A 72,089-nucleotide genomic window follows, 5' to 3' on the forward strand; every position below is an offset into this window, starting at 1 on the left:
TCACCAGAATTTCAAAAAATTCTACTGTGTCATTTGATATTCAGAATCATGACCAGCTTATCGATGAATTTGGAAAATCGATTGATCGAGAACGTGTACTCTACAGTATCATTGAGTCCTTCTCTAAGGATATTGAGAGACTTCTTAAAGAAACATCTTCGTAGCAGGAAAAGATTGGTTCTCTTGAAAATATTATCAAAGAAGGATCAGTTAGAGAAAAACTTTTGATTTCGACACATTCATTTGACGTGTACAGACTTCGTGTTGAAAAAGAGAAACAAGAAGCATCTCTTTCTCTAGCCAATGAACAATGCAAGTCCTTGGAAAAGGATAACTCTGTTCTGAGGAAAAATTCTTCTGTTGAAACTGTTCCCCTCAAAGTACAGTACATGAAGAATTACCCTCACAAAGAAGATTATGTCGAGAATAATTTGCACAACTTACAATCTTCTCATAGGGCTGTGAAATTGGAACAGATGTCGGCTATTGATTTTCGTTCACACGTCTGTACCTTTTATGGTAAATGGAATCACTATGCACTCTGCTGTTTTGTCAGGAAGAAACAAATTGCAAGGCTTCACAGTTTGTTTCATTCCACTTTCAATGGAATAAATCATCAATCGATGACTGCAGTGAACTCCATAACCACAAGATACCAGAAGTCTTATAAACATGATTTATTTTCTAGAAATCATTACAGGACGTTTGCACATCCTAGTAGTATAAATTCTCGTGCTATTAGTGAAAGCAATACCCGTGTTTATAAGAGTGATTCTGGTAAAACTGATTCTAGAGTTTGGAGACCTGTTTCATAAAATCCTCTTGATCCAATCTCTAGAGGCCCTATACTCAGTAATCAGAAAGCTTCCTCTTTTGAGATTTCAGGAAGGACTGTGAGGAATCTTTCAAGATTTGAAAACAGTCAAGGGAAGATAAGAAATACCAGGATCAAACACCCAAGTGTAAATCATAGTTATCATCTCAACACCTATGGTGAGACTGTGTCTCACTTAGCTGCTTAGTTGCAGGAAGCCCCATCCTTGTTATCTAACTTGAGAGATACAAGGATGATGGTTGAAAGATGCTCAAGTGTATTAGTTGTGTCTCTACTAGGTGTTTGTTTGATCATTTGTTGTTTTTAGTATTTCTTATCACCAAGTGGTATTGTGTTTCAGTATGCAGTTTTCCTAGCTAGGTCCGGCCGTGTGTTTAACGTCTGGCCACTTTCATGAACGTCCAAGTATCCTCAAGAAACACTAGGGTTTCGCTTTATGGTGTGAGTTTGAGTATATATACCCTATACGTTTTCAGGAACTTCAGAAAGAAACTTTATGGAAGTTGTTCCCAAAGAAGAAGTTAACCCTATGGGTGAGGATGATCTCAAAGGATGTGATTCTGGTCAAGATTTTATTCGGAAGAAGATGCATGAAAGAAAAGAGATAACTCTTGGATGGGAGAATCTATCAAGGATATGATTCGCGTTCAGAATGAAGTTAAAAACGAACTTGCTAACTTTCAATTGCAGATAAACCAGATCATTGACGGACAGGCAAAAATTCTTGGTACTCAGAATATCTTGATCAGGAATCAGAAGAAAGTTATCCTTGAATGCGCAAAGGCTCGTCATTATGCTCACACTATTGATCAAAAAGTCAACGTTCTAACTTTTGAACATGGTGTCTCTGCAGTTAACAGGATCAAGGATATCAGTGACTCCTACTTCGATGGACCATTTCAGAGGTATGAAGTCATCAAGGAAAACTGAGTTTTGGTTTAGATGCATAAGATGTCTTCTTTTTGGCTTAGTTGGAAGAATAACTAGTTTTGAATAGCGAAGATTGTGACTACACATAGCTATTTTTGTTTTCATCTTCTCGTGTTTATTTTTTAGGTTTTGGTTTAAAAAATTCTAAAAATATTTGGAGGATGATTGTTATTGCAGTATTTATGGTTTGATATATTGCAATATTTCTATGGGATGTATTGTTTGCGTCTGTGAACTTGAAGATCCCATATGTTGTCAAAAGTAAAGTCGTTCATGATTGATATTCGTATTGATGAAAGGACGAATAGACTTTTGACATATACAAAAGTTATGCCTATGCAACCATTTATTTGATGGAAAATAGGATGAAATCTTTTGTTTGAAAAGGATAAAGTTTATTATGTCATTATGCATATAGTGATGGGAAGATAGAATAGATTCTCGTATGTTATCCACGGTTTTGATCTTCATTGATCCATTCTTTTTTGTTTACCGTGAAGGCTCCATTGTGTGTCTCACGTTGAGCACGATACAACTAAGTCGATTTATTTTGGCTTTGTTGGTTGTTCCATGAGATGCTATATGTTGAGCATTAGGAACTAAATTAATCAACTAGTTTGGTTATTTAGTTTATACTCCATAAGTTTTCCTTCTTTCTTATGTTGAGTACATGTACGGTTAAGGTTGTCATGTTCTATGATAAACTTAGTCAGGGTTCCATAAGTTCTCTTATGTTGATCCCAAAAAAAATTGAATTGATTACTTCGGTGATTAGTTTGGTTATTTGTATTCCAATTAGATTAATTATAGGTTCTCTTGTAATTAATCTAGTTGAGTTTTCATATATTCCACAAGTCCTTGTGTTGAGTATATGAATGGTTATACTAATCATGATCTTATGGTTAATGTAGTCGTACATTCCGTAAGGTTTTCCTTATGTTGAGTATATGAACGGTTAAGTTAGTTATCTCCATGTGATTAACTTAGTCGTAGCTCCGTAAGTTTACTTATGTTGAGCACAATCAATTAAATTGATAACTTTTGTGGTTTGATTTAGTTGCGTATTCCAATTAAATTAATCATGGGTTTACTTGTGATTAATTTGGTTGAGTTTTGGATATAGAAAATCATTCCTATGGTTTTTGGTGTCCAATCTAAAATCCTTCTTTTATTTCGAAATTAAGGTCGCTCTTGTTGTTCTCTCGGGGATGACATCAAATGGGGGAGAGTTCTTTTGAACTTGTGCTTAATGGTAATGTTTTGCGGGGTGTGCGGATGTGGAATTTTATAGGGGTTATCTTGCATCTTTAAACTCCTTGATCAATGCTCTTAGCTTCGGCTATAAGATTGCATCTAAATTAAGTTGGTATGTATTTTTTCTTTTGGTCTCTGAAATGTCTCTTGTGGAATTTCATTATGATGTCGCTCTTTTACCTTTGCCAATTTTATTGAAAAAAAGGGGGAGAAATAATGTAGTTCACACTACAAATACATATGGTTTTCGGATCATTGTGTAAGGGGAGTGGTTTCCATGATCGAGATGGAGTATTGACTAGGGGGAAGTGATACATATCACCATAGTATTATTGTTAAAGTCGTGGTACAATTGGACTTTGATGTTACATAATGATACTATGACACTGTATAATAATGATCGAGAATCTTGATTTCTCTCATTGTTATAGCTACGGATCTTCAACAACGATGATGCTAAACTTACAACCTTTGGGATCATTGGAGTACTTGGAAGGACGAAGATTTCAAGGAACGTTGAAGATTAGACTATGGAATAGGAGCCACTAAAGTTTATCTTTTTTGTATTCCATATGTATTAATAGTTTTGTCACTAAAATTGACAAAGGAGGAGATTGTTAGAGCATAGCTCAGTCAACCTCGCATGCGTTGCTATATCAAGCATGTTTGTCAATGTTAGTGATCAAAACTATAAGTCTTGATTCTAGCCTATTAGCTAAGTCTCGGACTAGGATAGGAAAAGTGTAGTTGAGCTCAAGGACTTCATGGAAACTTAACGACAACGACGAAGATCTACACAAGGAACCGTGGAACTTCATCAACAAAAAGGTATGTGAAGACTTGAACTTATCTATCACTCAAAAGTCTACCTATTCTATCTCCTACTTCTTATGAGACAAAATTCGTATGCAATATAGACTAGATCATCACATTTAATATTTCGAGTTGAGTATATCTTGCGTATCTATATCTCAAAATCATGTGTTGGTAAAGCGTTTCGCTTTGATCAAGTTTATCTTCACCTAGTGACGAAAGTCATGAAAAGTTTTAATCACTTTGAGAATTGCTCTGACGTGAAACGATCTGTGAATAACGGTTATATAGCGTCCTCTGAGAATGTCTCAATGGTTGAAATTAGAGTTTAGATAACATAACCATGTATTTCTTGAACCGAAGTTTTCGAACTTTGTTGATCAAGAGAAATCGGAAGGATTGTGGAATTAGCTTGCCAAGTCCGCGAACCCAGTCCGCAGACTCAGTCCGCGAACTGTTGGAAGTTCTCGACCGATAATTTCTGTTGGGATTTCCAAAACTCGTTTGTGTGCTAAGTCCGCGAACCAAGTCCGCGAACTTGCGGAAGTTCTCTTGCCGAGAATTTCTGCTGAGTTTGGAAAACTCAATCTGTTTACTTAAATTCGCGAACTTGTTTGCGAGCTTAAGTGGTTATGATCTAAAGATGTGCTCTGAACATGAAACTTAAATTACTAAGGAATGCTTTATGCAAACCGTGGCTATAAAGTTGATGAGCCGATTCAATCGAATCGAATCATCTTTGTTTCAATTGTGTCTTATGTAGTTACATAAGATCTCATAGCAATTGAACAACTCTTTAACTAGTTCATCTTGAAGTCATTTGAACTATTTATGGTGAAGAAGAACAAGGTTAATATGAAATGCTCATATGGTTAACCTTTTGGGTTACTATGTTGGACCAATACACTAGTACACGTTTGGGAACGATTTTCACAAACCCAGTAAACGTATACCTCAAGTATGTGTGATAAGCTAAGTTTTCGATCTAACGGTTGAGAAATATTAGCTTGAATCTAAATCAGGTTTTCATCTAACGGTGAATAAGGATTGCTTTGTAACCAAGGCAAAACCCTGATTTGAAGACTATATCTAGGAGACATCTAGCATTGAGAAAACTTAATCCCCACACATTTGTGTGCTACTAGTGCGCTCGCTAGAGTCGATCTCCATTAACCTTTGATTTTCTCCTCTAAAATCAGGTTAACGACTTAAAGACTTCATTGGGATTGTGAAGCCAGACCGATACTACTTTTATCGTAGTTGTGTGATCTGATCTTGCATTTTCTATCGTACGAGTACAATCTTTGATTGTCTTGAGATCGTGAGAGTTCTCCGATAGGCAAGATATAAAAAGTAATCGCAAACACCTTCGTCTCATTGTTTGTGATTCCACGACATCTTGTTTCGCTAGTCGATTGGGATTGTTATGAGGTGATTGATTAATCTAAGCTGTTCTTTGGGAATATAAGTCCGGATTATCAATTAGTTCCTGTTCACCTTGATTATTATCAAAAGACGGAACAAAATTCTTTTAGGGTTTATCTGTGGGAGACAGATTTATCCTTTGATAGACTTGTCTGTGTGGGACAGATTTTTTTATTATTAAGCATGCGATTTTGGGTCGTAGCAACTCTTAGTTGTGGGTGAGATCAGCTAAGGGAATCAAGTACGTAGTATCCTGCTGGGATCAGAGGCGTAGGAGTGCAACTGTACCTTGGATTAGCGTGAGACTGATTGGGGTTCAACTACGGTCCAGTCCGAAGTTAGCTTGTAGTAGGCTAGTGTCTGTAGCGGATTAATAAAATGTGTATTCAATATGGACTAGGTCCCGTGGTTTTTCTGCATTTGCGGTTTCCTCGTTAACAAAACTTCTGGTGTCTGTGTTATTTCTTTTCCGCATTATATTTGTTATATAATTGAAATAATACAGGTTATGCGTTAATCATCAATTGGAAATCCAACCTTTGGTTGTTGATTGATATTGATTCATCCTTGGACATTGGTCTTTAGTACCGTCCAAGTTATCTCTCTTTGATAAAGACTCGCAGATTTCTATTTGCTTGAGTAAAGATCAAATCGACAGTTTGAGATCTTAACTCCTTGAGATACTTTTTATCTAGATTGAGTCTGACTGTCTAGTTGATTCTCTAGTACATACAGATTGCTAATCGAATTATTGGGTGGTACTGTTAGACCCCCGCTTTTTCAAGTTTGATATATGCAGACTTTTCAGATACTGATAGGTGCTTAATTTACATGTTTAGAGTGTCAAATCCATACCAATATTGTTATGTTTCTTGCATATTATCCTTGTATTACTCTTTTTTTTTCCCTACTTATTTGTTTCTTTAGGTGAATCATCTGAAATCAATGGAAATGGTGTTAAAAGGAGCTAAGACGAGGAAAAGAGTTCATTCCCGCATGAAAATAAGAAATTATAAGGTGCAAATACAACTTTTTGATACAAGTTTCAGGAAGTTTACGGTTGGGAAAAGCTCCCACACTTGATCGTAAAACAGATGATTTTCCACTACCATTTGTATAAGGCCTTACGGCTAGGTCCAACCTAACCGTAAAATAAAGTGAATATATATGAAGATTTTGGCACTACCATCTTGTAGAGGACAATGATACGAATACAACCCAAAAAGAACGAGGTCAATCAGACATCAGATGAAGAAGTTATAGCCGAAATGGCGAAGAACAAAAAGTGTACATGAATAATTACGGCGAGGTCCAAGAGACTCAGACCCAACCGTAACTCTGGATATTTTAACACGATCTTCTTGTCATATTTACGGATTGGTTGAACCCAACCGTAACTAAGATGTTTGGCACCAGTTAGGGCTTCTAAATCAAGGAATATGCAGTCCCCGGAGGATTCTAAACCCTAAATCTTGTAAGCACTATATAAAAAGACCCTCAATACATTAAGAAGACATCTTTACATCTAAAACTAGGGTTTACCCCTTTATGTGTAGCTAAACCTTTGTTGACTAAGAATGAATTCAATGTTCTAGACGTGATCTTTATTAGTTATACAAGTTTGTTTGAAGTTTTAATCATAATCATTTGTCTTTACTATATCAAATGTTTATGAGTAATTCATGGATTGATTTGGGTGCGCAACTAAATTAATGTACTGATTGTTCTAATGCTAGTATTGAGTTAGGAGATAAGTAATGGTCGAATAAGACGTATCGGTGATATACATTCACCTAAGCATTAATCATCGGCGCAACTAGGGGACTCAGATCATAGTAAGAGATTATATTACAAGTTCCAGTTGATAAGAATTTGAGAAACGATAATTATCATTAATGGAAGTTCAGATTGGTTAAACATTTGCTTTCTTTAAATCTGTATTATTATATATAAATCGAATTAATTGATAATCCATGGTTTATTACACCAATTAAACATTCAAATGATTCATACATATTTTCTTTAGTAAAACAAAAATTAAACCCCTAATTTTTGTAGATAACAAATATACTGAATATATCAATTAAGAAAAAAATTCCTTTATTTGGATTCAATTAAACATAAATCCATCAAGAAACAGGAAAATTATTAAACAACGACTAAATTGAAATCACCAAAATCAAGTTGAGAAACAATTTCTTGAAGTTGTTTCTTAACAATCATATCAATCAATTTAGACCCAGAATTCCCATACCTGATTGTAAACCTAGCAACAAGAGTATGATCAATCACAGTTTGAATCCTCACATTCTTAGAATTTGTCAATCTCTGCACTCCTTTACCAATTTGTTCTAGATTTCTGTTTTGAATTAATTTTTGATCTCTCTATCTCTCACGATAAGAAAATCGAGTTTAGCTGGTGCATGCTCCTAGGATTTCTGTTTTGAAATTGTTTTTGATCACTCTATCTCCCATAATAAGTTTTAGGGTCTTAGATTATTGTTGTGTTTATGTATTTTTAGTTTTAGAATGCGATATAGCTTCAACTACAATTTAATTTTGTATGACGATTTTGTTTGCAAATCAACTCCATTTTATTTTCAGGGATTTTGATCAGAAATATTTGATAAGTTTCCAACTATAATATTTAACGTTCAAACCTGGACTTCCTTCCCTAGAAAACCATGATATACCATATACCACTTGTACTTTAAGACTATAAAACCAATACGGGATTACAAACTACTCATACACGTTTTGGCCTTCTTTCTTCGCCTTCCCATTTACGTGCATATCCGGACACTAAGTAACATGTACATGTTTCCCGTTTTGAGTACAATATTCATAGACGATATATTATCGACGATTAAATGCTGATTAGTATGTTGCCTTTTTAGTATGGATATGAATTCAAGCATCTTATAAACAATCTCATGCAATTCTTATGATTATAGTTCTTTTAAGATAAGGGGGAACTTTCTTTTAAAATTGACTTTTTGTTGCTAGGATTTCTGTTTTGAATTATTTATTGATCTCTCTATCTCTCGCGATAAGAAAATCGAGTTTAGTTGGTGTTGCTAGGATTTGTGTTTTGAAATTGTTTTTGATCACTCCATCTCTCATAATAAGTTTTAGGGTCTTAAATTATGTATTTTTAGTTCTAGAATCCGATATAGCTTCAACTACAATTTAATTTTGTTTGACGACTTCGTTTGCGAATCCACTCCATTCTACTTTCAGGGATTTTGATCGGAAATATCCGATAAATTTTCAACTATAATATTTAACGTTCAAACCTGGACTTTCTGTCCTAGAAAACCATAATACACCATATACTACTTATACTTTAAGACTATAAAACCAATAGGGGATTACAAACTACTCGTACGCGTTTTGGCCGTCTTTCTTCGCCTTCCCATCTATGTGCGTATCCGGACACTAATTAACATGTACATGTTTCCCGTTTTGAATACAATATTCATAAACGATATATTATCGATGATTAAATGTTGATCAGTATGTTGCCTTTTTAGTATGGATATGAATTCAAGCAGCTTATAAACAACCTTATGTAGCTATCTTTTGATTATAATACTTTTAAGATAAGGGGCAACTTTCTTTGGTTCCGCTTCGAGGATATTATTTTTTTCAGGAACGACTCTAGTTATGTGTTCGTTATTAGCGAATTGACATAGTTCATGGGCTATATAACTGATCGACCTTGAGACTGTTCTAAATTGAATTTTTGTAGAATCCCGTAACTTTATATTTTGTATCTAATGTTTCAAATTATTGCTCGAGTTCTTCCAATAATAATTTTAAAATCACGTGGTTTCATTTATCGTCTGCTACAAATTCACTAGAAAATTTTATATATGGTATAGTCTGTAGGCATTTCTTTGTTAGATAATTAAACTAAAATATCTGGTTAACACCTTTTTTAATACAATATGTTTACACATTGGTACCAAACCTGCTAGTTGCTTCTCTTCTTGGCAAAAGTATCATCAAGAAATGTATTGTCATATTAAAAGTTCTCTCCATACGAGGAAAAATCTCGAAAAGTATCCCGGGTGAGACCCACTTGCTCAACACATACCTCAATAATAGAGAGGCATCCCAAACTGCTGCATTTGGAACTCCTCTTAGGACAACTCTTGGGGAAAAACGGCGTCATTGACTCACTGTAAAATCTTTTTGAAAATTTTCAGAACGTATGCATTATGTTTGCCGTTAAGCCGGGGGAGGGGGGTCTCGAGGGAACTTTTGGTTTTAGTTTGAAAACCCAATTCAAATACACGTCTCTGCCAATAGCCGCCATTGATGCCTTTTGAAGGTGTCGTTTGGTGATGAACAGATCCTATAAGTAGCAGTGATTGTTTTTCTTGAAAACACATCAAACATTATCGTTTTCTTATTCTCTAATAACATCACTGAGAATTTTAAACAGTGTTCGTGGTCGGGTCCAGGAAGTACAATCTTTGAATTCTATTACGATGTTAGGGCTTTATTTCTATGATAATCAGAGTTAAAGGAAGAAAATAAATTGTATTGAATAATCTTAGATAAAAACAGAATGAATATTACAAAGATATTTTATAACGACACTACTGACACAGACAACATAATACAGTTGTAACAGAGACTCCACTGGATAGGGGCACCATTGTAACAGAAAACAGAAAAATTATATTATCAGTGCATTTACATCAATTACTCTTTTATCAGTGAATCATGAAGGTACAATTGAAATGACATGTTATACTTGCCAATAATTTGAAAAAGGTCGAATTATGTCTAAAAGAATTAAAAGATCTTTGAAACGAGGGATACACCATTCTTGGGTTTGGTTTCATTCATCTTCTAGCTTGTTAACCCAATCTAGCTTTTTAACCCAATTTTCTAACAAATCCCTTCTTGCCAGATGCGGTGAGCAAGTTTATACTCTAAGTCCTATTCCTATGGGTATGGCAAAAAAATGGTGTTTGGCATGCCAGGTGGCATGCCAAACCATTTGCGCCACTCTGGGGAAATTAATAAGCGACGGAGTTACTAGCGAGCGATATTATCAATATTGCTAGCGATATTCATTGTGCCGCTGGAGATATTATGAATATCGCTCGGTTTAAATAAAAATGCCAGCAATACTATGATTATCTCCCACTAGTTTTACTTCAACGGCTATTTTCCCAAATGGTTTGTATATAAATACGCCATTTTGCTTATCCAGATAACTCACACCTACTTCTACAAATATTTCACCGATTTCCTTTTTTCTATACTCATAATCATCAATGTCGAGCTCGAGATCCAATGAAGAGAGGAATATTATTATGAATCAGTTCAATTTACAGCAAGAACGATATCGTAATAGGTTACAAGAAAGTGATGATGATGAAGCTGAAGATAATAAGCTAATTGAAATTTTGATGCTTGTCCATACGGGGCAAATACCAAGAGTTCCGGAACCCAAAGAAGTATTAACAAGAAGATATATGTATCGAGGAAGGGAATTTTACCACCAAAATCTAATGCACGATTATTTTCTTCCAAATTGTGTGTACTCTGATCGAGATTTTCAAGGTCAATTCCGCATGCCTCGCCATACGGTGAAAAAAATTATTGAAGAGCTTTGTCGAGTGGAACCTCAATTCAATTATCAGTTTGATGCACTGAATATTAGAGGTCATAGTCCTGAACAAAAAGTTACTTCGGCTTTAAGGATTTTGGGTTATGGCACTCCGGCGGATGCGAACGATGAGTACCTTCGTATGGGTAAAACAACTTCTTTCACTTACCTTTCATTGTTCTGTGAAGTAATAATTAATCATTTTGGTCCAACATATTTGCGAAAACCAAACGATGAAGATGAAGATGTTAGACAATTATTGAGGGAGAATGAGGAAAGGGGATTCTCAGGAATGTTAGGTAGTCTCGATTGTGTGCATTGGGTATGGCAAGGATGCCCTGTATATTGGGCTGGTCAATACAAGGGTCATAATACCAAACCAACAGTTATCCTTGAAGCTGCTGCTTCTTATGATTGTTGGATATGGCACGCTTTTTTGGTCTTCCAGGTTCACAAAATGATATTAATGTTTTGCACAAGTCGCCTCTGTTTGAAGATTTGAAGTATGGTATTTCTCCATCTGTCCGTTTCATGATCAACGGTCATCAGTACACTCATGGCTATTATCTTGCGGATGGTATCTACCCAAAATGGTCCATCATAGTTCAATGCTACCGTCAGCCTCCTGCTGGTGCATTTGGCCTTTCATTCCGACATTTTAACGATGCCCAAATGGCATTGAGGAAGGATGTGGAACGCGCTTTTGGAATTTTGAAGAGGAAATTCGCCATCATTTGTGGCCCATATCGTGGGTTGAGTCCTCGTGAAATGCACAAGACTATGCTCACTTGCATAATTCTTCATAACATGGTAATTCAGGAAACCCGTCGTGATTCGGATTGGACTAACTATGAAGATGAAGATTTGAGGCCAGAGATTCGACCACATAGAGGCGTCCCTGCAAGGTACTATGGTCAAATGACTAACTACATTCGGAACCGAAATTTGTATGAACAATTAAAAGATGATCTGAGATTGAATCTTTGGACAGATCATGGAAGATGATTTTTTTCCTTTTTTAGTTATTTATTAGGTTATTGTTATTTAAGTTATGTTGTATTGTTATTTTTTTCTTAAGTTGTAATGTTATTTTTTTCTTAAGATGTAATGTTATTTTTTAAAGTTATTGTTAAATGAGGAAAAACTTAATTAAAAGATAATTCTAATTGATTAATTGGAAAGAAACTTACATTAAAATTTAAACTAAACATAAAAACTTAAACTTAAGAAAAAGCACATAAAAACTTAAACGCACACATTGAAACTTAAACTCATACATAACTTAATCATCTAGAGGAACTACTACATCATACTCATCATCAACATCATCACCATCATCCTCATCATCGGGTTGATTGTTAGTAAATCCAGCTTGTTTTTCAATCTGTGCTTGAATCCTGTCAAATTCGATTTGCCATACACGTTTTTGCTGGGAATTCGTAATTGAAGTGTTAGCCTGAAGAATGTTATGCTTGTCATAGTCAAACCCAAATTTTTCTTGGGAAAGACGACTTTTCTTACTCTTTCGGTTTTGAAATTTCCTATCAACTGATCTTTGCTTCTCGACGGTCTTTTGATGTTCCATAAACTCCGCCATGTTAAATCCTCCGGAACTCCCCCCTTCTAGAGCTAATTTTTTAGCCAGATTTGCGGCGTTCCTCCCTGGAAGTTTTCCATTACTACTACCCTCAGCATAATTATTGAAAACGTTGTTGACATTTGAGCTTGTTTGGGTATCTGGTGAAGAATTTGATGGACCTGGTGAATATGGTGAAGAATTTGGTGTTGAGGGAGAAGAATTATATGGTGACCTTTCAGGTACTTGTTGCTGATTTGGAAAGTATTCTGGATTATATTTGTTCAACACCTTCAAAATATAGTAACAACTTTCAAAACCAAATCCCTTTTCATGTTTTCTTTGACAATCTGTACGAACATCTCTTTCAAAATCAGCATAAGTCTTACCACTGTCCTTGCCTTTTCTGTTGGCTTGCATTATTAATGCAACATAAACGGCCACTTCCCGGTTGATTACAATGAAGTGTTCTGACAATCCTTTTGCATCACGACCATTGATGTTCATGGTTTGTTCATAACATTTCTTAAATATGTTATCCCACATTGTGAGACCCTGTTGTTGTGCACCTTGGATACAATCTTGGGTAAAATAAACATAATTACGACAAATGCATTCATCTTCTGCCATGCTGTATTTTGCACCACAGACTCGGGTTTTTCTTGCTTTGCCTTGACTTTGAGTTTGTGAATCCATTTCACAAGAAAATACAGAGAGTTTTAGATTTGAAAAAGATTGAGAAATTGAGAAATTCTATAAAGATTTAGAAATTCTGGTGTGAGTTAAAATGAGTTTGAATTTGGTATTTATAGAGGTAGAAAATTCCAGTCGTTGGATGATGCAGCAGTAAGCGTTAATCATATGGTCGGGCGCTATCTTGACTGTCGACAACGATGGATTGACCACCGAGCGATGGAATGACCATCGGGCGATGAAATGACCATCGGGCAATGAAGTCTTTGTCGCTCGATGGAAACTCTGTCTCATATGCCTATATGCAAGAACTGGCATATAGGCATATGAATTTGGCATACCCATAGTGGGTGCATATATGCCAAATCTCATGTTTTGCCATACCTAGGCCTAACTCTATCCAAATGGGTAAGATAGTCGAGTCAGCACTCAGTCGGCACATAGCCGCGTACGTATAAGAAAGACACATTCAAGCTGAAAACTTAAATCTCGACTGACAACAAACCACGCGCGCGTCAACTGACACAGATTTAGACGTTTATGGTTGAAAACTGATAAGGAGTGTCTAGATTTTTTTTAATTATCATTTTACTCTCTTTCTCTCTGTGGTCAACAAATTAATAACTTATATCATCAATTCAATTCACCTAACGAGTGAAGCTCAAATCTAATTGTGTAACCCTAGATTTCTAAACCAACAGCAAAAATTAATCAGCAGCATGAATCTACAAGCCGCGCATTATAGTGTGGGCATTCCACTGACCTTCACAGCTCCAACTAAACGTATCAGCCATGTAATCCGAGCTAAAGGTAATATTCTTGTTACGTTGTTCTTTTTCCCTAATTTTTATTATCTCGTATTCATTTTCGCCCAATTGATGATTATACCAGTTAAAATCTGCTTGAATAATGAATAAAAACTGTTTATGTGGAGATTGGTAGACTAGCTCAGACTGGTGGTAGAGGGACAAACATCAAGGACTACCTTTGCTTTGATACTAGCAGAAAAGAGGTCATGAGTTGGAAGAAGGCTCAATTAGGAAAAGAAAATGAGTTCTGAGAATAAACCTTTTTTTGGATGAATGAAAAGTAGAAACCTAATATTCAATTGCTAGAAAGATGATACTATGATCGGATTAATTTCATGTGTTGGTAGACAAGAAAGGAGTCTGTGATGGGAATATTCAAAGAAAAAACAATAGAGCTTGTTAAGTAAATAAGCACAATAAGAGAAACACATTAAACATGATTTGTTAGCATAGACTGGTGCCTTCTTTAGTTCTCTGTTGAGTTGTAAGCATAGTTGGTTGAACATGATTTTTTTTTCTTCATTTTGTTGCAGCGGAACCCACAGATAAATCTGTTGAAATAATGAGGAAGTTCTCCGAGCAGTATGCTCGTCGCTCAGGAACATATTTCTGTGTTGATAAAGGAGTTACATCTGTCGTCATTAAGGTAATCCAATTGTGAAATAGTTTGGCGTTCTTGTTACACAACAGAGAGTGTTCTTATATCATATTGTTCTTGATTCATGTTAACTTAATTATTTCACTATTTATTGCTTCTATATGATTTCCAAAATAGTAAGATTTCCCTGACCATCTTCTCGGGCAGTTTAGTACCTAGACTCAACTTGCAAGCAATCTGATGTTTCCAACAAGTAGCCTTACTATCCAGCATGCCGTAGGTTTCCCCTTTGTGATTACAAAGTATGTTCTTACCTACTTGCAATTAAAAAAGGAAAAAAGAACTTCATGAGAAGCATACGGCAGCTGAGTCTCATCTCCGTCCTATATCATACCTGTCCAACTTCTTATGTGAAGAGATCCTCAGCTTGCACACTAGGACAACCAACAATTCAACAAGCCTATAGTATATCGATTCTAGGTGCATGATATCACGGATCAACATTAACTTGGCTTACATTGTAACTTAAAATCTAATTACCAAAATGATTACAGATTCTAATATGGAGTTAGGTTTATTATTTAAATTCTTATCTGTCATTCATGGGCTGAGATAGCTCTGCAAAAGAATAAGTCGAACTTTAAAGAGGGTTTCAAATTCTTAGCGTGTTTCTCCTTTAATTTTCAATTTGGCTCAATATTTTCTTTCAGAATTTTTTACACGTTCTGTATTAGCCTTAGTAAAATTGGTTATGAATTTTGGCTAATTTTGTTATATTATATGCCTACTTATAACAATGTCAGCCACAATGTAATGCTACTTTGTGGCATTATTTATTTGGGATTAACATCTCCAGCCAAAGTATATATCACTGAAATTTTGTTGTCAAGAATGCCTTAGAAAGAAAAAAATAGGAACCTTGACCCTGCCATGAATTAATCCAATTCGGAACTTACCTCACCGACATACATACAACAGAAAGATGGGTGGATAAGTTCACTCTGCTACGAGGACTACAGAGTGGGCAGATTTAGTTCTTGATTGCTCCTGTGTTGTAATTTTTCATTGGTTTTGGATTCAGAATTGATAGCTCCTACCTTCTGAATTCTTTACAGAATCTTCCCTGTTTCCGTTGAATATGTATTCAAGATTACTTTATATACGAGCAATTCACTCTGCAATTCAAACAGGGACTAGCAGACCATAAAGATTCACTTGGAGCTCCACTTTGCCCGTGCAGGTATATGTTTCTTCATATAAAAGTTCATTCATAAAATTGATCAATTCTTCCCCCCCTCTCTCTCGTTATCCTTGTGTTGACAGTGTCCAGATTGTACGTTCTTTTACGAGCTCATACTCTAATATTGCAGGCACTATGACGACAAAGCTGCAGAGGCAGGACAGGGATTCTGGAACTGCCCATGTGTTCCCATGAGGGAAAGGTAGATTCATATTTCAGTTTGAATTGGAACCACTCTATGTGATTGAGATTTTTATTTTATTTTATTATCATCGAAGCATTGCCGTGAAGTAGTAGCTTGTGTATGTTAGATGCCTCTTCTGCACTCAGCTTTTTTTTAATAATTTTCTTCACGAATGGGTAATTAATGTTTCTATCTACAAATAAAAATAGACAAGGATTTGATATTTTGTTAAGCATTCCTGATTTTAACAATAAATGCAGCTTTACAACTCTACGTATATAAGTTCATGAAGTCATCTGAGTTATGCAATGTAGCATTTAATCTTCTATGGTTTAATGTATTTGTTCAATATGCTTTCAACAGGAAGGAGTGTCACTGCATGCTTTTCCTCACTCCTGATAATGATTTTGCTGGACAGGATCAGGTAATCCTACAAACCCCACAGTCATATGTCCTCACTCAGTAAAACACTAAAAGAGTGTTTCCCAACTCTGGATAGTTATGGGGAATGTTCCTGCATGCCTACTGACCAGTAACATGTAACATATGAACATTTCCCTTGAGGTTAAATGACCTTTGGACCTTTTGGTCATTTTGGTTTGTTTGCTTATTAATGTAGTAATCTTTCGTTTTAAATTTCTAGCGGTTCTTAGGAGTTAGGCTGGAGGAAAAGGCATGATCACCTTCTGACCCTTTTTTGCAGTTCAGATTCGTAGTGTTTGACATAGTTTCCTCTCTTCTCGGATATTTCATATCGAGGGTCAATAGTCTGCTCAATAACTAACATAATTTAGCACCTAGGATTAAACAGTACAACTGTTGTAGTTTGTGGTTTTATAGATACCATGGAAGGTTGATTTTCTTTGCCCTCACATTTTACTGTGTTTCCGGCAATGCAGACTATCACCATCGAGGAAATCAAGGAATCAACATCAAAAATGTAATTATAGTGCATCGAAGTCCACTTATTTGAGCAGTTCTTACTTGCTCACTTGTTCATACTAATCATTGAGCATATATTGTTGAAATTTCTGTAACTCTTGTTTCCTGCCCTTCAGTCTCTTTGTATTGCGCTGTGTTTGGCACTGATCATATAAAATACACGTTGCTTGCATATGAAAGATGAATAGTTAAATTCTCGTTTTTCTTTTCTTAAGATTAAATTCTCCTTATAGTTCAATCTCAATGGTGCATCTTTGTCCCTTTCATTTTTGCAACTCGTATATTCTGGTTCAGCTAAACAATCTATGGTTCATGTTTTAATAAGAGTGGTGTATAAAGACATTTTATATATAATTTGAGTGGAAAATGCTGGCCTCACGTTGAAAGTTAGGCCAAAAGCTTGAATTGTAGAGCTCCTGGCCCCTTACCAATAGAAATTGAGTGTTTTGAAATATTTTCGGAATTTTTTTTTTTTGCCGCATACGTAATGGGTGAGCAAACTATTCATGGAGTTCAAACCCTTCTTTTCAAACCCTAACTTATGAGTTTCTCTTCCACCGCACCCTCTACACAGTCCTCTCACTCTCTGTTCTCTTTGCTTTAGAATTATTTTTTTCTCTTTTTAATGCAGCAGGTGAGCAAACTATTCATGGAGTTCAAACCCTAACTTATGAGTTTCTCTTCCACCGCACCCTCTACACAGTCCTCTCACTCTCTGTTCTCTTTGCTTTAGAATTATTTTTTTCTCTTTTTAATGCAGCAGGTGATGATACAGGATGGAGATTCGAAAGTGTATCATAAAGGTTCCAGTTTTCCTACCTTATTCTTTTGAATGATTTTTGTCTGTTAGATTATCCAAGTAATCTTCGTGACCTTTCAATCATGTTCTTATAAACTGAACCGTGAAACATATTCATGAATCAAATCTGGGTTTGCTCCTTTTCTATTGATTTCTGTTTTGGAGCTGACGCTCTACCTGTTCTTAAGAACACAAAATTTTATCGGTAGTTTTCAATGATATTGTATGCCTTTTGAGCACTCACGCCTGTGTGTGTGATGAGTAATTTATATCTCATTTAATTCCCTAATCATTTCCTTTTCGTTCTTCCATTCCATGTCCTAAAATCCTAACTCATTATCTCATAATTTTAGTGCGACTGGACAGAACAAGGGGTAGCACTATAAGCTAGAGAAAAATACAAATGTATCTGTATAATAGAACTGCAACATGGGTCCAAGTTAAGTATCTTGCAGTTTAAGAGCCATTTTTTTTTTTTCCATGAGACTATATCAAGAATAAAGTTTCCCTGGCTCTTAGGATAGTTTTCTAGAAATGCAAACTTAGGTATTTATAGACCAAGGATGTTTAGACACCAAGGAATTTCTAAAACTGAAAATATTCTCAAGATATGCAATGAATAGCAAAATTCGGTTTTCCTAATTCCAATAAATGCTTGTCCAAAATTTCCGAAATCTCTCAATATAAAAGCTCCAATTAGTAAATGCACATTACTAATTTTTGTTCTCTAGAGATATGCAATTAATGCCTGGTAACTAAAGCATACAAAAAAAACCTTAATTAAAAGATTCTCAATTTATTTTGGCACAGGATCTCCTTGAGAACTAAGGAATATCTTTGAACAATAAATGATAAGAGTACGTGTTCAAAGTATGTTGACATCCTTTCACTGTACATCCTTATTCATATTTACATGGATTTACATTCTTGGAATCGGTTATACCACACTTCCAAATAAGTTTAGAATTGGTTCACCGGTATTCCAAGATAACTATGTGATTGATCAAATATCAAATCACATACATGGGTTCAATCGGTTCTACCAATCACTAGGATCGGTTATACCTTAATATGGAAGTACTTGTGATCGGTCATACAAGTTACCAGGACCGATTACATCAGTTACCAGGATCGGTTACATCAATTACTAGGACCAGTTACCATATTCTCATAGTATTGCTTGTGATCGGTCACACCATTTACCAGGATCGGTTACACCAATTACCAGGACCAGTTACCAATTACAAGTATCGATTACACGACACTCTGTGATCGGTCACACCAATTACTAGGATCAGTCACACCAATTACAAATATCGATCATACCATCTCATGGTGGTTACTTAGGGTCGGTTACACTAATTAATAAAAACTAGTCATACCAAATCATAAGTCAGACACTTGTGATTAGTTTTAGCAAGATACATAACAAATTTATGATCGGTTTTACCATCTCATAATATTGGTAATCCAAAGATTTGCAATGAATAGCCGTACCAATAATCCTAACGAATTCCCTTTCGATTCATAAAACAAGTTCATGAATGTACTTCCTTTAAACAAATGTAAAACATTGTTTCCTAGGATGAAATCTTCACCATAACCCATTCACATAATCATAACAGTATATGCAAGATTATGTCGATGTCATATCTACGAAGTTCAAAAGATAGGCGTTATACTTCGTAGTCTAATTCCCTAATACTATGATCATACAAATATGACCGTGTCACATCACTAGAGTATTATACAATATGTATAGTATATACTGCTTCGCAGTTATGTATTCAATATAGCACGACTTGAAATATACGTTAGGAATGAAACAGTTCAAGTCAATATCACTAACCTCAAGAGGAAGAATGATGTTGTCATTGTAGTTCGCTTCTTCTTCACATTCTTCAGGTCGTCGGAGTAATACTTGTATATCTTAACATTCATAGACTTTCTAGTCTAACCTAAACGAAGTTGACTCTAGTTTAAAATCAAGTGACTTTAGATGAGTTTTGACACACTAAATATGACAACCAAACTTGACATATCAACGCTTGGTGAGTTCAACCGAGCTATGCTCTAACACAAGATATCCTAGGACTTTTGATAAATGAGAGATTAAATTACAAATTCTGGTTATTGATGAAAGTGCATGTTGTTGTGAATGATACAACCCCTTGACCAATATTCTCAACACTGATTATATTCAATTATTATATTTACTTTGCTTCCACCTATTTTACTTTCATACAATCTGAAAAATTCTCCCTAGTTACCTAAGAATTTGAAACTGAATAACAATAATAACCTCATGTGGAACGAACTCTTTCTTATCATATGCTTAATCCATATTAGACACTAGTGAAAAAGTGAATATTATAGGCGTTACCACAACGATCAGTCCAAGTATTCAATATTTTTCCATGTATTAGAGGTAATTATTGGATTGCTTGGTATTTGATTTTGCATCTCTGTCATGTGTTTAAGATCAAATGTCAATGTTATTCCTAATCTCAGTTCACGCCATTCGATATTTTAGATGCATTTAAAAGCAATTATATTTCTTGACATTTTCTTGAGCGTGGTTTTTTAGCTCCTCAGTTCGCAAATGCAGTTACCCCTTGAATTTGACTTCAGGTTTTATTCCCATTCTACATTTCTGTGGTAGTTAATTTTATTTGATAACCCTCCCTAAATGAAACAATTAGCTCTTCTGTTTCTCCAGCTATTCACTTGGTACTCTAAATGAACTTAAAGTCGGTACTGCCGTTACAGATTATTACATCCTGTCTCTTTAGTATGTTTGGTTTCGAAATCCAAATTGTTACTCCGATATGCAGCTAAGCTGGACAAATAATCTGCCACCACCCAAAGATGGGTGGTGGAGATTCGAAAGTGTATCATAAAGGTTCCAGTTTTCCTACCAATAGAAATTGAGTGTTTTGAAATATTTTCGGATTTTTTTTTTGCCGCATACGTAATGGGTGAGACAACTATTCATGGAGTTCAAACCCTTCTTTTCAAACCCTAACTTATGAGTTTCTCTTCCACCGCACCCTCTACACAGTCCTCTCACTCTCTGTTCTCTTTGCTTTAGAATTATTTTTTTCTCTTTTTAATGCAGCAGGTGAGCAAACTATTCATGGAGTTCAAACCCTAACTTATGAGTTTCTCTTCCACCGCACCCTCTACACAGTCCTCTCACTCTCTATTCTCTTTGCTTTAGAATTATTTTTTTCTCTTTTTAATGCAGCACGTGATAATACAGGATGGAGATTCAAAAGTGTATCATAAAGGTTCCAGTTTTCCTACCAATAGAAATTGAGTGTTTTGAAATATTTTCGGAATTTTTTTTTTGCCGCATACGTAATGGGTGAGAAAACTATTCATGGAGTTCAAACCCTTCTTTTCAAACCCTAACTTATGAGTTTCTCTTCCACCGCACCCTCTACACAGTCCTCTCACTCTCTGTTCTCTTTGCTTTAGAATTATTTTTTTCTCTTTTTAATGCAGCAGGTGAGCAAACTATTCATGGAGTTCAAACCCTAACTTATGAGTTTCTCTTCCACCGCACCCTCTACACAGTCCTCTCACTCTCTGTTCTCTTTGCTTTAGAATCATTTTTTTCTCTTTTTAATGCAGGGTGATGATACAGGATGGAGATTCGAAAGTGTATCATAAAGGTTCCAGTTTTCCTACCTTACTCTTTTGAATGATTTTTGTCTGTTAGATTATCCAAGTAATCTTCGTGACCTTTCAATCATGTTCTTATAAACTGAACCGTGAAACATATTCATGAATCAAATCTGGGTTTGCTCCTTTTCTATTGATTTCTGTTTTGGAGCTGACGCTCTACCTGTTCTTAAGAACACAAAATTTTATCGGTAGTTTTCAATGATATTGTATACCTTTTGAGCACTCACGCCTGTGTGTGTGATGAGTAATTTATATCTCATTTAACGCCCTAATCATTTCCTTTTCGTTCTTCCATTCCATGTCCTAAAATCCTAACTCATTATCTCATAATTTTAGTGCGACTGGACAGAACAAGGGGTAGCACTATAAGCTAGAGAAAAATACAAATGTATCTGTATAATAGAACTGCAGCATGGGTCCAAGTTAAGTATCTTGCAGTCTAAGAGCCATTTTTTTTCTTTCCATGAGACTATATCAAGAATAAAGTTTCCCTGGCTCTTAGGATAGTTTTCTAGAAATGCAAACTTAGGTATTTATAGACCAAGGATGTTTAGACACCAAGGAATTTCTAAAACTGAAAATATTCTAAAGATATGCAATGAATAGCAAAATTCGGTTTTCCTAATTCCAATAAATGCTTGTCCAAAATTTCCGAAATCTCTCAATATAAAAGCTCCAATTAGTAAATGCACATTACTAATTTTTGTTCTCTAGAGATATGCATTTAATTCCTGGTAACTAAAGCATACAAAAAAAACCTTAATTAAAAGATTCTCAATTTATTTTGGCACAAGATCTCCTTGAGAACTAAGGAATATCTTTGAACAATAAATGATAAGAGTACGTGTTCAAAGTATGTTGACATCCTTTCACTGTACATCCTTATTCATATTTACATGGATTTACATTCTTGGAATCGGTTATACCACACTTCCAAATAAGTTTAGAATTGGTTCACCTGTATTCCAAGATAACTATGTGATTGGTCAAATATCAAATCACATACATGGGTTCAATCGGTTCTACCAATCACTAGGATCGGTTATACCTTAATATGGAAGTACTTGTGATCGGTCATACAAGTTACCAGGACCGATTACATCAGTTACCAGGATCGGTTACATCAATTACTAGGACCAGTTACCATATTCTCATAGTATTGCTTGTGATCGGTCACACCATTTACCAGGATCGGTTACACCAATTACCAGGACCAGTTACCAATTACAAGTATCGATTACACGACACTCTGTGATAAGTCACACCAATTACTAGGATCAGTCACACCAATTACAAATATCGATCATACCATCTCATGGTGGTTACTTAGGGTCGGTTGCACTAATTAATAAAAACTAGTCATACCAAATCATAAGTCAGACACTTGTGATTAGTTTTAGCAAGATACATAACAAATTTATGATCGGTTTTACCATCTCATAATATTGGTAATCCAAAGATTTGCAATGAATAGCCGTACCAATAATCCTAACGAATTCCCTTTCGATTCATAAAACAAGTTCATGAATGTACTTCCTTTAAACAAATGTAAAACATTGTTTCCTAGGATGAAATCTTCACCATAACCCATTCACATAATCATAACAGTATATGCAAGATTATGTCGATGTCATATCTACGAAGTTCAAAAGATAGGCGTTATACTTCGTAGTCTAATTCCCTAATACTATGATCATACAAATATGACCGTGTCACATCACTAGAGTATTATACAATATGTACAGTATATACTGCTTCGAAGTTATGTTTTCAATATAGCACGACTTGAAATATACGTTGGGAATGAAACAGTTCAAGTCAATATCACTAACCTCAAGAGGAAGAATGATGTTGTCATTGTAGTTCGCTTCTTCTTCACATTCTTCAGGTCGTCGGAGTAATACTTGTATATATTAACATTCATAGACTTTCTAGTCTAACCTAAACGAAGTTGACTCTAGTTTAAAATCAAGTGATTTTAGATGAGTTTTGACACACTAAATATGACAACCAAACTTGACATATCAACGCTTGGTGAGTTCAACCGAGCTATGCTCTAACACAAGATATCCTAGGACTTTTGATAAATGAGAGATTAAATTACAAATTCTGGTTATTGATGAAAGTGCATGTTGTTGTGAATGATACAACCCCTTGACCAATATTCTCAACACTGATTATATTCAATTATTATATTTACTTTGCTTCCACCTATTTTACTTTCATACAATCTGAAAAATTCTCCCTAGTTACCTAAGAATTTGAAACCGAATAACAATAATAACCTCCTGTGGAACGAACTCTTTCTTATCATATGCTTAATCCATATTGGACACTAGTGAAAAAGTTAATATTATAGGCGTTACCACAACGATCAGTTCAAGTATTCAATATTTTTCCATGTATTAGAGGTAATTATTGGATTGCTTGGTATTTGATTTTGCATCTCTGTCATGTGTTTAAGATCAAATGTCAATGTTATTCCTAATCTCAGTTCACGCCATTCGATATTTTAGATGCATTTAAAAGCAATTATATTTCTTGACATTTTCTTGAGCGTGGTTTTTTAGCTCCTCAGTTCGCAAATGCAGTTACCCCTTGAATTTGACTTCAGATTTTATTCCCATTCTACATTTCTGTGGTAGTTAATTTTATATGATAACCCTCCCTAAATGAAACAATTAGCTCTTCTGTTTCTCCAGATGTTCACTTGGTACTCTAAATGAACTTAATCTCGGTACTGCCGTTACAGATTATTACATCCTGTCTCTTTAGTATGTTTGGTTTCGAAATCCAAATTGTTACTCCGATATGCAGCTAAGCTGGACAAATAATCTGCCACCACCCAAAGATGGGTGGTGGAGATTCGAAAGTGTATCATAAAGGTTCCAGTTTTCCTACCAATAGAAATTGAGTGTTTTGAAATATTTTCGGAATTTTTTTTTTGCCGCATACGTAATGGGTGAGCAAACTATTCATGGAGTTCAAACCCTTCTTTTCAAACCCTAACTTATGAGTTTCTCTTCCACCGCACCCTCTACACAGTCCTCTCACTCTCTGTTCTCTTTGCTTTAGAATTATTTTTTTCTCTTTTTAATGCAGCAGGTGAGCAAACTATTCATGGAGTTCAAACCCTAACTTATGAGTTTCTCTTCCACCGCACCCTCTACACAGTCCTCTCACTCTCTATTCTCTTTGCTTTAGAATTATTTTTTTCTCTTTTTAATGCAGCACGTGATAATACAGGATGGAGATTCAAAAGTGTATCATAAAGGTTCCAGTTTTCCTACCAATAGAAATTGAGTGTTTTGAAATATTTTCGGAATTTTTTTTTTGCCGCATACGTAATGGGTGAGAAAACTATTCATGGAGTTCAAACCCTTCTTTTCAAACCCTAACTTATGAGTTTCTCTTCCACCGCACCCTCTACACAGTCCTCTCACTCTCTGTTCTCTTTGCTTTAGAATTATTTTTTTCTCTTTTTAATGCAGCAGGTGAGCAAACTATTCATGGAGTTCAAACCCTAACTTATGAGTTTCTCTTCCACCGCACCCTCTACACAGTCCTCTCACTCTCTGTTCTCTTTGCTTTAGAATCATTTTTTTCTCTTTTTAATGCAGGGTGATGATACAGGATGGAGATTCGAAAGTGTATCATAAAGGTTCCAGTTTTCCTACCTTACTCTTTTGAATGATTTTTGTCTGTTAGATTATCCAAGTAATCTTCGTGACCTTTCAATCATGTTCTTATAAACTGAACCGTGAAACATATTCATGAATCAAATCTGGGTTTGCTCCTTTTCTATTGATTTCTGTTTTGGAGCTGACGCTCTACCTGTTCTTAAGAACACAAAATTTTATCGGTAGTTTTCAATGATATTGTATACCTTTTGAGCACTCACGCCTGTGTGTGTGATGAGTAATTTATATCTCATTTAACGCCCTAATCATTTCCTTTTCGTTCTTCCATTCCATGTCCTAAAATCCTAACTCATTATCTCATAATTTTAGTGCGACTGGACAGAACAAGGGGTAGCACTATAAGCTAGAGAAAAATACAAATGTATCTGTATAATAGAACTGCAGCATGGGTCCAAGTTAAGTATCTTGCAGTCTAAGAGCCATTTTTTTTCTTTCCATGAGACTATATCAAGAATAAAGTTTCCCTGGCTCTTAGGATAGTTTTCTAGAAATGCAAACTTAGGTATTTATAGACCAAGGATGTTTAGACACCAAGGAATTTCTAAAACTGAAAATATTCTAAAGATATGCAATGAATAGCAAAATTCGGTTTTCCTAATTCCAATAAATGCTTGTCCAAAATTTCCGAAATCTCTCAATATAAAAGCTCCAATTAGTAAATGCACATTACTAATTTTTGTTCTCTAGAGATATGCATTTAATTCCTGGTAACTAAAGCATACAAAAAAAACCTTAATTAAAAGATTCTCAATTTATTTTGGCACAAGATCTCCTTGAGAACTAAGGAATATCTTTGAACAATAAATGATAAGAGTACGTGTTCAAAGTATGTTGACATCCTTTCACTGTACATCCTTATTCATATTTACATGGATTTACATTCTTGGAATCGGTTATACCACACTTCCAAATAAGTTTAGAATTGGTTCACCTGTATTCCAAGATAACTATGTGATTGGTCAAATATCAAATCACATACATGGGTTCAATCGGTTCTACCAATCACTAGGATCGGTTATACCTTAATATGGAAGTACTTGTGATCGGTCATACAAGTTACCAGGACCGATTACATCAGTTACCAGGATCGGTTACATCAATTACTAGGACCAGTTACCATATTCTCATAGTATTGCTTGTGATCGGTCACACCATTTACCAGGATCGGTTACACCAATTACCAGGACCAGTTACCAATTACAAGTATCGATTACACGACACTCTGTGATAAGTCACACCAATTACTAGGATCAGTCACACCAATTACAAATATCGATCATACCATCTCATGGTGGTTACTTAGGGTCGGTTGCACTAATTAATAAAAACTAGTCATACCAAATCATAAGTCAGACACTTGTGATTAGTTTTAGCAAGATACATAACAAATTTATGATCGGTTTTACCATCTCATAATATTGGTAATCCAAAGATTTGCAATGAATAGCCGTACCAATAATCCTAACGAATTCCCTTTCGATTCATAAAACAAGTTCATGAATGTACTTCCTTTAAATAAATGTAAAACATTGTTTCCTAGGATGAAATCTTCACCATAACCCATTCACATAATCATAACAGTATATGCAAGATTATGTCGATGTCATATCTACGAAGTTCAAAAGATAGGCGTTATACTTCGTAGTCTAATTCCCTAATACTATGATCATACAAATATGACTGTGTCACATCACTAGAGTATTATACAATATGTACAGTATATACTGCTTCGAAGTTATGTTTTCAATATAGCACGACTTGAAATATACGTTAGGAATGAAACAGTTCAAGTCAATATCACTAACCTCAAGAGGAAGAATGATGTTGTCATTGTAGTTCGCTTCTTCTTCACATTCTTCAGGTCGTCGGAGTAATACTTGTATATATTAACATTCATAGACTTTCTAGTCTAACCTAAACGAAGTTGACTCTAGTTTAAAATCAAGTGATTTTAGATGAGTTTTGACACACTAAATATGACAACCAAACTTGACATATCAACGCTTGGTGAGTTCAACCGAGCTATGCTCTAACACAAGATATCCTAGGACTTTTGATAAATGAGAGATTAAATTACAAATTCTGGTTATTGATGAAAGTGCATGTTGTTGTGAATGATACAACCCCTTGACCAATATTCTCAACACTGATTATATTCAATTATTATATTTACTTTGCTTCCACCTATTTTACTTTCATACAATCTGAAAAATTCTCCCTAGTTACCTAAGAATTTGAAACCGAATAACAATAATAACCTCCTGTGGAACGAACTCTTTCTTATCATATGCTTAATCCATATTGGACACTAGTGAAAAAGTTAATATTATAGGCGTTACCACAACGATCAGTTCAAGTATTCAATATTTTTCCATGTATTAGAGGTAATTATTGGATTGCTTGGTATTTGATTTTGCATCTCTGTCATGTGTTTAAGATCAAATGTCAATGTTATTCCTAATCTCAGTTCACGCCATTCGATATTTTAGATGCATTTAAAAGCAATTATATTTCTTGACATTTTCTTGAGCGTGGTTTTTTAGCTCCTCAGTTCGCAAATGCAGTTACCCCTTGAATTTGACTTCAGATTTTATTCCCATTCTACATTTCTGTGGTAGTTAATTTTATATGATAACCCTCCCTAAATGAAACAATTAGCTCTTCTGTTTCTCCAGATGTTCACTTGGTACTCTAAATGAACTTAATCTCGGTACTGCCGTTACAGATTATTACATCCTGTCTCTTTAGTATGTTTGGTTTCGAAATCCAAATTGTTACTCCGATATGCAGCTAAGCTGGACAAATAATCTGCCACCACCCAAAGATGGGTGGTGGAGATTCGAAAGTGTATCATAAAGGTTCCAGTTTTCCTACCAATAGAAATTGAGTGTTTTGAAATATTTTCGGAATTTTTTTTTTTGCCGCATACGTAATGGGTGAGCAAACTATTCATGGAGTTCAAACCCTTCTTTTCAAACCCTAACTTATGAGTTTCTCTTCCACCGCACCCTCTACACAGTCCTCTCACTCTCTGTTCTCTTTGCTTTAGAATTATTTTTTTCTCTTTTTAATGCAGCAGGTGAGCAAACTATTCATGGAGTTCAAACCCTAACTTATGAGTTTCTCTTCCACCGCACCCTCTACACAGTCCTCTCACTCTCTGTTCTCTTTGCTTTAGAATTATTTTTTTCTCTTTTTAATGCAGCAGGTGATGATACAGGATGGAGATTCGAAAGTGTATCATAAAGGTTCCAGTTTTCCTACCTTATTCTTTTGAATGATTTTTGTCTGTTAGATTATCCAAGTAATCTTCGTGACCTTTCAATCATGTTCTTATAAACTGAACCGTGAAACATATTCATGAATCAAATCTGGGTTTGCTCCTTTTCTATTGATTTCTGTTTTGGAGCTGACGCTCTACCTGTTCTTAAGAACACAAAATTTTATCGGTAGTTTTCAATGATATTGTATACCTTTTGAGCACTCACGCCTGTGTGTGTGATGAGTAATTTATATCTCATTTAACGCCCTAATCATTTCCTTTTCGTTCTTCCATTCCATGTCCTAAAATCCTAACTCATTATCTCATAATTTTAGTGCGACTGGACAGAACAAGGGGTAGCACTATAAGCTAGAGAAAAATACAAATGTATCTGTATAATAGAACTGCAGCATGGGTCCAAGTTAAGTATCTTGCAGTCTAAGAGCCATTTTTTTTCTTTCCATGAGACTATATCAAGAATAAAGTTTCCCTGGCTCTTAGGATAGTTTTCTAGAAATGCAAACTTAGGTATTTATAGACCAAGGATGTTTAGACACCAAGGAATTTCTAAAACTGAAAATATTCTAAAGATATGCAATGAATAGCAAAATTCGGTTTTCCTAATTCCAATAAATGCTTGTCCAAAATTTCCGAAATCTCTCAATATAAAAGCTCCAATTAGTAAATGCACATTACTAATTTTTGTTCTCTAGAGATATGCATTTAATTCCTGGTAACTAAAGCATACAAAAAAAACCTTAATTAAAAGATTCTCAATTTATTTTGGCACAAGATCTCCTTGAGAACTAAGGAATATCTTTGAACAATAAATGATAAGAGTACGTGTTCAAAGTATGTTGACATCCTTTCACTGTACATCCTTATTCATATTTACATGGATTTACATTCTTGGAATCGGTTATACCACACTTCCAAATAAGTTTAGAATTGGTTCACCTGTATTCCAAGATAACTATGTGATTGGTCAAATATCAAATCACATACATGGGTTCAATCGGTTCTACCAATCACTAGGATCGGTTATACCTTAATATGGAAGTACTTGTGATCGGTCATACAAGTTACCAGGACCGATTACATCAGTTACCAGGATCGGTTACATCAATTACTAGGACCAGTTACCATATTCTCATAGTATTGCTTGTGATCGGTCACACCATTTACCAGGATCAGTTACACCAATTACCAGGACCAGTTACCAATTACAAGTATCGATTACACGACACTCTGTGATCGGTCACACCAATTACTAGGATCAGTCACACCAATTACAAATATCGATCATACCATCTCATGGTGGTTACTTAGGGTCGGTTACACTAATTAATAAAAACTAGTCATACCAAATCATAAGTCAGACACTTGTGATTAGTTTTAGCAAGATACATAACAAATTTATGATCGATTTTACCATCTCATAATATTGGTGGTGTGCCAATGGAAAACACACAGAACTTGCAAGTATACAAGGCCAAGTTTATAATATAAGAGGAAAGCAGGGGAAAGTCCACAGGGAGTGGGAGCATACAAGAAGTTTTCCTAAGGTAGCAAATGATGTAAAACAAGATACAATTTCACAATGTTATAGTGGTAGTGAAACAAAGAAGGCAGATGGCATGAACCAAGGCTGCAAGGTAAAGCAAAGAAAACAGCTAAGAAAACAGCAAGGTAAAGCAGCTAAGAACCAAGGCTTGGAAGCCAAGGGCAGAGGGAGATTTTGTGCACTGTTTTCAGTGCACAAAGACTACAAATTGCAAGACAATAGCTAAGAAATAAACTGAACTGAAAGCACACAGAACTGAAAATGTAAGTGACTGAGAAGGAAATTGTGGCTAAGCCAAGGGCAAGGTGAGGATTGTGCACTGATTTCAGTGCACAACAGCTACAAATTGCAGGAATTTAAACAAGAAAAACAGGCAAGGAGAATAACTGATCAGGAAGCAAAATAGAACTGAATAGAGGTGACTGCAAAGGGATTGGTGGTTAAGCCAAGGCTTAGGATCCACCTTGTGTCCTAATCAAACAACATGTTTCTAGGTTGAGTTTGATCCTATGCATACATCTAGAAATAGAAGAATACTAAATTGCTCAATAGTTTGCCCCTAGCATTGGCTGTCTTTTGACAGCACAGCCAATCACAGGCACTATGAGCATTGGTATCTCCCATTTGCTCAATCAAAACATACATGGAAGTAACTATCCTAGCTTCTAGTCACTTGACAGTGCACAAGGCTTCAGCTGAGCCTTGGCCTGATGCTGTTTAGCTCATGCTAACCATGGATAAAGCAATAACATTCATCATATGTGATAATTTAGACACAATTAGCAACATTTAAGATAGCTAAAAACATATGCAACTTTCAACTGTCAACAGTGATGCAAAAATCAGAAATTGGAATTGCAAAATTAAAATTGTTCTAATTCTCTACTGGCTAGTCCAAAGAGATACACAATGTCCTTCACACACACCACATAATACCAATTTATACCCCCCAATTATCAGTTTAGGGTTCACAGCCCCTTTTCCCCAAAAACAGAAAATTAGGTAAATTTGGTTTACCTAATTTTGATGAGATACTCACTCCATCTCGTCGACCCACTCTCCAATTACTTCTCCTCGTTCATCTCATGCTCCAATTGTTGCTTTAACATCACTTATATCCCCAATTTCTCACCTAGGGTTTCAGTGAGAAGAAAGATGAGAAATTGGAGAAATCAGTGGTTGATAAAGAGATAGGACGTGATGGTAATGATGGGTTTAGGTGTGGTGGTGGTAGAGTGATTTGGGGAGAAGATGGTGGAGTGATTTGGGGAGAAGATGGTGGTACTGTTGCAGAGAGGGGGGGGGGGGGGGGGAAGATGGTGTCGATGGGGTTTGAGGAAGGGTGTGTTTGGCAATGGGTATAGGTATTAGGTACTAGGGTGTTGAGCAGGTGTAGAGGATTTTGATGTTTCGCGAAGCTGGACCGATGGATGGGAAGATGGTAGGTGGATCTGACGGCGATGGAGAGGTAAGCGAGGAGCGACCGTCGGATGAAGTGATACAACAAAACTAACGGCACTTGATGGAGTTAGGAACTGTAGTGAAAAGCGGATGTATCAAACTTTGATGCACAACAAGGGGGCGACCGTAGGATGACTCTGAGATCAATCTGACGGCTGAAGACGCAAGCGGGTATGGATTTGGGTTTTAGGCTTTTGGGTATAGAATATGGGTTTGGGAAATGAGTTTGGGCTTGGAAAATCTTGAGCCCACTTCTTCTTTAAGAACAAATCTCTTCTTCAGGCCCATTTCAACCCTTTTTGGTCTTCCGCACATCATTCTTCACGGCTTCCTTGCGTAATTCCTCCTGGCTTTTCACTACTTTTCTGCTCTATTCCGCTCCGCAATTCATCCAGACTTTATTTATTACCTAAAAATATACAATTAAGTAAGAAAAATGTTTATTCTTGAAAACAATGAAAATACAGAATATGGGATAAAATGTAGAATTAATGCACAAAAGATGAGTTAAATGCCAACAAAAAGGGATAAATATATACAATATTTGGCACTCATCAATTGGTAATCCAAAGATTTGCAATGAATAGCCGTACCAATAATCCTAACGAATTCCCTTTCGATTCATAAAACAAGTTCATGAATGTACTTCCTTTAAACAAATGTAAAACATTGTTTCCTAGGATGAAATCTTCACCATAACCCATTCACATAATCATAACAGTATATGCAAGATTATGTCGATGTCATATCTACGAAGTTCAAAAGATAGGCGTTATACTTCGTAGTCTAATTCCCTAATACTATGATCATACAAATATGACCGTGTCACATCACTAGAGTATTATACAATATGTACAGTATATACTGCTTCGAAGTTATGTTTTCAATATAGCACGACTTGAAATATACGTTGGGAATGAAACAGTTCAAGTCAATATCACTAACCTCAAGAGGAAGAATGATGTTGTCATTGTAGTTCGCTTCTTCTTCACATTCTTCAGGTCGTCGGAGTAATACTTGTATATATTAACATTCATAGACTTTCTAGTCTAACCTAAACGAAGTTGACTCTAGTTTAAAATCAAGTGATTTTAGATGAGTTTTGACACACTAAATATGACAACCAAACTTGACATATCAACGCTTGGTGAGTTCAACCGAGCTATGCTCTAACACAAGATATCCTAGGACTTTTGATAAATGAGAGATTAAATTACAAATTCTGGTTATTGATGAAAGTGCATGTTGTTGTGAATGATACAACCCCTTGACCAATATTCTCAACACTGATTATATTCAATTATTATATTTACTTTGCTTCCACCTATTTTACTTTCATACAATCTGAAAAATTCTCCCTAGTTACCTAAGAATTTGAAACTGAATAACAATAATAACCTCCTGTGGAACGAACTCTTTCTTATCATATGCTTAATCCATATTAGACACTAGTGAAAAAGTGAATATTATAGGCGTTACCACAACGATCAGTTCAAGTATTCAATATTTTTCCATGTATTAGAGGTAATTATTGGATTGCTTGGTATTTGATTTTGCATCTCTGTCATGTGTTTAAGATCAAATGTCAATGTTATTCCTAATCTCAGTTCACGCCATTCGATATTTTAGATGCATTTAAAAGCAATTATATTTCTTGACATTTTCTTGAGCGTGGTTTTTTAGCTCCTCAGTTCGCAAATGCAGTTACCCCTTGAATTTGACTTCAGGTTTTATTCCCATTCTACATTTCTGTGGTAGTTAATTTTATTTGATAACCCTCCCTAAATGAAACAATTAGCTCTTCTGTTTCTCCAGCTGTTCACTTGGTACTCTAAATGAACTTAATCTCGGTACTGCCGTTACAGATTATTACATCCTGTCTCTTTAGTATGTTTGGTTTCGAAATCCAAATTGTTACTCCGATATGCAGCTAAGCTGGACAAATAATCTGCCACCACCCAAAGATGGGTGGTGGAGATTCGAAAGTGTATCATAAAGGTTCCAGTTTTCCTACCAATAGAAATTGAGTGTTTTGAAATATTTTCGGAATTTTTTTTTTTGCCGCATACGTAATGGGTGAGCAAACTATTCATGGAGTTCAAACCCTTCTTTTCAAACCCTAACTTATGAGTTTCTCTTCCACCGCACCCTCTACACAGTCCTCTCACTCTCTGTTCTCTTTGCTTTAGAATTATTTTTTTCTCTTTTTAATGCAGCAGGTGAGCAAACTATTCATGGAGTTCAAACCCTAACTTATGAGTTTCTCTTCCACCGCACCCTCTACACAGTCCTCTCACTCTCTGTTCTCTTTGCTTTAGAATTATTTTTTTCTCTTTTTAATGCAGCAGGTGATAATACAGAATGGAGATTCGAAAGTGTATCATAAAGGTTCCAGTTTTCCTACCTTACTCTTTTGAATGATTTTTGTTTGTTAGATTATCCAAGTAATCTTCGTAACCTTTCAATCATGTTCTTATAAACTGAACCGTGAAACATATTCATGAATCAAATCTGGGTTTGCTCCTTTTCTATTGATTTCTGTTTTGGAGTTGAAGCTCTACCTGTTCTTAAGAACACAAAATTTTATCGGTAGTTTTCAATGATATTGTATGCCTTTTGAGCACTCACGCCTGTGTGTGTGATGAGTAATTTATATCTCATTTAACGCCCTAATCATTTACTTTTCTTTCTTCCATTCCATATCCTAAAACCCTAACTCATTATCTCATAATTTTAGTGCGACTGGACAGAACAAGGGGTAGCACTATAAGCTAGAGAAAAATACAAATGTATCTGTATAATAGAACTGCAGCATGGGTCCAAGTTAAGTATCTTGCAGTCTAAGAGCCATTTTTTTTCTTTCCATGAGACTATATCAGGATGTATCTCTTTGTGCATCACCGATTAGTTAGGAAAGGAACTTAATCCTTTCCAAACTAATCTTGACGCCATTTACTGAAAGAATTTCTAATAAGTCTCACCATGTCTGCATATAGTGAAAAGGATAATTTATCTGCATATTTCGTATATCCCTTCTTCATCTGATTCATATTTCTAATTAGTATTTACTCTGAAACATTTCGTATATCCCGTCTTCATCTGATGCATGTGAGTTCGAGTTTAAGTGTCATTGCTATGGTAATGTTTGGTATTCCTTTACCGTTGTACGTATGATAATGTTAATATTCCCTACTATTACAGGTCTGATGAGGTTATAAGAGTAGAATTTCGCTGAGTGTTAGTATTTGGGAATCCCAACCATCAAGATTCAAGGAGATATACAACCCTACTAAAAAAAATGGTCAAAAAACGGCGAGATATACAATCTGCTCCAACGCCATCGTTAACCTACCATGAAGCCTGTCATAATCGCTATTTGCGAGCAAACAAAATCAGAAGTAGACACCATCTCCCAGCTCATCTATTATCTATCAGTGAAGGTAGATAAATCCAAGTTTATTGTGTTTTGTTCATATGTTAACTTTAAATATGAGAGGACGATTTGATTTGTCATATTATTTGATCATAGATGAGTTTTGAGTTATCTCATATGATTTGTCTAATAGGTATGGACGAGCAATTCAAACAGCGTATACTATGTAGGATATTCAGTTATAAACAATTCTGTGCCAGGGAGAACAGGAGGCTTCGCAAACAACTTCTTGATACTAAAAGAACAACACAACAGTATAAATTTCTGACAGAAGAAATACCATTGGAATCCATCTCAGACGATGATAGTTCTGATTATGAATCAGATGAAGATGGGATATACGAAATAGAAAAGAGTGGGGATGTTGATCATTCAATAAGTAAGATCAACTGTGTACTTGCGGATATCAACTGTTGCTCAATATGCCTCTAATACTTTGTCTATTTGTGATATTTTCACAGGATTAGGTATCAAGAAATCTGATTTTGGCTCACCAGCTCATACATGCAAGCATTGTGGTGCAATAATGTGGTTCCAGGAGAAAACTAGAGATTCAAAAAAAACTGATTGCGAGTTTAGCATATGTTGTTCCAGAGGTGATGTTGCGCTCCCACTTCTTAAGGGTTGTCCAGATTATCTTGAGGGATTGTTGGACTTTAATGGTGGACAATAGTCCGCCAAATTTAGAAAAAACATTAGGGCATACAACTCTATGCTTGCTTTTACCTCAAACGGAGTCGGATTTAGTGGCAACATCGATAAGAAAGGTAAGAGACCATGGACATATATACTTCAAGGTCAAAGCTATCACAAAATAGGTTCTTTGGTGCCTCCAGAAAACAAAGAACCAGGATACAACCAGCTATACGTATGTGATACAGAATTGGCACAAGAAGCCAACCGTCGGAAGAATGTATTTTTTAGAAAGGAGCATGAAAATGAATCCCAATCGAACGGTGTAGCCAAAAACAAAAAACATACACAGAAGAAAAATGAGAATGAGCTGGACTTGGAGGTGATCACCAATTTAATATCTATGTTGGATGCAAATAATGCATATGCAAAGACATTCAGGTTTATATAAATTATTGAGTATATACTCGCTTTTACTCACTGCAATAAGTACGATCCAATGTATTAAGTTTGGCTACATACTTGCATCATTAACTATATACTTGATATTCATAATGGTCAGGGAAAGAATGCAACGACAACCTGCTGTTGAATTACACTTGCGAATCATTAGCCGACGAGAAAGAGATGCTAGGCAGTATACTCTACCAACGTGTTCAGAAGTGGCAGCTTTGATAGTCCAAAATCCTACTGATGATGATGTATACAGGGACATTATTGTTGAACATAGGAACAATGGTTATACTAGAATCAATGAAATACATCCATGTTATATGCCAATGCAATTCCCCCTTTTATTCCCCTATGGAGAAGATGGTTATACTATGGAAACTGCATACAAGAATGTGAAAATAGGTAAAGATGGTGTGTTGATGAAACGACAACAGCTCACCATGAGGGAATATTATGCATTTAGGCTACAACATCGGCTTGGTGAGGGGCAAACTTTAATTCGCGGTGGTCGTTTGTTTCAGCAATATTGTGTGGATGCTTTTGCATGTATTGAAGAATGTCGACTTAAGTGGGTAAGAAAGAACCAAGAACATATAAGGGCTGAGTTACACAGTGGGTTAAGAGATGCACTATTAAAGGGAGATACAACGAGAAAAAAAGGGAAAAAAATTGTGTTACCCTCATCTTACACAGGAGGCCCAAGATATATGATGCAACACTATCAAGACGCTATTGCAATCTGTAGGAAAATTGGTGTTCCAGATCTCTTTATAACTTTCACCTGCAATCCCAAATGGAAGGAAATTTCAGAATCTCTAACTCACATACCAGGTCAGCGACCAGAAGATAGACCCGATATCGTTGCTAGGGTATTCAAGATAAAATTAAAGCATTTGATGGAAGTTCTCCGAAAAGGAAAACATTTTGGGAAAGTCGGAGGAGGTAATTTTCAATTTATTTGTGTTGCATACTATATTTCGTGTTGTTTAGCTTCGTTCTAATTTGTACGCTTTTGTTTCTACAGCAATCTACACTATAGAATTTCAAAATAGAGGCTTACCACATGCCCACATTTTATTGTTTCTAGATAAGAAGGATAAACCAGAGACACCATCCGATATTAATAGAATTGTCACATCAGAGATACCTGACAAGGAGAATGATCCTGATGGATATAACGCTGTTGACAACTACATGCTGCATGGACCCTGTAGACTATTAAAAGATGGTTCACCATGCATGAAAAACGGTGTGTGCTCAAAACAATATCCAAAAGATTTCAGCCATGAAACTAATATTGACAAATATGATTATCCAGTTTACAGGAGACGCGATAAGGGCAGAATCGCCAATAAAAATGATATTGATCTGGATAATACGTGGGTTGTTCCTCATAACAGGGATTTGATTGTTATGTTTGATGCGCACATCAATGTTGAGGTATGTAATTCAAGAGGGGCATTGGTTAAATACTTATTCAAATACATCAACAAGGGTAAAGATCGAGTGTCTGCTATAATCGAAAAAGATCCAAACTTGAATAAAGATACAGGGGAAGAGGATGTATTAATTGATGAAATAAAAAATTACTTGGATTGTAGGTATATATCTGGGGCAGAAGCATGTTGGAGGATTTTTGATTTCGACATTCAGTTCCGTAATCCATCAGTGGAGAGGTTACCATACCATTTGGAGGGTGAACACCAGGTAATATTTTTTCTTTCCTCGCTTTACGTATAAAATCCAGACTTCAAAGTACCTGCATAGAATTATTTTTTTCCATGTTCCATATACTTGATCATAAATTTTTTAGGACGAAAGGATAGAGAAATTCTCCATAAAACATTAGCATGTTTTAACATAAAACTCAGGAGTTTGAGCTCAGCATCACATCCCTCCATTTCCTCAAAGACAACATGCTCGAGGTGAGACAGCATCCCTGGGGATGACAATCTGGCTCCCCAATCATTTTTAATAGGATTCGAATAACTTTAGAGGAAGGAAATTAATCAAGTATATTGCTATAGCATATTAAACATACTACTAATGAGGTTACTTCTTTGAAAAAAATATGGTTACGGTCTCTACACAGCTAGATTACAAATCTGATGAGGGCTATGTGGAAGGTGGTGTGTTATCCGCACCTCCAACCATTAATCCATCTGCTGTCGATAATGATTATTCCATGGTGTTCGTCCTCCTTTCTTATGTTAATAGAGATCCATATGATAACTACAAAGATAAGCACACCATCATTTTTCGCCTCCCTGGAAACAAAGCAATGGAGAAGTGAGACGCTACCGGAACAAGTAATTCCTGAATCCATAGCCTGTTTTAGAGGAAAGTAGAGAGTGGTATTATAATTACAGGGTTTGTAGTTATAATCAATAAAGATGTCATAAGCAGCCGTCGGTGCAATCACAAATGCTAACAAGATGGCACCATGCTTTTGAACTTGACAGGGGATTGCTTTTCAACCTAACTGTTGTATATGAGTAACGTCTTTCCTTGCAGCTGCTCTGTCCATTACTGACCGTCCCTCCACCAGTATTGCTGGGATTTACTATTGTAATGTTGCTTCGCTCCCAAGCAAATGTGGTGTTAATATTCCTTATACGATCAACCCCTCTACTCAGTGCACCAAATTCGTATCTTTAGTATTCTTTGTTACCACAGCTCTTTGGTTTTAGTTATTAACCAACTAATTAACAATTTCTTAGAGATGATAAAGTTTTTCAAAGTATGATGTTAATGAAGTCTAATAAATTTCAATTAAATGTTTGTTAAAGTGTGTTGGAGAAATAAGAGACCAGTAGACAATGTATATTAGATCACATTTCTTAGGATATGACACTATTAGTATTAGTAGTAAGGTTACACTTCAATTAATCCATTGATCTTTTCAAAAGAGTTCAGTTGTTGCTGCTGACATTTTTTAGTTGATTACTAAATTTAGGAGTTATATTGTCACTTTGTTGGTACTACAGGTCACTTGATGATAAAGAATAATAGTACAGAATAAGAAACCAGACTAAAAGGTTGCGAACGAGAATTCACTAATTAATTTGGGTCTAACAGGTCATAAACAAGTTGTTCATGGTGAGCTGCTAAACAATGTCACGAAATTTCTAGATTTTTGGATCTGTGGTAATCTGATGATTTTTTCACCTATACACCAGGTAGTATTTCGTGATACAGACGATGTAGAAGATGTATTGGATAATCCAAGCTCCAATGTCACGGAATTTATAGAATGGTTTGAAGCAAACAAGAAGTATCCAGAAGCAAGGGAGTTGACTTATGCAGATTTTCCAACTGAATTTGTATGGGACAAACAATGCAAAGAGTGGCGACCAAGAAAAAGAGGGAATACAGTTGGTAGACTATACAATGCTCACCCGAGTTCAGGAGAAAGATATTTTCTATATTGAATGTGCGCAAGGGGGCACGAAGTTATTCTGAGTTGAAAACTGTTGATGTAGCCACTTATACAACTTTTAGAGACACATGTGCAGCTCTTGGATTGCTCTCAGACGACAATGAATGGCACATTGGTCTGCAGGAAGCATCATTATACAGCACAGGTGACTTACTTCGCCAGATGTTTGTTATAATGTTGATTTTTTGTGAAGTAACCTATCCAAAAAAATTATGGGAAAAAAATTGGAGTTCGTTGGCCGAAGGAATTCAGCACCGGGAGAGAAAAAGAATGAGCAACTTACATTTGGAACTTACTGAAACCCAGATAAAAAACCTTACCTTGGTTGACATCGAAGAATTAATGAAGAGAAATGGTAGAACTCTTGCTGAGTTCCCATCCATGCCCATCCCAGAGAAGGAGAAAGAATATGCTTATAAAAATAAATTAATAGATGAAGAGCTCGATTACGATAAGGAGAAACTCAGGACTCAGCATATTAGCCTAAAGAAAGGTCTTAACTCGGTACAAAGGGAAATATTTGATGCTGTTAGCAAGTCTATTGAAGAAGGTAACGGTGGTTTATTCTTTGTTTACGGGAGCGGTGGCACTGGAAAAACTTATCTTTGGAACACTATAATAACCGGTCTGCGTGCAAAATCCAAGATTGTTTTGGCAGTTGCATCGTCTGGTATAGCATCATTGTTGCTTCCCGGAGGAAGGACTGCACATTCTCGGTTCAAAATACCAATAACTTTGGAAGATAATTCAACGTGCGATGTTAGTCATGGAACTCAGTTGGCAGGGTTGATATGTAAAGCTGAAATAATAATTTGGGATGAAGCACCGATGATTCATAGACATGCTTTTGAAGCTCTAGAGCGAACTGTAAGAGATCTAATGAACCCAAGCAAGGACAAGACAAAGGAAAAATTGTTTGGAGGAAAAACTCTGCTGCTTGGAGGTGATTTTAGACAGATATTACCAGTTATCCGAGGTGGGAGTCGAGAAAATATTGTTGATTCTTCTATTAGTAGGTCAAAATTATGGAAGCACTTCCATGTATTTCAGTTGTCGGAGAACATGAGATTATTGAAAGGAAATTGTACTTCTGCTGAGAAACAAACGATATCTAAATTCGGCAAGTGGATTTTGGATCTTGGGGATGGAAAACTACCAGAAAAAGCAGTAGAGGGTGAGGACGAAGATCCAACTTGGATTAACATACCCGATGACCTATTGATCAAGGCTGACGAAAATCCCATCGAAACTATAGTCGATGTCGTTTATTCAGAATTGATTGTTAGATTTAAGGATAAGAATTACCTAAGGGAGAGATGCATCTTAGCACCAAAGAATGAAACTGTAGACCATATAAATGATTATGTGGTGTTTATGCTTCCAGGTGAAGAACACATTTTTCTAAGTTCGGATTCAATAAGTCCCCAGTCCTATAATTTTGAGAATGCAGAGCTGTTATACAATCAAGAATATCTAAATTCTCAAAAACTATCAGGAGTACCTAATCATGTGATTCGGTTAAAGCTTCATGTGCCAATAATGCTTACAAGAAATATAAATCCAAGTGCTGGGCTTTGTAACGGTATAAGACTCATTGTTACCAAAATATGCGCAAGAACAATTCAGACTCTGATTATAACGGGAAGTGGTGCTGGTAGGAGTGCTTGCATTCCAAGAATAGTGATACAACCAACGGAAACACACCTGCCTTTTATATTGAGAAGAGTGTAGTTTCATATCAAGGTATGTTTTGCAATGACGATAAACAAGAGCCAAGGTCAGAGTATCGACAACGTCGGAATCTATCTTCCAAACCCAATTTTCAATCATGGACAGCTCTACGTCGCAGTCTCGAGGACAACAAGCCGAAATGGATTGAAGATTTTAATTGATAAATCAAAGGATATCGTGCCAGAAGGTTATACACAGAATGTGGTGTACAGAGAAATATTTAAAAATTTGCAACAGGTAAGTGATTTCTATGGCTCATTATGCTACATCTATAATTATACTTTCAGGACAATGTACAATTTTTATAACCAGTTATGGTCTTAATTTTTCCATTGCAGAAACAAAAAAGAAGTATGATGCAAGAAAAGACGCCTGTTATAAATCAGTTGGGAAAAAAACAAAATAATGACGAGGAGATAAATGAAAGCAATGACGAGGGTCAGAAGACTGATGACGAAATGCCAATGTTAGCCGAAGATAGTGATACTGAAATGTCAATGTTGGTTGAGAATAGTGACGATGAAATGTCACTGTTGATCAAGGATATTGATGACGATGAATAAAGATCAAAAGACACTGTTTGCAGAGATACTATTTGGAGATTGCTTATTTCTTATAGAATTTTACAACTACATGGATTTTTATGAACCGTATTTATAACAACGTTTTGGATTTTTACGTTATTACTACGTACGTCAAAAGGTGGACTGTGAATAGAACCAGTGGTTAACTGGCTAATGCATCCATATTTTTACAAGAAGCTACTCCATTACTCATCTTCGTCTCCATATTTTGATACATGATTTGTCTCAGATTACAATATTCTGATATACCTAGAAGCCTCAGCTTGCTACCAGTACTATCCGTGTCCAGCAAATCTTAGCATTCCTGTACAGGCATGAAGCCTGAGCACTTCCAAATTTGTCATTTATGCGTGTCCTTCATATAGTGATAATAAATGATGACAGTTTGTGACCCTCAGCTTCCTTAATGCGCGAATCATGCATATACCCAGGGGTAATCCTATTCATATCTTTGGCATGTGGTTCACATTGACGTCGCACTTAACTAGCACTACTTTCGGAAAATTCACCTGTGGTTCTGTAATTTTATTTATGGAAATAGGCAGTATTTTATCTCCTAGAGGCTAAAACAATGTTATTCTCTCTCAATTTTTGATATTCCACCACTTTGTACGATTCGTTCCACGTTAAGCTAGAATCAGGTGTATGGTCAGAATCGTTGTAGGACTTCTGAGTTTAAAAGAGAATTTACCAAAAACAACTTTGTTCCACTGTTGCTTAAGATTTTTTAGCTTGGCAAAAACCCAGGTGATATAGGCCTACACCCAGGACAAAATTGGTCCCATGAGCTTCTAATAACATCCAAAGTACATGATTTTCACCGTCACTCTTTCCAGGCTTTTGTTTTAGCTTGACAAAAGTCCCTGCAATGTCCCAAAACCTTATTCTTTACTGCCGACATAGTTGCTATATCTGGCAACGGCACCTAACAGCTTCTGAACATCAGTTCGAATACCGCTCCAGTTCTGTCAATCCAATAACACCCCAACATAATCAGCTCCTGCAAAAGCATCCAATAGAGAAACCAGGTATCCAGTGAACTACTGACACCTATGATTAAAAAGAAAAAGAAGATACGCATGCAAAAAAAAGAAAAAAAAATCTAATAACTACAAAACCTTATATTAGACAATTAACCCTAATTGCAAATGTAATATCTACCTTAATAAATACTTAATCCATATCCTATATGTAGAAATCTAAAATACAAATGTGGAAGAAAGATATTTCAAAATCTATAATCCTTATCAAAATCTATATTTCTTAAAGTAGATAAATACAAATTGAGAAAAGATTTTGGTCTAAAAATAACGAAATATTCTTTATCAAGATCTACATTTCATAATTAAATATTTAGATAAACACAAATTAGCCCCCTATTATTACCTCCCCTTTTAAGCTATATATAAATTAGTCGATACATATAGGCGATCTTCAACCCTATAGTGTGAGAAATTACGTGTACAATTATTTAGCAGCGAGCAACCAAGGAAAGGAGGAACCATGGCAATAAATTTTTTTAGAATTCTAAGGACATGGGATACCAAACAATCAAACACCGATGAATTTTTCAGCTTTCATATGATTTTGCTGGATGAATATGTAAGTTATTATATTTTATAAATGTTATTTATGATTTATTCTTTGGCAGCAACTAATGAAACAATTAACAGGGAGAACAAATACATGCTGTGTTGTCGAAAGATCATTACAGAAAACACATCACAAAAATGGAGGAAGGGAACTTGGTAACTATTACCCATTTTTCAATTTCAGAGGTCAAAGGAAAATGGAGACCTGTTCCAGGGAATTCAATATTATGCTTCAACAATCACACTCAAGTTACGGTGGACACCATGGACACCATGGACAATAGAAAAATACCACTTCATAAATTCGTTTTAACTGATCTGAATGAACTTAATCGGAGATACGGCAACGTAACTCATTTTACAGGTGATTTATATAAATATAATCTCTTATGTCATTTGTAATTAATTAGTTTAACTGAAATACTATTCGTGTATATAGATGTGATGGGAATACTGCAGGGTATATCAATACTAGAATATACAGGCCAACCATCAAAACATTCTCAAATTAAAAGAGAGATTTTACTACATACTGAAATCTCCTCAGCTAGAGTTACACTATGGGGAGATGCTTTCAGGCAGATCGGAGAAGAGTACTTAGAAGATACTGACAAATATGTTGTTCTTATAATCACCTCAACTTTGGTGGAGAAATTTAATAGTAAGTCATGATAACTTAATCCACATAACACATATACTTTTTTTTTTTTAATTCATCGTTCAACAATTAATACAACTTTACAGATGCTTATTGTCTTTCCACCACAATGGAAACAAAAATATATGTGGATTTATCTCTTCCCGAAGTTGAAAACCTACGAGATAGGTAACTATTTGATAATGCCTTCAACCCTAATTAATTAGAGGATCTTATTATTTCTTAATACACTAACATTATTCAACAAACAGATATGGACTCTACTTAGGGGTACTGCTTATTAATTGCGAGAGAAAACAACAAAAACCAATTGAAGAAATGCTTTTTCATAACAGAATGCCTCTCGGAGAAGGATGCGGCTTAATTCACCATGAGGAAAATTTGGTAAGATCCATAGATAGTTCAAAAAAAAAAAATTGTGGAATTGATCATCTCATCATTTGCTAATATTTTATACAAAACAGGAAATGACATTTACTAGCAAGGGAAAAATAATTGGGGTTGTACCAAACTCAACTTGGTATTACTTAGCATGTCTAGATTGCAATTCAATGGAAAAAGCAAACTTAAGTGGAAGAGAATGGGGCGCCCCATGCAATTGCAAGATTAAAAGACATGTACCAAGGTAACAATATTACTGCACTCATCATGTCTTAAACCTAAATTGCATTAAACTAACAAAAAATTAACTTGCTAAATACTTGCGCAGCTATAAGCTAGAATTGCGCATCCAGGAAGAGTCTGGAACTGGAACTGGAACATTTGCTATTATAGGATCTGTTGCTGACACTCTGTTCGACGACAATGAAAGGGTCTCAGCATTTATGCGATTTAATGCACTAACGGGAAAGGTATTTACCAACCAAAGACAATACATAACATATTTTGCTAACTTATGACAGCACCAAACTAATTTTTTGTTTCCGCAAAGAATCTTGGCAGAAGATGTATTCGACATAATGTTATTGTCCGGCCGTACATACATATTCGAAATCAGGATTGTTGGGGAAAAGAATTCTTCCTACAGGACTGTTTATGTGCAGCATATATACCATGTTAATCATGAATTAGAAGATAAATATGAAAGACTACAAGAAGTTGAAAAACAGGTACATCATCAAAAAATACAACAAAACCACCAACCACGGACACCATCAAAATTTGATAAGAAGGCTATGCATTTTCAGACTCCACTGACTCCTTTGAAATCTATGAAAATGTTATCCATTAGAGAGGTAATCATTGACTATATGCTTAAAATTACTATTCAACATAAATTATTTCACACAGACTATTCATTAACAATTCCTGTTTCATGTTAATCTAAAGAAAGAAACGCAGACCAATAAAATGGAAACACTAGAAGAAGAAACAGAAAGCACTGACATGGAGACGGATTAGAAGATAAATGCACCAGCCAACTGAGCCGCATCACCTGTTGGTTTATTTTTAATTTTTATTTCTAAAGACTTATCAAGTTTCATGAGTACACTTTTAAAGCTTCTGTTTTTAATTCTTTGAACAACTTTTCCAGAATATCTACAACCCTTTCCATTGAAACTTTGTTTTAAACCGGCCAACTCTTCCCTCTTTTTGAACCTACTAAGCAACCCGGTATTTTAGGTATCTATAAGTAAATGAGTAGAAATTTAGGAATGTAGTGGGAGGCATCTTATATATTTGTATTCTGTTTTGACCACAGAAAAAAGAGTGTCAACGTGGGACTTGAAATACCAGAAAAAATTGACAATGATCTCTATAAAATGATGTATGGACTATTTTCCGGTTATATGAGTAGATAAAGTCAAGGCTTTGTATGAATATATCGGTTCAAATACCATCTCTAAAATCAACAGGTCTTATGAGGTGGAAGGAAATAACTCATCAATGAGAATGCTTACATAAGTGATTGACCCACTCGATGCAGGTAAATGGGAGCATTCTGTGTCTGAGTTTTGGCAGCTTACCTATGCTGTATAGGCTAGCTGGTATTGTTGACTTTAGTACTAATTTGTCAGCTTAATTGTTAACCTTTTTGTTTTGCTAGCGTCTGTCGAATGAAACTATTTTGGTTTATGGAATTTCAATGTGCACCTTACCAAAGGATTATACTTATTTGTCGATGAGGTTATATTTTATCATGGAAAGAATGGAGTGAGTGTCATGGCTTTATGGAGTGCAGGATGTTAATGAGGGCATCCTAACTCAGACACACAAGACCCAATACCGCAGGATGTAAACCTTATAACACCGAAGGAAAATATTGGATTTTGGTCTTATCAGGTCTACCAAGCAACACCGTTCGTGAATAACCTTCCTTGGGTGAGGATTGTTGTCCAATTCACCAACCCGACCGAATCCATCCTCATTTTGGTGGACGGACATCTAGCTCGTGGGGACTGGGGAGGATATGGGTCAACTCACACCACCTAATAATAAGTAGGGATGAGCAAGAACACCCAAATCCGCAGATTTTACCCAAACCACTTATGGGTTTAGCAACAGGTAAACCGTCCAGTAGTAATCTGTTCAAACAGTCAAATAATCTAACCCGTTATAAGTCACTCCTTGAAGAACAGAATTACGATGTTTGGTATATAAACCCTAAGACCCATGTTTCAACTATATTGCTCAAAAATATGTATCTTTGAAAATAGGATAGGACACCGGAGATTATATGGACTAATAAAATTTTACTTTGTACTAACTGGCAGAGGTAATCTATATAACTCGCCATTGTCTGTATATCATGTGGTGGCTTGATTTTATGTCAGAAAATCTATACTATTAATATCTGCAGACCAGGCATGTTACTATACAGCAAAGCCTCAAAATTCCTTTCAAGAACATAAGTAACAACAATATAGTCCATTGTTGGCGATTTTAACCAAAAGATTACCTATTCTTTTTACGTAACCCTGATATTTTAACAATATAGCCTCAAAATTCCTTACTAAGCAACCCTGATATTTCGCCTTACTAAGCAACCCTGGTTAATAATTCTTTACTAAGCAACCCTGTATTTTAGGTATTTTATGAAATCATATATTACGAATTATTTTTGGATTTGTAGTTAATTGATCACATATATCAAAAATATTTCAGTTTAGTTTATTTGACTGCCATAATTAAAAACATTCTTAAATCAAATTCCTTGGAAATATTCTAAAAATTTCTTTTGAGATTTTTATCTATCTAAATTATAATTGTATAAATATCCAAAGGGTATTTTTTAATTGGGATACTCTGTTTTTATTAGGAAACAACGATCAAAATCTAACTATTATCCCAACCAAGTTCAGAAACAGAAGACTTATCTTTAAACATAAAATCAGATTTATATCCATGTAGATTTTATTCGTACAAATCTATGAATGATAAATATACTTGATCGTTAAGAAAACTACCCTATGTGCGTGTATATAAACTTACAAGACTCAATGCAGAAACTCACATCGATAGAGCGATCATCACAATAAGATGAACAACAAGAACAACGTTTCTTCAAAGAAGGTTTCTTCCAAGAATAGCCAAGGTATGTGTTCCATTATAAGTCATATTGTTTACTCGGAACATTTAAAACATAAATAAAACTATAAATATATATAAGAAATCTGTTGTGATTTAATTTTCATGTTTTATGTGACAGTATAGGAAAATCTATTGCGAAGGTAGTGTACACACCACTGAAAGACCTGAGATTCAAACAAACTCAAAACAAGACAATAAAGGTGAAAGTACCGAAAGTCTGGATATCTCAGTCCAACAAAACCGGTGAAGTTTGGGGCCTAGAAGCGCACGTAATAGATGAGGAAGTAAGTAAATCAAAACACTATTAACAGAAATATTTATTTGTGTTATGTTCGGAAATAATCTCATAAATTTGCTTTTATGTCTTCCCTTCAAATTACAGGGAACGCAGATTCAACTTAAGGTGAACGTAGATAACATTGATTTGTTCCGAGGAAAATTTTTGGATGGATGTGTATACTCCATTCAACGTTTTACCTTTCAGGTTCCAACCGGAGGATACAGAATTGTACCTTTCCACTATTTTATGTGGCTGAATAAATACGCCAAAATACAGCAGCTAGAAGTGGATGCATCCACTTTTCCAATAGAAAGATTCACTTTCTTGCCTCTGGAGATGGTACCTGGAAGGAAAAATGAAAACCACTTCTATACAAGTAAAAGGATAAACCAAGTTTTATCCATCCAAAAGTTTATCCATGATATAACTTAACACAAGGTTGGCTTATCTTGCAGATGTAATTGGACGATTGCACTCCATATCTAACGTCGTTGGCAAGCAAGTTGAGGAACGTGGTGAGACGAAAGAAGTCAACATGCGAGAGATTTACATCGCCGATGAAAGGTATTACTATTTTCATTTCAAACTAATCATGCGAGAGATTATAAGAAAAAAGAACTAACACTTAGTATTATCTGTATTAGGGGAAAAACGATGAAGATAACTATATGGGGTGAATTAGCGACTACTATTGAGGATGGAATGCTAGATAGTAACCAAAATGTCGCAGTGGTCATAATAATCACTGGAACATTTGTGAAAGAGCGCATGGGTAAAAAATGCATCCAATGTTTATATAAACCAAAAATCAAAGCCACTGCTCTAATTTATTTGTTATTATTTCAGGTTTCATTAGTCTTTCCACCACACAAGCATCACGAATATTTGTGAATTTGGATAGTGAACAAGTTCAGGAATTTAGAATGCTGTAAGGAAAATATACAATCTAAATGCTGTTTTAGATACACAGTATTAAATTAATCCATGCTACTATTTACACAGACTTGGAAAAGAAACTGAAGAGATAGAAGAGATACACCTTGAACAAGAGAAAGATCCTTTTGAAGACAAAATTACCCTATATGAAGCCAGTCAGATGCTGCTAGACTATGAAAATAAGGTATACACAAATACATTAACCTATATTAATTCAATATATACATTGACCTATATTGATTCCTATTTGGTATAGAACAAGGAGTTTTTTTGTGAAGCATCCATTGTCCGATTCAACGAGGGAAAGGGTTGGTACTACATTGCTTGCAAAAAATGCAAAAAACAAGTGCAAAACAATGATGGAAAGATTTCTTGCCCCAAATGCATAAAGACCTTTGATGGAAAAGTACTGACATGGTAAGGGAATAATATAAGCCATGTCAATTAAATGATAAAGAATAAAACCTGACCTAATTAATGTTATTCATTGAAACAGGTACCGGATCACAGTAAGGATCAAGGATAACACAGAATATGCGGATTTTACAATTTTCGGATTTAATGTAGAGAAGATGTTGAAATATACTGCAGCTGAACATGTCGACTACGCTGAGCGTTGCGAGAAGGTAAGAGACTAAATTTCTCTTAAGATTAATACATTGTATTTCCAAAAACAATAAATATACACACCTGAAATGTTACACAATTTGTAGCTAGGAGAACCAGACAAAGCTAAACAGGTGTTTGATAAGCTGATTGGAGAAAAGTTCGGATTTAAGCTAAAGATAACCGAAGAAAACATCCAGAAACAGTCCGACGATTATACAGTTTTGAAAGTTCATACTATTGTTAAAAAAAAAAGACCGCCAGTGACCAATTGGGTCCGAAAACACCACAAAAAGAAAAACAACAGAAGATCATGCTTTTAGAGAATGAAAAACAACAAAAAAGAAATAAGATAAGGCATATGGTAGATTTAGAAGATGATAAGGATGAAAAAGAAGATGAAAGTGATGAAAATACTATGGTGAAAAAAAAGAAGATCACCAATGAGCAAAAAAGAAAAAGGCTAAGACATATGCTTTTAGAAGATGATGAGGATACTCAAGAAAATAATGAAATGGCAGTTGATCTGGATGAAGAAGAAGATGGAGATAATGAAGATGATAAAAATATTTGAAAAAAGTCGGTGCCTATGATTCTCTCTTAGTGATTTGGGTAGATTTACTTATTATTAGTTTCATTCTGAGTTTTGTTTTCTTAGTCATTTTGGTAGTTTGATTCTTAGTAATTCTTTCTTAATTGATTTCAATAAAATTACTTTCCTATTTATTTGGATATTTTTCCTACTCACCACGTCTTTCTTAACTGTAGCCTTACTCATTTTTTTGACCTTTTTGGTATTTTGATTTCTATTACCTTATTCATTTCTTCCATGGTTGTTAGGTTGTTTTTAGCCTTGAACATGAATAGGTTAGACGAAGAACTCATTTATGGGGCAAGAGGTGTTTTACTATTTATTTTATTTTTTGAAAAGAGATATCTTGCGTGGTTAGTTTCTATGATATATCTAAGATAGGACTGACAAGTTTCTTACGGGGGAAAAGTATGATTGCTTTACAGTCCATATAAGAAATCATCATTCAACACTTGACAGTAAGCAAGTTCTTAGTTTATCTTTCATACACGCTTGTGAATGGGTTTATCATAGTTTCTACAGCGAAAACTTGGAAGATAAAGTTGTTGTAATTACTGGTTCTTCATCTGGAATTGGAGAGGTAATAATCACTCTTTTTTCATTCAACTCTAGATTTTGGACAGCAGCAATGGGGTACTTATACATTGAATTCGTTTAATTCTAATACAGCTGCCTAATGAAATATAGATCACCGGAGCAACTTATACTGAAATTAGATAATGGTGTCTAGAATGAACTCCCTTATTGTGCATTATAAAATTAGATATAATATCGGGCATACAATTGACTTAACCAATGATTCAATTTTTAATCAGACCTAATTTTCAAATATTTCTTTTACTTATTTCATGGTTGGTTCTTTGCTATTACCTCCGTTTCTGGATAAACTTCCTGCTTGGGAGTTTAAGAATGACTATCTGGATAACAATGTAGTGTTGGTACTTTTTTCTCTGAGTGACTCCCTTCATACAAAAATCATGTATTCAAAGACTTTAAGAATGACTAATCCTTTACTTCTACGGACACTGTAAATTCGCACAAATTCATTTTGTCCATGAGCTGTCTTTCAGGTTTCATTTGCTAAACTGATTCTTTTATATTTATTCATAGAATATTATCTTTCGTCATTTGGTTTTCTCAAACTGTTTGTTTATTTACAGGTGGATGGGTTTCATGAAACCATTAGTGGAAAACTAAGATGCATGCATCTCAAATGTTTTAAACCAAAAATCACCTTTGATCTAATCAAAAAGTAAGCACGTAGCATGGGCCCGTGCAGAGCACGGGCGTGCCACCTAGTTATATGAAAAGCAAACCAAATATGGTTTGGTCTCTATAAAAGGCCAATTTCAACGGGTATCAGATTCGCTCATCACTACCGGTAAATCCGAAAGGAAAGTAAAAGTTTAGCTTACTTTTCTAAAGGCTATGGTGTCTTTTACTAGAGGCTCAAAATTAAAGATTCTACTGGTACTTCAGCTTTTGTCAACGGCGATACTAGTAAGTTAATAAATGTTAGACCCTACGGGTTGAGTTACCCTCGCTATACAGGACGGAGTGCGGTGGAGCAGATCCGCAAAGAGACATTTAAATTAATAATCTTAAGGATGGAGCGCGCCTAGCGAGCTTAACCCAATATTATAGTATTATAATCTCTCTTTCCATTACTAATCAACTAGTTGCGAAGAATGCATTGGATGCGAGTTTCAAATAAAAAAACAGAACAACAGCAAAAAAAAAATAAAAAAAAAATCAGCCGAAATTATATGTATGACATCTTCTACTATCTTCAATTCAACTTCCATCAATGGGCTTTCACCGAGCTAGATGATGGTGATTTTGGAGGAGACACCTTGTTTGTGTATACATATATCTCACCATCAGACACGTGTATATAGAAAGATATGTGGAAAGCATGCAGGCCAAGACATCAAAATACGATGCACTACGGAACACCAAATAAACCCCAAGGAGTTACTTTATCTCATCCCCAAAAGAAGCTAAGATCAACGGTGGAGAGAGAGTTAGCTGACACGGACGTGACAGGGGCAAAAGACACTTGTCTGACACGAGCAGGCATCTCAACTACCCTCATTAAACACTCTGAGCAGTATACGTGTCGATCAACCCGTGGGACGAGCGAGGATGTCTCTGCGTGATCAAGTGGCAAACGCAGACCTCTGCGTGATGGACACAAGACACTAGAAGATAAGGTTCCGACGGCCTTCAGAGATGGGTCCCACACTCTAACCCTATAAATACCCCTCTCCACCAAGAGGAAGGGGATCGGAAAAATCAGGAAGGGAAGGAGAGAGAGAGAGAGATTCGAGTGTAAGTTAATCCTTTAGAAGAGAAAAACATGTAAACCCAAAAGTCATTCGACTACTCTTGTAACCGTGAAGAACATAGTGAAACAACAAACCCCGTGGACGTAGGCCTTAGTGCTGAACCACGTAAACCTCGGTCTTGTTTACATTTCAGCACTTTATATTTGCCTAACCCCATGGATCTTTACTTTATGTTTGTTTTCTTTGTTTTTACCTATATCCCGTGCGCAAACCCCGCATGGAGTTGTTAGATGAGGCTGTGATAAACCCGAAGGTTTTGAGCCAAGGAATCAACACTAAGATATCATCATCACAAATCACTCTAGATTACGATGATTGGTTGTGAGCATTCGGATGCCTTCGTGATTTGAGTGTTCACAATTTGGCGCTAGAAACAGGGACTTCGTCCCGGTAAAAGATTTATCTTGTCCTGTGATTTCATTTAAATTGGCATATGATTGCTCTGATTTATTAGCTCGGACCGTATAGATCATTTGTTAACTTATTATATTCAAAAACCCACCTATTATCTTCGATAAGATTTATTGTTTTGATCCATGGATTTACGTTTTTCTTTAGATCTCGTGCGAACCGTCTCTCAGGGGGGTTTTCGTAGTTTTTTAAAGGATCTACTTGCATTTTTAAAAGGATCCTTTAATAAAACTTTAACCCGTGTATTGTAACTCGTATGTATTAATCCTCTCCTGGAAGAAGATATTTCGCCAACTAACCCGATTCACGCGGATATTCCCGTTTTCGTTGTTTGAAATTCCTTGTGCAGAAAGAACGATTGTGAGTAAAGAAGGCGAGTTTCTGCGAGATTTCATTGTCGACAAAAGGACCCGTGATGGAAAAGACGCAGGAAGCAGGAAAATCCAAAGCTTTGTCAAAAGAAACACCCAGGACAACCCCGGTCATCACCCGAAGCAAGCAGAAAGGAGACAAAGCTAAAATGACCAGTCAAAGGCAAGATACTGCGGAAATCACTTCACCTATGAACGCTAATTCAGTTGCAGCGCGGCTCTCAGAGCAGCGGCGACAAAGTACGGTGCGGCTGCGGTAGTCCCGAAGGCTGCAGAGGCTAGCAAAACTTGCGCTATGAATCAACTTCATCAACCAAGAGAAAGGGTGGATGAATCCAGAACATTCCAACCCGTGCACCTTCCAACTTTGGAATGCCACCAACAAATGATCAAAATCAAACCATACCGGCGGCTCTAGCACCGCAGAGGGGCACTCACCCCGATTTGGAAATGCCAGCAACCGAAGCTGAACCTCTGCCACCTTTAGTGCAGACCGTAGAGGAAGGCGGCACCATGGCCGTAGTGGCACGCGCTGGGACTCCCAATCAGGGGTCCAACCAATCACATCGACTGATGGCTGAGCTTGAAGAATGAAGAAGAGCCAGCAGGTTTACGCAGATGTTGTAGCCTGTTGGCCAGAGAAAATCAAGATTTAAAGGAGCGGATTGCTCTAAGCACGAAGACCAGCCAACAACTTGATGAAGCAAATTCCAAAGCACCAGAGCCAAACCGAGACGTAGAGTCGTCATAGCGGCTAATGGAGACGCGACTAGGGGAAGTAGCGTATCCGACCCGGATTATGACGACGGAGAATCAGACTATAACGAGCAGAAGAACTTAGGGCACCACCGCGCGATGGAAGAGCTACGAGATGAGATGATGGCCGAGATCAGGCAATTAAAAAATAGACAAGGCGGGGGGAGGTTAGAAGAGGTCATGAGAGAAGCTAACTCTACGCCCTTAACTCATCGCTTGGCCAACACCCCTATTCCACTGAAATGCCCTGTCCCAACGTTCGAATGCTATGATGGATCCAGCGACCCTGCTGCACATATTCGGTATTACAACCGTGTCTTAGCTAGATGGGGTCAGAACGACGCCGTACTCTGCAGATACTTCCCGTCAAGCCTGAAGGGATCGCGCATTATCTGGTTGATAATCTGCCACCAACTCCATCCACTCATACGACCAACTCGCAGAGAAATTCTTAAGAACATACATGTACAACAAGACTGTAAACACCGGAATGGATAAGCTCTTTTCACTAGCGATTGGCTACAAGGAAACCACGAGGGATACACTAACAGATGGCACAAGATCTGCCAAGCCATAGGGAGCGTGGACCCAGTGGTAAGCATCAATTGCTACAAATGGGGATTAGACCGAATGAGTCCCCTATTTGTTGAATTCATGGAAGCGTGCCTAAGACAGAGGGAGATCTTCGAATAATTATGAAAAGCACGCTCGACTTGAAGAAATTCAACGGGAAAACCCGAGGGCATATCCGCAGAGATCTCACCGCACCAATTCAGCAGAACAAACCAATGGGGCCAAAAGGAGTTGCTCAGTGGAGAGACCTCACGAAGATAGGAAGGAACGAAGGGATGAACGAAGAACAGGTGACCGAAAATTCGAAGATCAAGTTTACACGAAACTCAACGCTAGCTATGCTCGTATCCTACGAGAGATCAAAGGGAGGGAAAACCTGGAGTGGCCATGGTCTAAGGGAAAGCAGCCCCCGAGATCCGAGAAGTCTAAAGATTACTGTGAATATCATTGTTTCAACGGACACCAGACCGAAAAGTGCAAGAACCTTAAAATAATGATCCAAAAATTAATTGATGCGGGAGAGCTCAAACATTACGTACGAAAGGATGTTACCGAGGATAGATCCAACGAACCAAACCAGTCCAACTTCCGGAAGGAAACCGCACAATCAACACCATCTCGTGTTTGAAGCCACAGGGCCCTCACTTACAGCGCAGATAGGAAAGAGGTTACGGAAGCAATTCGAAGACCGCTGCGAATTGTATAAGGTCGATGGGATAGAGGTGGACGAGCACGAAGATGGATGGAATCTCCTATCATCTTCGATGCCGAGATATCGAAGAAGATATGGAAGACCATAACGATCCCTTGGTCCTAACACTACCAGTAGCTGGATGTAACCTCAAAAAGATCCTCATAGACGGGGGAAGCTCCGTAAACGTCCTATTTTACGATGCATTCAAACGGATGAACTCCATGATGAACAGTTAATGACCTCTTATACACCATCTACGGATTCAATGGAGCACCCACGAAGCCCTTGGGAGACATCGTGTTGCAGGTTAACGCAGGGCCCATGAAACTAGAAACCCGATTCAGTGTGGTGGACACCCCCCCTACAACGCATTATTGGACGAAAATGGATACATAAACTCAAAGGAGTTGCGGCAACGTACCACCAATATCTCAGATTCCAACACCTGAGGGAGTAATGGAAATCAAGGGAGATCGGGTCACTACGAGAGAGTGCCAGGCCACTCAGGATCATATCAACAACGAGCAAGAAGAGCAGCGAAAAATCCGAAGAGTAAAAAATAAAAAGAAACCGCGAAAGAGAAGGCCATAGACCTGTTCCTCAAGGAAACTACAGGGAAGGGCTTGACGAAAGATGATAATGTCCTAAGCACAGAAACAAGTACTTCAACAACCAGCGAAGAACAGAAACACGCTAAATAGCAATTAAAGAACGTCCCAGTCCTCGGAATCCGAAGCCTGTGTTCACACCAGTGGAGCCCGTAAAAGAAATCAACATAGGAACGGAAGAAGAAACCCGAAGATGATCAAAATAGGGACCATAATGGACGAGGAAGGAGAGATTCTTTAACCAAATTACTTAAGGAATACGCGGATGTGTTCGCCTGGAAGCTAGGAGATATGCCGGGGATTGACCCAAAAGTAATCCAACACGAGCTACGCATCAAACCGGGCACGCCCCCGTTCAGGCAGAAAATACGAAAAGTAGCTCCAGAGTATCATGAGGCAGTAGAAACAGAACTTCGGAAACTACTAGACGCAGGATTTATCAAGGAAGTCAAGTATCCTACCTGGATCTCCAACATGGTCATTGTTCCTAAGAAAAATGGAGGGGTTAGAATATGCATCGACTTTACTAATCTCAACAAGGCATGTCCAAAGGACAGCTATCCCCTGCCAAGCATAGATCAGCTGGTAGAAGCAGTAGAAGGATATGAAGAACTGTCATTCATGGATGGACATTCTGGCTACAACCAAGTAGCCCTGGCAGAAGAAGATCAGCCACACACAGCGTTCTACACCCCACATGGCCTTTATTGCTACACTAGAATGCCCTTCGGACTTCGAAACGCAGGGGCAACATACCAAAGAATGGTCGATGCTATCTTCAAGCCATGGATTGGAGGAACCTTAGAAGTCTACGTTGACGACATGCTCGTCAAAAGCAAGCTGCGTAAAGATCACCACCAGGATCTGAGAATATCTTCGAAGCAATGAGAAAACATCACATGAAAGTGAATCCGGAGAAATGTACTTTCGGTGTCACCTCGGGGAAATTCCTCGGGTATCTGGTAACAAAAAGGGGCATCGAGGTAGACCCAGCAAAGATTCAGCCATAGTAGAATGCCGTCCCCAAAGAATTTAAAGGAAGTACAGAAACTCAATGGATCCATAGCAGCGTTGGGCAGATTTATTGCCCGATCCTCGGACAAATGCAAACATTTCTTCAATATTCTCAAAAAAGGGAGCAGGTTCGAATGGACCGTTGAATGCGAGGAAGCATTCCAAAAAATCAAAGAACACCTAGCCTCAATCCGATCCTGCAGAAGCCAGATCCTGATGAGGTTTTGGCATTGTACATAGCAGCAACAGAAGACGCAGTCAGCGCAGTGTTGGTCAAAACCAATACAAAGATAGAACAACCTATCTATTACGTCAGCAAGACCCTCAATTCTGCGGAAAGGAACTATACAAGATGAACAGCTCATCCTCGCATTGGTATGGGCTACTCAAAAACTGAGAACCTACTTCCTAACTCACCTCGTCAGGGTCCCATGCAAAGCACCATTGGAAGCAGTCCTCAAAAGCACGGGAAAAGTGGGCGAATAGCCAAATGGAACACCCATCTGGACCAATTCAACATCATTCATGAAATTCAACATTCTCGGAAGTCCCAAGTTCTGGCGGATTTCTTAGCAGACCTCCCCCTTGACAACGACGAAGAGATTAAGGGAATACCAGAAGCCGGAGGAAGAAAACAAGGATCCAATGGATATCCTCGAACCGCGAGTCAAAGACAATGGGAAGTCTTCGTCGACGGATCCAAAAATAAGGAAGGAGGAATAGGCATTGTCATCATCACCCCAACAACGGAGAAAGGATTATACAGGCACTTAGGTTAGAATTCAAAGAGCATACCAACAACATCGTTGAATACGAAGCTGTCGTACATGCCCTCCGTATAATAATAGAGATGGGGGTAACCGATGTAAGGCTGACAAGTGATTCGCAGCTTGTCATACGGCAAATAGGGCTCGAGTATAATGTGTACGATGACACCCTCTCAGCTTACATGGCCTTGGTCCAAACATTGGCATCAAATCCCGAACATAAGTTCCGGCACTTATGCAGAAGGGACCTCAGGCACGCGGATGCCCTAGCATATATATCATCCATGCTGAGGGATAAAAATCGAAGCTATTAAAATAGCAAGGGTATACGAGCCTTCGATTGCATCTCAATTCTCCTTCGCTACCAATCAAGATACAGTGGAAGAAAATATCGAAGACCAGGTAGGAGAAGACATCCATAACGACTTTGACGAAGAAGATATCCTGTCAAGAGCAAATCAAGACGAAGACTTCAGCAACGAAGATGACTGGAGAGTGATGATCCATGCCTTTCTCGAAAAGGAAGCTTACCTGCGGATCAGAAACAAGCTAGGAAGATACTCTCCAAAGTAGGAAGATATGATCTTCGGGATGGGGTCCTGTACAAGAAATCCTTCCTGGACCATTACTACGTTGCTTGTCCCGGAAAGAGGGGCATCGAATTCTAAACGATATCCATTATGGTGACGCGGGGAATCATAGCGGCATGAGATCACTAGCTGACAAAGCAAAAACGCAAGGATATTACTGGCCGACAATGATACAGGATGCCGCGAGGATGTCCCGACGGTGTGAAGAATGTCAGCGCTTCGCCAAAAAGATCCACGCGCCGGCGGCAACAATGTTAAACTCCGTCGATAGCCCGTGGCCATTTGCAAAATGGGGCGTAGACATCGTCGGGCCTTTCATCGAAGGATCAGGGAAAAGACGATTTTTGATAGTAGCCACGGACTACTTCAGTAAATGGGTGGAGGCTAAGGCCTTGGCCAGGATCAGAGACGTGGATGTGTTTACTTTCATATTCCAGAACATCATTTGCAGATTCGGTATACCCGCTGAAATGTGTCTGATAATGGTAAGCAATTACAGGGGAAAAATATAGACATGCTCTTCGATACTTTCAAGATAAAGAAAGAACAAGTCCACCCCCATATACCCTCAAAGCAACGGACAAGCGGAAGCTACCAACAAGACCCTCGCCCTTATACTCAAAAAACAATTAGACGAGCATAAAGGGAGATGGTGTGAACAGCTGCACAATGTGTTATGGGCATACAGGACAACGAAGATCCGCCACCGGGGAATCCCCGTTTCTTCTAACTTATGGAGCTGAAGCAGTCATCCCTACGGAAATCCTCATGCCAACCACGAAGACCGAAGCTTGGGAGAAAAACCTCACAACAGATATGATGTTAGAAAGATTGGACGACTTGGAAGGAAGAAGGGAAGCAGCATTACAAAAGATGGAAAATTATCAACGAAGACTAGCAAGGGAGTACAACAAAAAGGTAAAGCTTCGGAATTTTGTAAGGGGCAGTATGTGTTGAGAACAATCCCACGGTATCAGCAAGAAAAGAATGGGGAAAATTAGCACCTACGTGGGGAGGACCTTTTATAATACACGATGTTGCGGGTACGGTTCCTACTACCTTCGTAATCTAAAAGGCGAGGTCCTCCGGCATCCTTGGAATGCTAAGTGGCTCAAACCATACTTCCCATAGGAGCAACGCAGACTTGCATCTGCTTGGAGTGTACCAGAAGAAGAAGGGAGCCTGACCGCTCCACATGTTTCTATCTCTGGAAGAGGAATTGCAGGCCTCAACCTATCAATCAAACAAGCTTTCAAATTATCAAGTCAACGAATCTATCGACAATATTGGGGAAAGTAGTTAATCTACAATCTCTCAGGGCTCCCCCATCAGTGTCCATAAGTGTAAGACCAGGGGGAAGGCACCCAGCAGAAAGAGATACCCAACCAATCTTAAGGCAACGGGTCGACGGAATGGGTGTGTAAATATTTTAACCCCATATCCTAGAACGTTGCCTCGGCCCCCACCGTCTGGGAATCCTCTGGCCCAGGATTCGCCCAGCGGGGTGACAGGTCTCAAGACGATCACGAAGGTACCTCCTTCAGTATCGCACCCAAACACTTAAAAACTTTGTTTTTTTCACAATGCTTAAAATAAAAACAAACCAACATTGCAGGTATATCAAGAAAAGGATCCATTCATTTAATAAAGGATGATTACAAAAAGTGAAAGGCCAATTCAAGGAAGATACACATCAAAAAATATTCCTTTTACATGATATAGCAAAAAATATTCTTGATAATAAAAAAAGGGAAGGATAATAATGCTGCGGTCTCTACCTAGATAATGCCGCCCCATCAGCAGGATTGTTCGAAGACTTGAAGGGACGCTCCCACCAGATGAGGGTCCCGAGGAGGCAGGCAGGCAGCAGGAACTGGACGACGAGGATAGTTTTCACAAGACCATGCTCGTTCTTTAGGCCAAGTTCTATCTTCTCCAGCATCTTGTTCGTTCCTCAGCCAATTGACACGAGCCTTGTGCTTAATAACTGGTCCGCTGTTGGGCTTGGGATAACAACGAAGATAGACGATTCACTTCTCTAGAAGCAGCACCAACGGCCTCCTCGCGGGTTGCCGCCAAACTCTTAAAATGTTGGTCTGTTCTTCCTGCTGCTAAGGAAATGAGCCTTTTCAATTTTTCATTGCAACGCGAGTTGTCCCTCGAGCTCTGAAAAAGACAACACCAGGGAGTTAGCACAGAAAAGACACAATCACACTCGATGAAATAGGGTTATACCTTCGACACAAGCCGAAGCCTCTTCATACTCATTAACAACCGCATCTCGCGCTTCATCAAGATGTTCATATTCCGCGGATAATTTCTTATAGTCTAGTTGAAGGTTGGTGAGAGTAAATTGACAGGCATCTAATTCTACCTGCTTCATCGAATCCATGTGACGAAGGTGGTCGACTTTTATTTATCTCTGATACCCCTTTGCTAAGTCTGTACATACACACTTCAAGATTCTCTCAGACTCAGCCTGACGAGCTACTTCAACGGGACGCGGCAAGGCATTGCTGAGAGCAGACTTCGGCACGGGCATCGTCTTTTCTCTGGCAAGACAGCATACTATCCTTAACTCCTGGAAGAGGAATGGATCGAGCCTTCTGTAATTCTTCTTCCAGAAGCTGAATCCTAGACTCCAACAAGGAAGTACGCTCACGGGATTCCCGCAGACTATCACGTGTCCACAGCAGCGCCATTAAATAAAGCACGGTCATGGTTATACAGATTTTGCATGTCGACCATCTGAACATGCCTTGCGCGCCATACCTCAGCCCGAGCATCCCATTTCTTGGCTTCTCTTAATTTTCTCAACAAGATCTTTAATACGAGATCTTTGCCGTGCTCTTTCGTTTCGAAGCCATATCAGCTCGGGGACGCCACCCACTGGAGATAGGGTGGGGAGACTCAGACAGAACAACTAAGAAATAGAGGAATGACGACACACTGCGAGGGAAAAAGAGAAAAAAGAACCAAACCTGTGAAAGATGAAACTTGGCCGCGAGTTTGCTCTAACTCAGCGCGAACAACAACAAGCTCTGAACGAAGACCAGCCTCTGCTTCACCCAGCTTTTCTTTCTCCTTGAGGCTTTTCTTCAGCTCTTATATTTCCACCTCAGCCGCAGATAATTCCTTTTCTCTGTGACGAAGCTTAGCCTCGAGCTTCAGAGATTTCTCTTTGAAGAACTGATACAGCACGTGGTTACAATGCTCACTCCTCATCATCTACACATCAAGACGAAAAACATTATTTCACCGAAGAATTGGATCGTCACCTAGAAGTATGTACGAAAATTTACCTCCAAGACACGCTGCTGAGGAAAGCCATATTGATACCCATCGGCAATGGTCATCATATCTGCAACGGAAGTAGGAGGCTCCGACACAAGGGTAGCTTCGGGAACACTCAAATTTCTTCCCCAGGCCTCAGACACCCGCGCCTTGGAAGACATTTCCATCATACGACGGGTATACACATCAGAATCCTTTTCACCAGCAACAACAGGGGCGGGATGAGGGACAAATAGCAGATTCTTTTCCTTGAGCCAATCCATTATGGCGTCCTCACCCTCAGATGTCGGCGAATGAGGAAGATCCGCAGCAGGCGAATCAATCACCGACTTCCCCTTTTCTGACACGGCCCCTTCAGCACAAATGTCGGCACCAACATGCGCACCATGCTCCTCCGCGCCACCATCTTGAACAACAGCGTCTCCGTTACCAGCACCCCCGAGCACATCCCAATCATCATTGGGGGAAAGTAGAGAGAAGTCCTCAGGAAAATCGAGGGCATCATCCAAGAACTCCCCTGTGGAATACATCCAGTCAAAAGAAAACTCTTGAGAAAGGGTGGGGAGAGTATCCGCGACATCCCCAACAGGGACAGAAATATCACCAATAACACCGTCATCAGCTACCACGGCGTTGTTTCTCCCTTCATCACCATCATGACCCACACAGACCTCTTCTTCGACATTGATAGGGGAAGTACCAGTACGTTCCTCCCCATCTGTAATCTCCTCATCCTCAGCAAACTCTTCGTTCACCGGACTTGTAACTTCTTCATGGGCCTCAGCCTCACCCATCACAATGGTAGAAGACTGCTTCGGCTTAATCTTTTTCTTCTTCGACACCTGAAAACCAACACCACAAAAAGAATTATTTTTCCCGAACAGTTGAATTTCTAAAGAAGGAGAAGCGCAGCTAGAATCCGCGTACCTGAGCAGTCGAGGCACTCCTCGGTGGAAGTATAGGACCAGAAATCTCCATAGCGAGCAGGAGGAGATTCACGTGGCTTGTTACTCTCAGTAGGACGCCAACCGCGTGGACCAGGGATCCAACCGTATGCCCATGGACCAACAACTTCGATAACGGTAGCGTGCCACTCGTAGTCATGGTCGCGCTTGATCCTCTCGCGGGCCGGGAAAAGTTTCCGCTGACTAGACCCCTCCGTGCCGGGAACATACTTCAGCTTGGCATCGCTGACCTCATTTAACAGACGAATTTCGCCCCGAGGAGCAGCGAGATTCCGAAGGCTGACACTCCACGGCTTACGGTTCCTACTATTGACGTAATCACCGAACGAGTTATTGAAATTCTCAGGAGTATACCATTCCTTCTCCGCGGGATTGGGAACGTAACAAGTCATTGTCGTCTCCCCCTTACTCCGCAGATAGCACTCCCTCAGGGCACGGAGATAATTCCCCGATAGTTGCGATACAGAACGGCTGTGAGTATTGGTGGAAGAGCCTTCACGACTAGCAAGCACATCATAGTAGAAGGAATCACCTGACTTGTACAACGGCAGCATAAGACCAGCTTCGAACGCTCCAACCGTAGTCAACAAATGAAATTCATCGAACTCATACTTTGATATAAGCTCATAAGTAATATCATCCTCAGGGGCATAGAAATGAACCTCGAAGGCTTGAAGCTCATGCTTTTCCTTGAAAATTTCGAGATCAATATGCTTGAACGTTACTTTTTTCTTGCTGACCGAAACGCTGCGTATCAATGGGGCAGCCTCATCCTCCTCGGCGGGACCGGATGAACCAATGAACGCCTCGGAAGCCTTTCTCTTCAAAGAAGGATTTTTTGAAGATTCAGCCCTCGGAACACCACCTTTCGTATTCTTCACTTTAAAAGAAGTTGTAGGAGGGGGCGGCAGATGATGCTCGGGCACTACAGAACGTAGAAGAGGAACATCAAAAACGACAGCACGAGTCGGTGCCTGCGTACTCCTAACATCATCACGAGGACGAGACACCGCGCGATCGAAGACTTTTCGAGCCCCAGAAGGATTTGTCGAAGGAACCTCTTCCCTAGAAGATGAGGCCTTCGCCCCAGAAGAAACTCGACTTCTACGAACATCATCTTGAGACTCTTTACGCGGAGGAGATCTCGATAGACCAGAACCAGGAGTCTGATAAGGAAGCCGCGGACGGTCATACATGGCTGCGAAAAGATTAATCATAAACAAGTCAAAAACAAACTCAAGGACATTACCAACGATTAAAAAACCACATAAATAGCAATCCACACACGATAACGCAGAAACCCTAAAATTAGCATACATGCTCGAAATTCCATAAAATCCCTACTCTGAAAAGCTCAATCAATACAAGAAAACAATGGCCTCCTTGATTTAAGACGAAGAACAGGGGCAAACTAGCATGCAAGCATTAAAAGAAGTTCTTCATCACAAACAAGGAACAACAGTAGCAGAAAATTTACAAATCAACATAGCGTAAAACCGTGGAAACAAAGAAAAGAAAAACTTACCAGCAAAAACAGCAGCAGAAAGAACAAATCAGAAATAAAGAGGAGGCAAGCGTGATTAATGCTAAGGTGGAGAGAATTTAAGGGCTGAAGAATGAAGACTGACAGAGAATTTAAGGACGGAAGAATGAAGACTGACAGAGAATTTAAGGACTGAAGAACGAAGAATGAAAACCGAGAGAATGTTTAGGAAGAATGAAATTAATTTTCTTTCTCTCCTTAATATACCCGAAAGAAAGAGAAGGAAATTAATGGAGGAATGGGAAACGTGCCCGTTACATGAGAAGTTAATGCACAAATAAAAGACGTGCCCAAGTATCTAGGAAAAGTTATTAGGAGAGATATAAGAATATGCAACGACTGTTTTCTTCAATGCACCCATTAAACATTCAAGCCCGAAGAAAAGGGGCAAATTGTGTATACATATATCTCACCATCAGACACGTGTATATAGAAAGATACGTGGAAAGCATGCAGGCCAAGACATCAAAATACGATGCACTACGGAACACCAAATAAAACCCAAGGAGTTACTTTATCTCATCCCCAAAAGAAGCTAAGATCAACGGTGGAGAGAGAGTTAGATGACACGGACGTGACAGGGGAAGAAGACACTTGTCTGACACGAGCAGGCATCTCAACTACCCTCATTAAACACTCTGAGCAGTATACGTGTCGATCAACCCGTGGGACGAGCGAGGATGTCTCTGCGTGATCAAGTGGCAAACGCAGACCTCTGCGTGATGGACAAAAGACACTAGAAGATAAGGTTCCAACGGCCTTCAGAGATGGGTCCCACACTCTAACCCTATAAATACCCTCTCTCCACCAAGAGGAAAGAGGGGAGGAAAAATCAGGAAGGGAAGGAGAGAGAGATTTCGAGTGTAAGTTAATCCTTTAGAAGAGAAAATACATGTAAACCCAAAAGTCATTCGACTACTCTTGTAACCGTGAAGAACATAGTGAAACAACAAACCCCGTGGACGTAGGCCTTAGTGCTGAACCACGTAAACCTCGGTCTTGTTTATGTTTCAGCACTTTATATTTGCCTAACCCCATGGATCTTTACTTGTATGTATTGTTTTCTTTGTTTTTACCTATATCCCGTGCGCAAACGCCCCGCATGGAGTTGTTAGATGAGGCTGTGATAAACCCGAAGGTTTTGAACCAAGGAATCAACACTAAGATATCATCATCACAAATCACTCTAGATTACGATGATTGGTTGTGAGCATTCGGATGCCTTCGTGATTTGAGTGTTCACATTCTTGGAACAATCCTTGAGGTTTCTTGCAGCCAAAGCAGCAACTTTTAACTGATCATCACTTGTAAAATATGCCACCCTCTTCTGACTAAGCCCCAACAAAGAATTAGGATTCTTACGCGAACTATCATGATCGAAAGGTAACCGATGAGCAAGACAAACTTTCAATTGACAACGTTCACAGGTAACGTAACTGTAATTTGGAATTGTCCCCAACTGTTTCTTGCATCTTTTAACAGGGCACCTTGGTTTTATCTTCTTTGATGGATCACATTCTTTAGAGTTCTCGTGTGATCTTATTTTCTGCTTCTCTTCTTCGGTTCCTAATTTTGTAACTTCAAGCGTAATCGAACACTTTTCACAAACTACAACTCTTCGGTTATTTTGTTCGATTTTAGGACATTCATGGGATCTGCAAGATTTATGCTCCAAACAGAAAATCTATAACAACAACAACAACAAAATCAAAAATTCAATTAGTTTTGCCCAAGATTATAGGTCAGCGATTTGATTGAGGTTTAAGAAATTACCTTCGAACAGTTACTACAGTTGAAAGGTAGAAAATCGAGTTGATTGCATCCAGCGAATTCACAATGTCCACCAAGGTCTGGAAACGCTTATGTTCCTCCTCCCATTTCTCTCTTGTATTTTGATTGATTCCTTTTCTATAATCGGCTTGATTGGTTGAAAATCTTGATTAGTCAATTCTCTTTAAGAATACGTTTGTTTTGTTCGACTGGTTACATGAATTTATAGTTTTTTTTTGACTTGAGAATTAAGAATATGATTTCTGGTGATTTTTCTTTGTTGTGGTTAAAAACCGAATCAAGCTCTCTTCTTAGAGCTTCTGACCCCACCAGAGAATATTTAGATCAATAAAATATTTTTAAAAAAATTTAGACCAACAGAAAATAATAGATTCTGACCCCCCACCATAAATAATTTTTTAAATATAAAAAATGTTAAGTAACAAAATCTTACCGGTCCCACCTGAAAATAATTTTTAAGTAAAAAAAACAACAATAATCACGGGTAAAAGAAAAATAAATATTGAATAAAAATAATACTTTGCCGATAATTTTTTTTATCATGTAATTTATTTTTTTTATCTTTCTAATCCTTTTATTAATTTATTCTTTTGAAAAAAGACATATACCTTGAGTTAAAAAAAACATATGCATCATAAATAATTTTTTAAATATAAAAAAAAATTTAAGTAAAACAATCTTACCGGTCCCACCTGAAAATAAATTTTAAGTAAAAAAAACAAAAATCACAGGTAAAAGAAAAATAAATATTGAATAAAAAATATTTTGCGGGTAATTTTTTTTATCATGTAATTTTTTTTTAATCTTTCTATCCTTTTATTAATTTATTCTTTTGGAAAAAGACATATATTTTAAGTTAAAAGAAATATATGCACGGGTAAAAGGAAAAAATATCTTGAGTAGCAGAAAAATACTTCACGGGTAAAAAAAAGATCTCGAGTGAAAAAATACTTCACCGACAAAAAAAAAATCTATTTTTATCTTACGGGAAGCAAAATATTTAAAAAATCTAACCATGAACCATAAACCTATTTTTATTCACCAATACCTATTGTTCTGCAAATATCTGGGCCCGTGCAGAGCACGGGCGTCACACCTAGTTAAGATAACGGATAACTTATTCAAATAGGAAAGAGAAATAAGTTGGTTCTAGAGTAGGGGAGGTAGGTGTTTAGACTCTTACTCGGTTTAGTGGGTCCTACTCATAAATAACGACAGTCGTTGATTAAACTATTTCGAGGGTACCATTAACCGATCGAACGACTATCAATTAACTAAATTGAGTTTCTATTTTCTTTTGTTATCATATCATGCGGAATTTCCCAAAAACCGTCTCTTTCCTTTGGGAAAACGTCACCCCTTAACTAAGTCCGGACAAGAACGGGCACCAATCCAGTATGGCTTGGCTTGTGACTGAACTGTAGGGTCGAGCATAGAAATATTCCCGCCAAATCACGGGTCAAATAGGGGATTCCAGTTTTTTCTTAATTGGGAAGAGTTTCGAACACGGGTCAATTGTATCATCATGCGGTGAGTTTACTATTGCACTAGAGGTTACTTCCGTAAAACCTCAGGAAAAATAAGTAATATACACCAATCACCTAACCCTAGGTGATCCCTCTCTCATGTTCCTTTGATACATTAATTACTAGTTTCATAAGTATAATTTTTTTTTTATATTCTTCCGATGGTTTTGGGTATTTACATTAAGTTCCTTGAGTGTTTGGATAGGGACCCAGACTATCCAGCAGTCACATGTTTCAAAATCCTCTTGATATCATGAATTCCTATCTCTTATGATCGTCCCAGATAAAAAAGTGGGGTCTAACAACTACACTAAATATTTCGCTTAGCAATCTGTATGGACTAACTCCAATATACTTTCAAGAGAATCAACTTGACAGTCAGACTCAATCTTAAGAAAAGTATATCAAAGAGTTATATCTGTATTTCTCAATTCAATCTGCAATCAAATAAATAGGAATTTGCGAGCCCGATTGAATATAAGAAATAACTTGGACGGTATCAAAAACCAATATCCAAGTATCAATCAATTTAATCAACAACCAAAGGTTGGATTCACAATTGATTGATCTTACGCACAAGCTGTGATATTTCAATTATATAGAAATTATAATGCGGAAAAGAAATAACATAGATACCAGAAATTTTGTTAACGAGGAAACCGCAAATGCAGAAAAACCCCGAGACCTAGTCCAGATTTGAACATCACACTGTATTAAGCCGCTACAGACACTAGCCCACAACAAGTTAACTTCAGAAAGGAATGTAGTTGAGCCCCAACCAATCTCACACTGATCAAGGTACAGTCATGTTCCTTACGCCTCTAGAACCACGCCGGATTCTGCGCACTTGATTCCCTTAGCTGATCTCACCCACAACTAAGAGTTGCTACGACCCAAAATCGAAGACTTGATAAACCAATTTGTCTCACATAAAAAAGTCTATTGAGATAGATAAATCTGTCTCCCACAGATATACCTATGAGTTTTGTTCCGTCTTTTGATAAATCGAGGTGAACATGAACCAATTGATGTACCAGACTTATATTCCCGAAGAACAACCTAGAAATATCAATCACCTCACAATAATCTTAATTGCGAAACAAGATATCGTGGAATCACAAACGATGAGACGAAGATGTTTGTGACTACTTTTTATCTTGCCTATCGGAGATTAAATCTCGAGCAATCTTAGAGAAGATAATACTCAATCACGATAGAAATCAACAAGATCAGAACATGCAACTATAGAGAAAATAGTTGGGTCTGGCTTCACAATCCCAATGAAGTCTTCAAGTCGTTAACCTATAGGGTTTTGGAAAAAAACCTAAGGTTAAAGGAGATACGACTCTACTCGCAACTAGTATCACATATGAGGTGTGGGAATTAGGTTTCCCAGTTGCTAGAGTTCTCCCTTATATAGTCTTCAAATCAGGGTTTGCAATTAATGTTACCTTGGTAACAAAGTATTCAATATTCACCGTTAGATGAAAACCTGTTTAGACTCAAGATAATATCTTTCAATTGTTAGATCGAACTTATCTTGTTACACACAAACGAAAAGTGAATTTATTTAGATATGGGTAACCGTACCTAAACGTATACACCTTTGTTTGCTCAACAATAATTAACCAAAGTTAGCCATATGAAGACTTTCATATCAACCTTATTCATCTTAACCATAACTAGTTCAAATAACTCAAATGAAACTAGTTCTAGAGTTGTTCAATTATTTATATTCTCATAGAAGTATACAAGACACAACTGAAGCAAAATCGATTTTGATTCACTCGAATCAATTCATGGACATTATAGCCATGGTTTGCAAAATATTGCATTCCTTATTATATAAATGTATTAATTCATGAACAAATCGATTTTAGAACATAACCTACTCAAGTATACAAACGGGTACGCATACCTAAGTAGCCGTACCGAGTTTGGATTCGCCGGGACGCGAACTGGTACGCATATCATCAAACTCAGTGATGTCCCGGAACTTGAAACTCCCGCCAGTACGCGCACCGGTTTGCGTACTTAGTTCCTGGACCTTTACTAAACCAATCAATACGCATACGGGTATGCATACCATGATTCCCGGACTTGGATTACACATATGCAAGTACGCATACTGTGCTTATATCTAATTGTTCTGAACTCTCATTTCAACTATTGAAACATTCTTAGAAGACGACAATAGCTGTCACACACAAACTATTAGCGTCAAAGCAATTCTCAAGTGATCGAATGATCAATATGAAACATTCCGAGTCTACATCAAATGACTGTCTCACACAAATCATGTAAGATGTTACCAGGCGATTTTCACATTATTATATTTTGATTTTCTTCAATAATATAAGATGAACTTGGTTAAATCTAAAGATAACCAACACATATTTCGAGAAATATGTAAGCGAGTTAAACTCAGCTCGAAATATCAAATGTGCATAATTGAAGTCTATATAGCTATACGACTTTTGTTTCAAATAGGAGATAGAATAGATAAACTTTTGAGTGATAAATGAGTTCAAGTCTCCACATACCTTTTGTTGATGAAGTTCCACAAGTTCCCCTTAGATCTAGCACTATGGTGCTAGCTATCCCTTCCCTATCCCTCAAATGTAGGGAAGGGATGGCACATGAAAGGCAGTCTTTCTATGGTGCCCTCTCATCCCTTCCCTACACGAGACGCGTACTCAGTACTCGTATGAATAGTGCCATATGGGTACTGAGTACCCGTATAAGTCAACTCATTGACTTGACTAAAAAACGAGTATTCAGTACGCGTTTCATAGGTTTAAGAACACAGAACTTGGTTCAATCGACTATTTCTTCTTCTTCTCTTCCTTTCATTCTCTAAAAACCCCTCTTACCCCCTTTCGATTTTCATGTTGATTCATTGCGATTCGATTGCTTAGATTAAAAGGGTTTGATGGTTACTACAAGGTGAAACAAATCCATTCTTCAATTTCGAATTTCATCCAAAAAATCATCTAAAGGTGAGTGATTCTAATGTTAGGGTTTCAAGTTAATTTGATTTTGATTTTAATTTTGATGTAAGTCTTGATATTAGGTTGGTTGGGTATGTAGTATGCAATTCAATAACGTTATTGAAACATATATTTAGTGAAAAATCCATGATTATTTGTTGTGTATCTTGATTTATGTTGAATGAAATGAATTAAACTACCATCTCAATGTAGACTTATATTTATGTATGGTATACACAAATTGATAGTGTTTTTTTGTGTGTGTTAAGGTGCATAATTAGTCTAATGCATTCTTATGTGAGAGCTAAATATGGAATCTATTTGGATACCTCTAGTGATAGTGATGAAGAAGAGAAAGCTTTGCTAATATTTACACAACTATATTTGGATGAACGATTACGTATTATTAGACAACCTATACCAAAGGAGGTACAGACACGTAGTGTAATAGCGCGTGATCGAGTGTGGCTTGATGCCAAAATGATGAATGATTATTTTACGCCTGGAACCGGTTATACCTCTAGAAAATTCAAACAACGTCTAGGCATGAGTGAAGACTTATTCGAGAAATTATTAGGAAAATTGCTTGAAGTGGACCCGGAAGGGCATCAACGTCCGGATGCAACCGGTACTACGGGGCATTTTCCGCATATGAAATTAGTTGCAGTGATGAAATGTTTATGCAAAAGTACGCCAGCTGGTAGTGTTGATGATTACACTCGTACGGGTGCTACCACAATATACAAGTATCTAAACAGATTTTGCCACACCGTTTGCATGACTTTTGGAGCAAGATAATTGCGTGAACCCACTCCTGAAGATGTTCAGAGGTTGCTAGCTGAGAATGCCGACCGAGGTTTTCCTGGAATGCTTGGTAGTGTTGATTGTATGCAATGGCCATGGAAGAATTGTACGGTAGCTTGGCAAGGAACTTACCGGGGTAAAGATAAAGAGAGTAGTTTTGTATTAGAGGCGGTGGCATCATATGATTTGTGGTTTTGGCATGCCTTTTCTGGAATGCCTGGATCAAACAACGATTTGAATGTGTTGGCACACTCACCCCTTTTTGATAACATGCTAAAGGGTGTAGCACCTCCATGCAATTATGTCATCAACGGTCACCAATACAATATGGTTTACTTCTTAGCCGATGGTATCTATCCAAAGTTGACTACAATTGTACAAGCTTTTTCTCAGACATTGGACATTCCCGACTTTGTTAGGTTCAACAAGTATCAAATGGCTAAAAGAAAGGATGTCGAGCGTGCTTTTGGAGTGCTTCATGGTAAATTCAGAATTGTCGGATCTCTCTGTAAGTATTGGCACCAATCTGAATTGAATCTAATTATGAAATGTTGTCTTATTTTACACAATATCATTATCGAGCATTGCCAGTTCCGTCATACAGAGTGAAAGTTGGATAAATGTAACTTTTTGGAAGGGGAATCCTCTGCGTAGCGGCAAGATAAGGAGGTTGGTGACGATGGACACGTGATGTCTTGTCTTTTCCACGGTTCTCCAGAAGGCGCTCCACGTCTTCCCGAGTAATAAAATTTGATTTCCTTTGCTGATGAATCTGCATCTTTGCCAGTTTCATCATCATCCACTGTATGAATTGGGATTACTTCAGGATCAGCATCATCTAAGGATTTCTCCTTCTCTTGTCCCTTTTGTTGAGTCTTCTCTGTCATCTTATCAGTAAGAGTTTTGAGATAATTACACAGCTCCTTCTGTGTAGCAGCCATGTCCGTCTGATTCTTTGCAAGAGTCTCCCGCACTTTGATAAGATCAGCAATGGTAGGTGGTGGATTTCCTATGAATTCTTCAGGGTGTCGACCGAACAGGGGATGACCTTCAGCGTGAGGATGAGTAATGTCACCACCGTCAGTGTTGGAGGCTGGAATCGTTTCCGGGATATTCTAATTGTCATTGTTGTTGTTGCTAGTACTAGCGTCGTTTGTGTTGGAACCTGTAA

The 72,089-nt window shown here is 37.4% G+C and overlaps 5 protein-coding genes and 1 pseudogene across 7 annotated transcripts; 5 read left to right on the plus strand and 1 right to left on the minus strand.

The window, feature by feature from the left end:
• Positions 1-13,725: 13,725 nt before the first annotated feature.
• On the plus strand, positions 13,726-17,152 carry LOC113331518 (ferredoxin-thioredoxin reductase catalytic chain, chloroplastic-like). The gene is made up of 6 exons (XM_026578229.1): positions 13,726-13,965; positions 14,498-14,610; positions 15,753-15,802; positions 15,933-16,004; positions 16,350-16,410; positions 16,886-17,152. Exons 1-6 carry the CDS (start codon positions 13,875-13,877, stop codon positions 16,928-16,930), a joined length of 432 nt encoding a protein of 143 aa, XP_026434014.1. The 5' UTR covers positions 13,726-13,874; the 3' UTR covers positions 16,931-17,152.
• An 18,398-nt stretch (positions 17,153-35,550) lies between these two features.
• LOC113331572 lies at positions 35,551-39,355 on the plus strand. The gene is made up of 6 exons (XM_026578267.1): positions 35,551-35,912; positions 36,034-36,866; positions 36,949-37,631; positions 38,017-38,213; positions 38,601-38,664; positions 39,104-39,355. Exons 1-6 carry the CDS (start codon positions 35,551-35,553, stop codon positions 39,353-39,355), a joined length of 2,391 nt encoding a protein of 796 aa, XP_026434052.1.
• On the plus strand, positions 37,319-41,331 carry LOC113331631 (ATP-dependent DNA helicase pif1-like). Of its 2 annotated transcripts, XM_026578329.1 has the most exons (3): positions 37,319-37,631; positions 38,912-39,023; positions 39,104-41,331. In XM_026578329.1, exon 3 carries the CDS (start codon positions 39,526-39,528, stop codon positions 41,092-41,094), a length of 1,569 nt encoding a protein of 522 aa, XP_026434114.1. In that variant the 5' UTR covers positions 37,319-37,631; positions 38,912-39,023; positions 39,104-39,525; the 3' UTR covers positions 41,095-41,331. The 2 variants fall into 2 exon arrangements, with proteins under 2 accessions (XP_026434114.1, XP_026434115.1); XM_026578330.1 differs by lacking the exon at positions 38,912-39,023.
• A 5,906-nt stretch (positions 41,332-47,237) lies between these two features.
• On the plus strand, positions 47,238-49,888 carry LOC113331150. 2 transcript variants are annotated; one of them, XM_026577901.1, is made up of 10 exons: positions 47,238-47,463; positions 47,583-47,743; positions 47,842-48,115; positions 48,195-48,303; positions 48,384-48,511; positions 48,586-48,667; positions 48,742-48,859; positions 48,932-49,092; positions 49,172-49,301; positions 49,389-49,888. In XM_026577901.1, the coding sequence occupies exons 1-10, from the start codon at positions 47,409-47,411 to the stop codon at positions 49,602-49,604; spliced, it is 1,434 nt and encodes a 477-aa protein (XP_026433686.1). In that variant the 5' UTR covers positions 47,238-47,408; the 3' UTR covers positions 49,605-49,888. The 2 variants fall into 2 exon arrangements, with proteins under 2 accessions (XP_026433686.1, XP_026433687.1); XM_026577902.1 differs by lacking the exons at positions 48,384-48,511; positions 48,586-48,667.
• An 851-nt stretch (positions 49,889-50,739) lies between these two features.
• LOC113331573 lies at positions 50,740-65,685 on the minus strand (annotated as a pseudogene).
• Positions 65,686-70,399: 4,714 nt separating this feature from the next.
• LOC113331575 lies at positions 70,400-71,527 on the plus strand. The gene is made up of 2 exons (XM_026578268.1): positions 70,400-70,841; positions 70,935-71,527. The coding sequence occupies exons 1-2, from the start codon at positions 70,400-70,402 to the stop codon at positions 71,525-71,527; spliced, it is 1,035 nt and encodes a 344-aa protein (XP_026434053.1).
• The last annotated feature ends 562 nt before the right edge of the window (positions 71,528-72,089 follow it).

The sequence above is a fragment of the Papaver somniferum genome, unplaced genomic scaffold, assembly GCF_003573695.1.
Source record: "Papaver somniferum cultivar HN1 unplaced genomic scaffold, ASM357369v1 unplaced-scaffold_125, whole genome shotgun sequence".
In the NCBI taxonomy this organism is placed as follows: domain Eukaryota; kingdom Viridiplantae; phylum Streptophyta; class Magnoliopsida; order Ranunculales; family Papaveraceae; genus Papaver; species Papaver somniferum.

Bases quoted from the DNA above. Each gene is read 5' to 3' on its own strand.
- LOC113331518 (XM_026578229.1), top strand. From the start codon at position 13,875: ATGAATCTACAAGCCGCGCATTATAGTGTGGGCATTCCACTGACCTTC. The intron at 13,966-14,497 runs GTAATATTCTTG...ATTTTGTTGCAG, and splicing joins CCATGTAATCCGAGCTAAAG to CGGAACCCACAGATAAATCT. The intron at 15,803-15,932 runs GTATATGTTTCT...CTAATATTGCAG, and splicing joins GCTCCACTTTGCCCGTGCAG to GCACTATGACGACAAAGCTG.
- LOC113331572 (XM_026578267.1), top strand. From the start codon at position 35,551: ATGCTTGCTTTTACCTCAAACGGAGTCGGATTTAGTGGCAACATCGAT. The intron at 35,913-36,033 runs GTTTATATAAAT...CATAATGGTCAG, and splicing joins GCATATGCAAAGACATTCAG to GGAAAGAATGCAACGACAAC. The intron at 36,867-36,948 runs GTAATTTTCAAT...TTGTTTCTACAG, and splicing joins TTTTGGGAAAGTCGGAGGAG to CAATCTACACTATAGAATTT.
- LOC113331631 (XM_026578329.1), top strand. From the start codon at position 39,526: ATGTTTGTTATAATGTTGATTTTTTGTGAAGTAACCTATCCAAAAAAA.
- LOC113331150 (XM_026577901.1), top strand. From the start codon at position 47,409: ATGAACAACAAGAACAACGTTTCTTCAAAGAAGGTTTCTTCCAAGAAT. The intron at 48,304-48,383 runs GTATTACTATTT...TATCTGTATTAG, and splicing joins ATTTACATCGCCGATGAAAG to GGGAAAAACGATGAAGATAA. The intron at 49,302-49,388 runs GTAAGAGACTAA...CACAATTTGTAG, and splicing joins ACGCTGAGCGTTGCGAGAAG to CTAGGAGAACCAGACAAAGC.
- LOC113331575 (XM_026578268.1), top strand. From the start codon at position 70,400: ATGCATTCTTATGTGAGAGCTAAATATGGAATCTATTTGGATACCTCT. The intron at 70,842-70,934 runs GTGCTACCACAA...CCACTCCTGAAG, and splicing joins TGATGATTACACTCGTACGG to ATGTTCAGAGGTTGCTAGCT.